At 44.0% G+C, this 72089-nt stretch overlaps 3 protein-coding genes across 3 annotated transcripts; all 3 read left to right on the forward strand.

The window, feature by feature from the left end:
- The first annotated feature begins 39132 nt into the window (after positions 1 to 39132).
- LOC130498092 (uncharacterized) lies at positions 39133 to 39729 on the forward strand. The gene has a single exon (XM_056991440.1). The coding sequence runs from the start codon at positions 39133 to 39135 to the stop codon at positions 39727 to 39729; it is 597 nt and encodes a 198-aa protein (XP_056847420.1).
- A 17-nt stretch (positions 39730 to 39746) lies between these two features.
- On the forward strand, positions 39747 to 40619 carry LOC130498093 (uncharacterized). Its single transcript, XM_056991441.1, has 2 exons — positions 39747 to 39897; positions 39952 to 40619. Exons 1-2 carry the CDS (start codon positions 39747 to 39749, stop codon positions 40617 to 40619), a joined length of 819 nt encoding a protein of 272 aa, XP_056847421.1.
- Positions 40620 to 41420: 801 nt separating this feature from the next.
- Positions 41421 to 43490, forward strand: LOC130498094 (uncharacterized). Its single transcript, XM_056991442.1, has 3 exons — positions 41421 to 42095; positions 42156 to 42984; positions 43087 to 43490. Exons 1-3 carry the CDS (start codon positions 41421 to 41423, stop codon positions 43488 to 43490), a joined length of 1908 nt encoding a protein of 635 aa, XP_056847422.1.
- The last annotated feature ends 28599 nt before the right edge of the window (positions 43491 to 72089 follow it).

Here is a 72089-nt window from a genome sequence, read left to right on the forward strand (position 1 = left end):
TGGGTAATTTGAGCACTATCAATAAGGAATCAAGTACTAATGAAGCTTCTTTTGGCTTCATCTCATTTGGCCCATCTATCATTCATTAATTCCATATAATTTGCTATTACTTGCAACCTTTCTCCAAGACTCTCAATGCCGAGCTGATGCCTTCCAAACTTGTCATATGTGTATGCTGATATATCCTTTAGCTCCTTGTTGATAAACTCTTGCATTGAAGTGATCGCATCAAGCTTGACAGCTTCTCGGTTACTAGCTTATTTCTGTCTGATGTTGACTCGTCGTCGATGCTCTTGATGTTGATATGTCGATCGCTGCTGGTATACGTTTTTTCGATCGATATGGAGTATCCTCTATTGATTGATGTTGGTGCTTCTAGATGAGTCACAAGCTGTCTCTGAATTGCGGTTATGTCCTTCTTCATCTCGTCCGTGCGTGAAGTTAACCAGCTTATGTTGTTGTCGAACGGGAAGTAGATCACATCAAATCTCTTGTAAGATGCATCTTCTTATGTATTCAAATCTCTGTAGAGTCTTTCTACCATCTCATCAATCTCCGCTCTGGTGTAAGCTTCTGCTGGATGATCATCGATCGATGATCAGTTGCGTCTGTCAATCAATTTTGGTTGTTCTGCCTGAAAATAGAGTTTTCTCTGAATCGTATCAACCTCCTATTTCAATGCATCCAGGCGTGAAGTTAATCCGTCTATTTACTGAGCGGATAGTAGACTCCATAAAGCTTGTAGTCGAATGATTTGAGCAAATCTTCTAGTGATGTGAGTCGAGCGTCGATCAATGGTTGAGACTTCCTGTCGATCGATGTCGATATCTCTGATTGAAGCGCATTCTTCCTGTGAATCATATCCAATTCTTTTTGCATCTCCTCATTCCGTGTGGTTAGCCAGTTGATATTGTTGTTGAGTGGGTAGTAGATGTCATCAAGCATCTTGTTGTAGGCTTCTACTGACATATGTTGAGCTCCGTGGATGCATGTGAGCATCTCATTGATTTCATATTTGTTGTAATGCTCTGACTCTAGTCTGGAATGTTTGCATATGTCTCCATAGTCTGTTGGATCACTGGTACTCTTGGCTCTTGTAAAGATTTCACTGGTGTTGTCTCTGCATCTTCCACTGGCAGCTTGTGCATATCCATGCTCATTTCTATGGGTGCCATAATCATCTGGTGTCTTCCAACATAAATTTCTCTTTATGTTCTGATCACAAGCTCTGGTTCCATATATGTGGTTACCATCGATCAATGGTGAGACTGTAGTATCGATCGATGGTTGAGTAATCGCTTGTTGCTGACGAAACTGTTGCATTGATCCATGTGTTATTGCAATAATGCCTGCAATATCTCTCTCGAAAGCACGTAGGAGACGTCCATTAGGTGCTCGTACTCTTCCTGCAGTATCTCTGAGAATTCCAAACTCATCTGGTTGATGTTGACAATCTTCATCGGATTCTGATCTTGCACTTGTGTATGATCGATGATTGTCGATCGATGTCCCGATCCTACTGTCACTCGATGGCTGAGTTCCTGGTTTCTTCTGGCGGTTGAAGAGATTTTCTGATCCATTAGCCATAGCTAAAACTTCTGCAACATCTTCTTGTGAAACTTGTAGGATACTGTAAGAATATTTTATATTCTTATATGACCTATGTGTCTATTGGTTTAATATAAAGTTTAAGTTCATATTAATATTTTTAGATTCTAATATAAAAGACGATACCGTGATGGATCGGTGTCGATTAATGAATTAGAATCCGGATGTATTGATAACCCTCCTACTTTATCTTGTATTTATAAGTTTCCTTAATCTCATAATGTACATATATTTTATATATATTAAATAATGGTATATAATATATATGAGTATATGTTGCCGTACGGTTATTATATCAAAGAGCTGTGTTGGAATGGTAGAGAGTTGTGTTGCTTAAGACGCAACCCTTTGACTGATATAAAAGGGCTTGTGCATTGTCTTATACGCACAAAAGGAAAAACGAGAGTCTTTCTAAACACATAACAACACTATTGATCATTAAGAGAGATTAAGGAAAGTTTTGGAATTTCTTGTACATCAAGGAAATTACCAAGGAGAAGGTTAAAGGGGAGAAAATCAATTGGTATATTGATTTCAATTCATCTTCATTGAGCAATGATGAAAGGTCAGTATATTTCTTCTTTTCAAGCAATTGTTAGTGTTGTTGAATTAAATCAAATCTAGATTACGGTCTTGGAATAGATTTCATTATAGAAATCATAAAATTAATTTTACAGATACGTCCATCTATAGCTCTTGCATATCCTTCTAGATTTCTGAAAATACCAAACTCGTCAGGTTTGAGATAACCATAATCAACTTCTGCTCTGTAGTCTGCATCATATGCAGCGTTGAAAGAACCATATCGTTGCTTAGATATAGCAATGTTGACTGTGTGTAATGATGTTAGATTTCACCATAGTAATTGATGTAGAATCCTTAGCCATTACGAAAGATAGTTCATAATAGGAAAAGTCTCTGTATAGGAGATGAGTTCCCGCCTAAGGAGAAACTTCCATTTTTCTGATTATAGAAGAGTTCCTCTACTTTAAACCGACGTCTACATCCATAAAAGGGGAGCCCAAACCCTAAAACAAGGAATCGACTTTTCTAGACTAAGAGATTAGGGTTAGGCGGCTTGAACTAAGGTTCATACACCATCAAACGTTGTAGTCCCAATCAATAACTCAATAAACATCTCTTCTAGTCTAATCTTTTGCTTTCACACAAATTCTTCTAGTGTTCCGTAGTACTAAAACGACCCTACACAAAAATACCATAACAGTTTGGCGCTAGAAGGAGGGGAGTAATCCAACTACGTGACGATGGCACTAGAGGAAGATACTAACCAAGCGGAGATGACCCCGAGGGAGATCGAACTCCTCAACCGGCTCGAGATCCTTCAAAGCCAGGTCACCGACCTCCACAAAGCTCAAGAGACCACGCCTGGAGGTCATGAACTTCTTCTAGAAGTTCAAAACCTAAAAGATCAAATTGGAGAACACTCCAAACAGCTGCAGCAAAGCGCCGAGAATCTAGACGCTATGGCGGCGGAGAACCTTGTCCTTCGACAAGAAAGCCAAAACCTTGGCGAAGCTAACAACAAGCGAAAGCGGTTCCGGACTAAGGTTCGACCTATGGCTTCGCTCAACACCCCTCGCGATGGTGAAGGAATGTCTCATCGACCCGTCGTCACCAACGACGAACCCGGTGGCCGAGAACCCGCTCACGACACAACCCGAGTGCAAGTGGATAGCAATTTCGACGCGGAAGACAAAGAGTACTCACCCGACGATCCCGCGATCTCAGACCCGGCTCTAGCCGCCTATCTAGAAAGAGTGGTTTCCAAAAGGTTCGACATTCAATCTATGGTAGAAAGGCTTCCAGAGTAGCTCCCCCTATCCAGAGGAGCAATCCAGGGTCCTACTCCGATACACCTTTCGTGGAAGAGATTGCTTCGGTGGAGATGCCACGCAAATTCACCATCCCGAGCATAAATATGTATGAAGGTACTCCGATACATCTTGTAGCAATCCCCCGAGATGCACGGGAAGCTACCATGTGCAAGGGATTCAGATCGACCTTGACCGGCCCTGCTCTTCAATGGTACATCAATCTTCCTACCAAGTCCATCAGGTCCTTTGCAGCCCTTAGCGACAAGTTTGTGGAGCAATTCGCTAGTAGCCGCAACCTAGAGAAAAACTCAGACGATCTCTATTAAGTCCTCCAGCATAGGAACGAACCCCTGCGTTCTTACATAGCACGCTTCAACCATGAGAAGGTGGCTATCCCCGAGTGCAACGCTGATACGGCTATCTCAGCCTTCAAGCGGGGCCTACTCCTGGAGGGAGATCACTACAAGGAGCTGACCAAATACAAGTGCAGGATTATGGAAGATGTACTGTCTCGTGCTTGGGCTCAAGTAAGATGGGAAGAGGACGTTGCAAGTAGGGCCAAGGCCTATCCGAAGCACGATCAGAAGTCCTCGAAGCCGACTAGGAACGATCGCGATGAGTCCTTTCATCCCAAGTAAGCTAAAGAGACTAGTAATCCAGGTACGGGCAGATATAAAAACCGTTCTTAGCCTAGTCAGAAGGAATGATGGTATCCACATGGCCCGATATCTCTCATCTCGCGATGACAAAGCCGGAGCTAATCGGTGTCCTACGACAAATGGGTCCTCAAGTCAAGTGGCCTCCTAAGATGAAGGCCTCGGAGGCTAACCGAAACCCCAAGCGATGGTGCGAATTCCATAGTGATCATGGTCACACTATAGAGGATTGCATAGCCTTGAAGATAGAAGTCGCCGAGCTCCTCAAGAAAGGCTACCTGAGAGAGTTCCTGATAACGCCAAGAACTGAATAAAGAAGGTCCCGGTCTTCCTACCGAAGCGGCTCCTGTGTTGCCACCTCAACAAGAAGTAAGCGGAATCAGCAGTGCTGCTGCCAAGAGAAGTACTCGCAACGCCAGGAACGGCCAAGAGGCCGAGGGTCCTAAGCGCTTACTCCTAGGAACAAATGAGATCAGTTTCACTGCAAGGGAGCAGGAGAGGATCCTAGCTCCTCACCACGACGCCCTTGTTATTTCACTTACCATAGCGAACTGCTTAGTCAAGCGAATACTGGTGGACAATGGGACCTCCAGTAAAATTATCTTCCACTCAGCCTACGCCGATCAAGGGCTGGAACCTAAGGCCCTAACGAGAAAGGCGATCCCTCTTGTAGGCTTCAGTGGGGAGGTAAACAAACCTTAGGAGAGTCCTTCTCCCAGTGTATGCCGAGGGGATAAATCAGGCCACGAATTTCCTAGTCGTCGACTGCCCTTCATCGTATAACGTGATACGAGGAAGGCCTTGGATCCACGACATGGGAACCGTACCTTCGACTCTGCATCAATTGGTTAAGTTTCCAACTCCCTGGGGCATTAAGGCGGTCAAGGGAGATCAGGAAAATGCCAAGTCTTGCTACCAGACTACCCTAAAGGGAAAGACCCAGGTCTTATAGCAATTACAGAAGAAGCTTCCGTTCCCGCATACCGAAGAGTTGGAAGTGGAGGAGATGGATGAGGTTCCACTCGTAGAAGGAAACCTGGGTCAAAACTTGAAGATAGGCTCCAAACTCCCAGAAGGGTTAAGAAGGATATTGATCGACTTCTTGAGATCCAACTCCGATTGCTTTGCTTGGTACCATGAGGACATGCCTGGAATTGATCCCGACGTCATCATGCATCAACTTCAAGTGGATCCAATGCATCCCCCTGTCAAACAGAAGAGGAGGAAATTCGCCCCTGAAAGGGACGAAATTATCAACGAAGAGGTCAAGATTCTACTTGATGTCGGATTCATACGAGAGGTACAATACCCGGAATGGCTAGCTAATGTGGTGGTCGTGAGGAAGAAGAATGGGAAGTGGAGAGTCTGTATCGACTTCACGGACCTTAACAAATCATGTTCTAAAGACCCTTTCCCTTGCCTCACATCGACAAGCTAGTCGATGCAACTGCTGGTCATCAATTAATGAGTTTCATGGATGCATTTTCCGGATATAACTAAATCCTAATGCATCCCGACGATCAAGAGAATACCTCATATGACCTTCCGGGGGCATCTGTTGGGGTCAAAAACGGTTATCTCGAAATCAACGGCTAAGTCTATTTGTCATACGAAAAACCTTCCGAAAAACGAACACGAACACCCGTAAACCGAAGGAACCGAGCAGCCGACCCTGGCCTTGGCGTAGCCGCCGGGCGGCTAGCCCCGTGCTGGCCGTGGCCGCCGGCGGCTAGCGCCCGTGCTGGCCGTGGCCGCCGGGCGGCTAGCCCCGTGCTGGCCGTGGCCGCCGGCGGCTAGCGCCCGTGCTGGCCGTGGCCGCCGGGAGGCTAGCCCCGCGTTGGCCGTGGCCGCCGGCGGCTAGCGCCCGTGCTGGCCGTGGTCCCCGGGCGGCTAGCCCCGTGCTGGCTCGGGTCTTCGGATAACGATCTTTGGTACACGAATCCCAGTCCCCGGCAGTCTGAAGTCTGTACTACGAGTTTTTCTCAAGTCCTCGCGGGACGAATCATCGAGATTCCGTGTACGAAACTCCGGTCCTTACTCCAATCTAAGACCGTCGGAAACATTTCGGAAACTCGTAAGATATCGACGGGAAGGAAGATCTTAGATTTTTCGTACGAAACAGCGATGGTCATCTTAAAACACCATTCGTCTCAACTCTACGAATGAACGAGGAACTTCTAAAGAGATCGTAGAAAACGACGAAGTCCTAAAGACGGCCCGAAAGGGACCAAACGCGATCGGACAGTCTGTCTACGATTATCTGAGATGGATACGACGATTTACGTTTATCTTTACATAACAAGATAAATGTTAAATTTCCGGAAGGATAAATGTCAAGTTTCCCAAAAAGCGTGGAGGCCGACGAAAAATGGAAAGAAGCCCGCCCTGCGGCCCAGAAGAAGAATAGACCGTCATAAGAAGGAGTATATAAAGGAGCTTTGGGAGAGGAAGAAAGGCGGAGCAAAAATCCTAGAGGGAAAGCAGATCCGAGATTTTAGACTGAGGGAACTTAGAACTTAGGTGGTTAGACTAGCAAGGCATGACCTAGGACGTCTGGCCGCCTCTCGTTCTGCCTTCATCTTGTCCGTAGACTTCTGTTCCTTCGGAAGAATCCAACAATTCTTTTACTCAGAGCTCCGCACATAGAAACCCTAGGCGTTATTCTCGACACGCCCGTTTCTATGACAAACGCTCGTACTAGACGAACTCCGCCAGGCAGTTCGATCTCTTGTTCAAATCTTTCCAACTGAACTACGTCCGACTTGATCCTCGAAAGGGGTACATAGGCAGCCTTCCTTAAGGTCCAGTCTCAAATCTTAATCGCAGACTCATGTCTCTCTCGGAAGGATCTAACAATCCTTTTACTTTGAGTTCCGCACATAGAAACCCTAGGCATTATTCTCGACATGCCCGTTTCTATGACTAACGCTCGTACTACACGAACTCCGCCAGGCAGTTCGATCTCTTGTTCAAACCCTTCCAACTGAACTACGTCCGACTTGATCCTCGAAAGGCGTACGTAGGCAGCCTTCCTTAAGGTCCAGTCCCAAATCTCAATAAAACCTTTCCGCATTTATTTGATCACTTGTCGTTGGTTGTCGCAGAGAATCCGGACCTTCAGGGAAAGTTAGGTTTACTTAGCTTTCCTCCGTTTTACTTAACTAAAATCGACAGTGCGAATTTCGGTTCCCACAGTTTGGCGCTAGAAGGAGGGGGGTCGGATTCTCTTACTCAAAAACCTACGATTGGTAACAACAGCATGGCCACATCACCTGTCCGCAACATCGTGTCATTCGGGGACAGAGCAACGGCTGATCAAGCCAAACCTCATGACGAACTTTTCGTTATCAGACTAACGATCCAGGACATCGACGTAGCGAGAGTATTGGTCGACACCGGATGCTCGACCAATATTATATATAAAAACACCCTCGAGAGGATGGGAATCGACCTAAACGCTATCACGGACGATCCCAATCCGATAATCGGACTCTCAGGAAACATCACAATGACCCTCGGCTCGGTCGATCTTTCGGTCAGAGCCGGGAGCGTCACAAAGACGGCATAATTTTTGGTAGTCGACGGTCCAGCAGCATGTAACGCGATCGTCGGGACTCCGTGGTTAATTCCATGCGAGCGATCCCTCGACTTTTGTTGGGGTCAAAAACGGTTATCTCGAAATCAACGGCTAAGTCTATTTGTCATACGAAAGTATAAGGAAGAAACGGGAAGTGATCTAAGTTTGGATAGGCCGAACGACAAGGAATCCGCCTTGAAACTTCAAAGAGCCCGTTCTCTCAAACCGTGAGGACCCAGAGAACGATCAAGATATCAAATCGAAGCCCTCGTCGAGACGCACGTGCTGGTCCTGGCCGCCGGCGGCTACGGCCCGTGCTGGTCCTGGCCGCCGGGCGGCTAAGCCCCCGTGCTGGTCCTTGCCGCCGGGAAACTTCGAAGAGCCCGTCTCTCAAACCGTGAGGACCCAGAGAACGATCAAGATATCAAATCGAAGCCCTCGTCGAGACGCACGTGCTGGTCCTGGCCGCCGGCGGCTACGGCCCGTGCTGGTCCTGGCCGCGGGCGGCTAAGCCCCCGTGCTGGTCCTTGCCGCCGGGAAACTTCGAAGAGCCCGTTCTCTCAAACCGTGAGGACCCAGAAAACGATCAACATATCAAATCGAAGCCCTCGTCGAGACGCACGTGCTGGTCGTAGCCGCCAGGCGGCTAGCCCCCGTGCTGGCCGTGGCCGCCGGCGGCTAGCGCCCGTGCTGGCCGTGGCCGCCGGGGCGGCTAGCCCCGTGCTGGCCGTGGCCGCCGGCGGCTAGCGCCCGTGCTGGTCGTGGCCGCGGGCGGCTAGCCCCGTGCTGGCCGTGGCCGCCGGCGGCTAGCGCCCGTGCTGGCCGTGGCCGCCGGGGCGGCTAGCCCCGTGCTGGCCGTGGCCGCCGGCGGCTAGCGCCCGTGCTGGCCGTGGCCGCCGGGCGGCTAGCCCCGTGCTGGCCGTGGCCGCCGGCGGCTAGCGCCCGTGCTGGCCATGACCGCCGGGCGGCTAGCCCCGTGCTGGCTCGGGTCTTCGGATAACGATCTTCGGTACACGAATCCCAGTCCCCGGCAGTCTGGAGTTTGTACTTTGAGTTTTTCTCAAGTCCTCGCAGGACGAATCATCGAGATTCCGTGTACGAAACTCCAGTCCTTACTCCAATCAAAGACCGTCGGAAACACTTCGGAAACTCGTAAGGTATCAACCGGACGGAAGATCTTAAATTCTTCGTACGAAACAGCGATGGTTATCTTAAGACACCACTCGTCTCAACTCTACGAATGAATGAAGAACTTCCGGAGAGATCGTAGAAAACCACGGAAGTCCTGGAAACGGCCCGAAAGGGACTAAACACGATCGGACAGTCCGTTTACGATTATCTGAGATAGATACGACGATTTACGTTTATCTTTGCATAGCGAGATAAATGCTAAATTTCCGGAAGGGTAAATGTCAAGTTTCCCGAAAAGCATGGAGGCCGACGAAAATGGAAAGAAGCCCGCCCTGCGGCCCAGAAGAAGGTTAGACCGTCATAAGGAGGAGTATATAAAGGAGCTTTGGGAGAGGAAGAAAGGCAGAGCAAAAATCATTAAGAGAGAGAGAAATCCGAGATTGGAGACCTAGAAAGCTCCTGTTAGGTTAAGAACTTAGAATTTAGGCGGTAGACTAGCAAGGTGGGACCTAGAACGTCCGGCCGCCTCTCGTTCTATTTTCATCTTGTCCGCAGGCTCCTGTCTCTCTCGGATCTAACAATCCTTTTACTTAGAGTTCCGCTCATAGAAACCCTAGGCGTTATTTCTCGACACGCCCGTTTCTATGACAAACGCTCGTACTAGACGAACTCCGCCAGGCAGTTCGATCTCTTGTTCAAATCTTTCCAACTGAACTACGTCCGACTTGATCCTCGAAAGGGGTACGTAGGCAGCCTTTCTCAAGGTCCAGTCCCAACTCTTAACAAAAACCCTTGTTGTACTTAGAGTTCCGCACATAGAAACCCTAGGCATTATTCTCGACATGCCCGTTTCTATGACTAACGCTCGTACTAGACGAACTCCGCCAGGCAGTTCGATCTCTTGTTCAAACAACTCCAACTGAACTACGTCCGACTTGATCCTCGAAAGGGGTACGTAGGCAGCCTTCCTTAAGGTCCAGTCTCAAATCTTAATAAACATTTTCCGCATTTATTTGATCACTTGTCGTTGGTTGTCGCAGAGAATCCGGACCTTCAGGGAAAGTTAGGTTTACCTAGCTTTCCTCCGATTTACTTACTTAAAATCGACAGTGCGAATTTCGGTTCCCACAGTTTGGCGCTAGAGAAGGAGGGGGGGTCGGATTCTCTTACTCAAAAACCTACGATTGGTAACAACAGCACGGCCACATCACCTGTCCACAACATCGTGTCATTCAGGGATAGAGCAAGGCTGGTCAAGCCAAACCTCACAACAAACTCCTCGTTATCAGACTAACGATCCAGGACATCGACGTAGCGAGAATATTGGTCGACACCGGATGCTCGACAAATATTATATATAAAAACACCCTCGAGAGGATGGGAATCGACCTAAACGCTATCACGGACGATCCCAATCCGATAATCGGACTCTCAGGAAACATCACTATGACCCTCGGCTCGGTCGATCTCTCGGTCAGAGCCGGGAGCGTCACGAAGATGGTGGAATTTTTGGTAGTCGACGGTCCAGCAGCATATAACGCGATCGTCGGGACTCCGTGGTTAAATTCCATGCGAGAGATCCCCTCGACTTTCCATATGTGCCCTCAAATTTCCAACCCTCTCCGGAGTGGAAACAATACAAGGAGATCGTAAAGCGCCGCAAGTCTGCTTGGCCACTGGGTTAAACGGAAAAACTCCGAGCCCGAAATTAAACCAAAAAGCAAGCAACCCACGAACCAGCATCGCAGGACCCTCCAGAAATTTCTGGCAAACGCAAAGAGCTGAGGTCCTAGAAGGGAAACGTGAGCCCACTTGCGAACCGGTAATTTCGGTCTGCCTCGACGAGACTAACCCAGAGCGGTGCGTGGAGATTGGAGCCAATCTCCGCGATCCGTTGAAAGCAGAACTCATCGCGTGTCTCAAGAAGAACCTTAACACGTTCGCTTGGACTGCGGAAGATATGCCGGGATTCGACATCAACATAACGAACACGAACACTCAGGAACCGAGCAGCCGACCCCGCCTCGGCCGTAGCCGCCGGGCGGCTAGCGCCCGTGCTGGCCGTGGCCGCCGGGCGGCTAGCCCCGTGCTGGCTGTGGCCGGCGGCGGCTAGCCCCGTGCTGGCCATGGCCGCCGGGCGGCTAGCCCCGTGCTGGCCGTGGCCGCTGCGGCTAGCACCCGTGCTGGCCGTGGCCGCCGGGCGGCTAGCCCCGTGCTGGCCGTAGCCGCCGGCGACTAGCGTCTGTGCTGCCGTGGCCGGCCGGGCGGCTAGCCCCGTGCTGGCTCGGGTCTTCGGACAACAATCTCTGGTACACAAGTCCCAGGCCCCGGCCGTCAGAAATCTGTACTTCGAGTCTTTCCCAAAGTCCTCGCAGGACGAATCATTGAGATTCCGCGTACGAAACTCCGGTTCTTACTCCAAGCTAAGACCGTCGGGAACACTTCGGAAACTCGTAAGATATCAAACGGGAAGGAAGATCTTAAATTCTTCGTACGAAACAGCGATGGTTATCTTAAGACACCACTCATCTCAACTCTATGAACGAATGAAGAACTTCCAAAGAAATCGTAGAAAACAACGGAAGTCCTAGAGACGGCCCGAAAGGGACCAAACGTGATCGGACAGTCCGTTTACGATTATCTAAGATAGACACGACGATTTACATTTATCTTTACGTAACAAGATAAATGCTAAGTTTCCCCGAAGATTAACGTCAAGTTTCCGATAAGTATGGAGGCTAACGAAAATCAGCGTTTCTAATGCTAAAATTCGATAACATTTTACGGAACACCTTTCGTAAAATAAATTCTCGAAAAATATTTCACGAGACAGCTTTTGCATGATTAAACTCGACAACATTTTACAAAACAGTTTCCGTAAAATTAACTCGACAACATTTTGTGAAAAAAACTCTCGTTAAATAAAAGCTCGACAATATTTTACGAAACATCATTCGTAAAGTATAACAAGATCGTAAGCTTCTTGACCTGACCAGTTCGGTCATAGCTTGACGAAACAAGAAGCCCCACTCAAGTGACATCTTGCCATTCGTTTTCACTTGTCTACCCACCTTAGCCTTCTTCGAGTTTCGCCTACTTCTCCTCCCTTTGCTTCAACGATTCTGCAACGATTCTGCACTGCTCCTTCATGTTTCATCAAAAATCGATTCTCGATTCAGTATCGGACTTTTCGAAGACCTTTGACGATGAAACGGTAGAAGACAAAGAGGAACGGACATGAGGCAATCTCGAGTAATCAATGAGACTAAGGTACGTCCGACTTAGAAAATTTTATCAAGGTTTTATTTTTTTTCGTAGGAAAGGAATGGGAACGTCTTGTAAACTGCCGTAAAATTTAGGGAACTTAGAACCTAGGTGGATAGTCTAGCAAGATAAGTCTTAGGCATTTTCTCCCAGTTTCGTTCTATTGTTTCTTGACTGTCTAGGCAGAACGCGCAAACCGATCTAATCTCTCGAAAAACCGAGAAACGATCACCGCGCATCCTTGGCATACTCTTTCCGCTTCCGTGAGACTAATGGCACGACGGTGAGCTACAAAATTAACGAAATAACCTTCGGTAAAACTTCATGAGTAACCCGAAGCAACTTTCGAAATCAAAGCGGAAACATTTCCCGTGTAAACCACGGAAACAGTGCTACTTTGACTATCTGCGATTTTCTATTTCCATGAAACCAGTCATCGATTACTGAAACCTAAAGTGGAAAATCATTTCAAAAAGCCATCACCCGTAACTTGGAAAACTCCTCTATGATTGGCATGTCTATCTCGACGAACTCTATTCGGCCCTCGGCCAACTACGTCTTTCCATAAAGCCCGAACATGCACTCGACATCGCCATTAAGGACAATCGTCAACTAAACACGATCTTAACGGTAACACAAAGGGTCATGGACTGGTCTTTTACCAACGACTTCCTTGGCTAAACGGCTGAAGTCAGCCTCCATGCCGGTCTACAATACTTAGCGACCACCGCTCCAACCGTGTAACGGCTAAAAAAAGACAATCCACGATTTGTCGTAAAACGACAAACGGATATTATGCAAGCAGTTTGTCGTATAACCCAAAATCGGAAATCATACGATAACGAAACTCGATCCTAACAACCAAATGGTTAAACGGAAAATCCTAAACTTATCATCAAATCGATTAAGTTCTATACACCCCATAAAACGCGGCACGAAAAGAAACGCTCGTAGCAAAGCTCCAGAGCTATACGAGTCATTCTTACAAAAACAAATCTCAGAAGGCCAACACTTCACGAAACATAGTGAAGTTAGACGCTTCCCCTGGTAAAATTTACGCGACCCTTCGGTCCTAAATCCTCAACACAGTTCGCCAACTAGTAAACGGCTGCGACAACGGATCCAGTATCCATGAAACGATTATCACATCCAGACACATGTCTCTCATCGCTTACACCTAAAATCGCTTGCTAAAAAGTAGCATACGAACCAAGCGACAAAATCACAATCCGAAGTGACTACTCGGATTCTATCCTTAACACTTGACGAAAGTATAAATCACATCATAAGCGAAAGCCCATAATCCTCTTATGGCATGAGAAAAATAAAATCGCAGCACTGCGAGACGTCGCTTCGTGCTCGGATAAACATTTTTCGATAACAAATTCATACGCCTTCAAAACGGCATCATTTCGTTGTTGCTGATCACAACAAACGAACTCTAACGTCCTAAACAGACAAGCCACCTAAGGGTAGGCTCTTTTACATCCGACAAGGATCCCATAGCGCGCTATACAAAAAATCCAAATTTGGTTCAGCACTTCGTAAAGGAAGTAGCTCGATTCGTGCCCAGACAAATCATATAAGCCGATACCACTTCGCGGATTTTAAAACGGTACGAATCAGGTTAAAATCACAAACAGGCAAAACGAAAGCCGATTTGTCATCGCACAGCCTCAGTCTGAGAGTAAACCTAGGTCTTGCCCTAAACCCAGCCTTGCTGGTATCTTAACATCTCATAGGCAAAGCGTCAACGACGCGAGATCCCAAAACTTGTCTCTTCACTCAAGTCTGTACGTTTTCACGAATTTTCACGTAAATCGTAAACCGCAGGAAAATCTCGCTTTGTACAAACTACGGATACGGTGATCGTCAGGGAGGCAGGAATGAGACGACAACTCACACCCTGCCCCTCTAACTTCGACAAACAGAAGTTCTAAACGCAAAATATTTCATAAACGCATACCGCGAGTTCAATACAACGCCCTAAAAAGGGCAGGGAATCAAAGCCACCAACGGCCAGTCCCGAAATCATACATAATGGCCAACCAACGGCCAAAATGTAATCAAAATAAAAATCTCTAAAGGGATTGATAAACCTAGACGCTCCCAGGAGCATCACCTTCATTCTCAAAACTCGCCCAAAGTAGGAACGGTCTCACCGTCGCCTCCATTGGTCGCACCACCGCTGCACGTCTCATATGCGCCGGCTTCGCGATCCTTGACTGCGTAGTCCTAGTCCTCCGAATCCTCCGAATGCAGGACAAGGGTGCACACGGATTTCAGACCAGCAAGAATCAAGTCGAAGTTGAGCAACGAACTCACGGTCTTCCCGACGTCACACTCAAGATCGCCAATCAAAGGTGATGTGGATTTCCGCAATGAAATACTCTTAGCCAAAAATTTCGATTTTCAACTCATAATCTTCCGCCCGCAAGATCGCTCCCGCATCTTGCATGCTGGGGGGCTAACTGTTGGGGTCAAAAACGGTTATCTCGAAATCAACGGCTAAGTCTATTTGTCATACGAAAGTATAAGGAAGAAACGGGAAGTGATCTAAGTTTGGATAGGCCGAACGACAAGGAATCCGCCTTGAAACTTCAAAGAGCCCGTTCTCTCAAACCGTGAGGACCCAGAGAACGATCAAGATATCAAATCGAAGCCCTCGTCGAGACGCACGTGCTGGTCCTGGCCGCCGGCGGCTACGGCCCGTGCTGGTCCTGGCCGCCGGGCGGCTAAGCCCCCGTGCTGGTCCTTGCCGCCGGGAAACTTCGAAGAGCCCGTTCTCTCAAACCGTGAGGACCCAGAGAACGATCAAGATATCAAATCGAAGCCCTCGTCGAGACGCACGTGCTGGTCCTGGCCGCCGGCGGCTACGGCCCGTGCTGGTCCTGGCCGCCGGGCGGCTAAGCCCCCGTGCTGGTCCTTGCCGCCGGGAAACTTCGAAGAGCCCGTTCTCTCAAACCGTGAGGACCCAGAAAACGATCAACATATCAAATCGAAGCCCTCGTCGAGACGCACGTGCTGGTCGTAGCCGCCAGGCGGCTAGCCCCCGTGCTGGCCGTGGCCGCCGGCGGCTAGCGCCCGTGCTGGCCGTGGCCGCCGGGCGGCTAGCCCCGTGCTGGCCGTGGCCGCCGGCGGCTAGCGCCCGTGCTGGTCGTGGCCGCCGGGCGGCTAGCCCCGTGCTGGCCGTGGCCGCCGGCGGCTAGCGCCCGTGCTGGCCGTGGCCGCCGGGCGGCTAGCCCCGTGCTGGCCGTGGCCGCCGGCGGCTAGCGCCCGTGCTGGCCGTGGCCGCCGGGCGGCTAGCCCCGTGCTGGCCGTGGCCGCCGGCGGCTAGCGCCCGTGCTGGCCATGACCGCCGGGCGGCTAGCCCCGTGCTGGCTCGGGTCTTCGGATAACGATCTTCGGTACACGAATCCCAGTCCCCGGCAGTCTGGAGTTTGTACTTTGAGTTTTTCTCAAGTCCTCGCAGGACGAATCATCGAGATTCCGTGTACGAAACTCCAGTCCTTACTCCAATCAAAGACCGTCGGAAACACTTCGGAAACTCGTAAGGTATCAACCGGACGGAAGATCTTAAATTCTTCGTACGAAACAGCGATGGTTATCTTAAGACACCACTCGTCTCAACTCTACGAATGAATGAAGAACTTCCGGAGAGATCGTAGAAAACCACGGAAGTCCTGGAAACGGCCCGAAAGGGACTAAACACGATCGGACAGTCCGTTTACGATTATCTGAGATAGATACGACGATTTACGTTTATCTTTGCATAGCGAGATAAATGCTAAATTTCCGGAAGGGTAAATGTCAAGTTTCCCGAAAAGCATGGAGGCCGACGAAAATGGAAAGAAGCCCGCCCTGCGGCCCAGAAGAAGGTTAGACCGTCATAAGGAGGAGTATATAAAGGAGCTTTGGGAGAGGAAGAAAGGCAGAGCAAAAATCATTAAGAGAGAGAGAAATCCGAGATTGGAGACCTAGAAAGCTCCTGTTAGGTTAAGAACTTAGAATTTAGGCGGTAGACTAGCAAGGTGGGACCTAGAACGTCCGGCCGCCTCTCGTTCTATTTTCATCTTGTCCGCAGGCTCCTGTCTCTCTCGGAAGGATCTAACAATCCTTTTACTTAGAGTTCCGCTCATAGAAACCCTAGGCGTTATTCTCGACACGCCCGTTTCTATGACAAACGCTCGTACTAGACGAACTCCGCCAGGCAGTTCGATCTCTTGTTCAAATCTTTCCAACTGAACTACGTCCGACTTGATCCTCGAAAGGGGTACGTAGGCAGCCTTTCTCAAGGTCCAGTCCCAACTCTTAACAAAACCCTTGTTGTACTTAGAGTTCCGCACATAGAAACCCTAGGCATTATTCTCGACATGCCCGTTTCTATGACTAACGCTCGTACTAGACGAACTCCGCCAGGCAGTTCGATCTCTTGTTCAAACAACTCCAACTGAACTACGTCCGACTTGATCCTCGAAAGGGGTACGTAGGCAGCCTTCCTTAAGGTCCAGTCTCAAATCTTAATAAAACATTTCCGCATTTATTTGATCACTTGTCGTTGGTTGTCGCAGAGAATCCGGACCTTCAGGGAAAGTTAGGTTTACCTAGCTTTCCTCCGATTTACTTACTTAAAATCGACAGTGCGAATTTCGGTTCCCACAACTTTCCATCTGTGCCTCAAATTTCCGACCCTCTCCGGAGAGGAAACAATACAAGGAGATCGTAAGGCGCCGCAAGTCTGCTTGGCCGCTGGGTTAAAACGGAAAAACTCTGAGCCCGAAACTAAACCAAAAAAGCAAGCAACTCACGAACCAGCATCGCAGGACCCTCCAGAAATCTTCTGGCAATCGCAAAGAGCTGAGGTCCTGGAAGGGAAACGTGAGCCCACCTGCGAACTTGTAATTTCGGTCTGCCTCGACGAGACTAACCCAGAGCGGTGCGTAGAGATTGGAGCCAATCTTCGCGATCCGTTGAAAGCAGAACTCATCTCATGTCTCAAGAAGAACCTTAACACGTTCGCTTGGGCTGCGGAAGATATGCCGGGAATCGACATTAACATAACATGTCACGAACTCAACATTGATCCAACTCACAAACCCGTAAAACAAAAGAGGCGAAAGCTAGGCCCCGAACGGGCAACTGCGGTCAATGAGGAAGTCGAAAGACTCCTCAAAGTTGGATCAATAACAGAAGTAAGATATCCCGACTGGCTCGCCAATCCCGTCGTCGTCAAGAAAAAGAACGGGAAATGGCGAGTATGCGTTGAATTTACCGATCTCAACAAAGCGTGCCCGAAGGATTGTTTTCCGCTTCCGCACATCGACCGTCTAGTCGAGGCGACCGCAGGAAACAAACTCCAATCGTTCATGGACGCGTTCTCCGGTTACAATCAAATCATGATGAATCCCGAAGATCGCGAGAAGACGGCATTCATTACCGACCGAGGAACCTATTGCTACAAAGTAATGCCTTTCGGTCTTAAGAACGCCGGCGCCACATATCAGCGACTCGTCAATCGGATGTTTGCCGAGCAACTCGGAAAAATCATGGAGGTGTATATCGACGATATGTTGGTAAAATCTCTCGACGAACGCGATCACGTAATCCACCTAGAGGAATGCTTTGAGAGATTGAACCAACACAACATGAAACTCAATCCGTCAAAATGCAGATTCGCCGTGGCGTCGGGAGAATTTCTCGGCTACCTCGTAACATTCCGCGGAATAGAGGCCAATCCGAAACAAATCAACGCACTGATAGAAATGGCCTCCCCGAGAACCAAGCGGGAAGTCCAGAGGCTGACCGGACGAGTCGCGGCCCTAAACCGATTCATCTCGCGCTCCACGGATAAGTGTCTCCCCTTCTAGGAAACCTTAAAGGGGAATAAAAAGTTCGAGTGGTCAGAGGATTGCGAGAAAGCGTTCCAACAGCTGAAGCAGTATCTGGCCACCCCTCCTATCCTCGCAAAACCCGTAGTCGGAGAGCCCTTGTTCCTCTACATCGCAGTATCCGCGTCAGCAGTCAGTGGCGTCCTGATTCAAGAAGAATTTGGAGAACAGAAACCGGTCTTCTACATTAGTAAAACATTACTAGATGCCGAAACTCGGTATCCGCTGATGGAAAAGTTGGCACTCGCTGTCATAACTTCGGCGAGAAAACTTAGACCGTATTTCCAATCTCATACCATCGTGGTACTTACCACTTTTCCGTTACGGACGATTCTACACAGTCCAAGCCAGTCTGGTAGACTCGCGAAGTGGGCGATTGAACTAAGCGAGTACGATATCGAATATCGTCCAAAGACCTGCACAAAATCGCAGGTACTCGCGGACTTCTTGGTAGAATTACCCATGGCGGATTTAACTAACGAGGATCCTGGATCAACATGGGATCTCCATGTCGATGGATCTTCGACCAAGCAAGGATCTGGAATCGGGATCCGGCTCACTTCGCCGACAGGAGAAATCCTCGAGCAATCATTCCGCTTGGATTTTCATGCATCGAACAACGAAGCAGAATATGAGGCGCTAATTGCGGGCCTACGACTGGCCCAGGGGCTGAAGATTCGAAACATTCACGCTTACTGCGACTCTCGGTTAGTCGCAAACCAGTTCAGCGGAGAATACGAAGCAAGGGATGAAAGGATGAACGCATATCTGAAAGTCGTCCAAGACTTGGCCCACGATTTTCAGCAATTTGCGCTAACCAGGATTCCCCGCTCGGAAAACGTCCAAGCTGACGCTTTAGCCGCTCTCGCCTCAAGCTCGGATCCAGGGCTTAAGAGAATAATTCCCGTCGAATTCATAGAGCATCCAAGCATCGGACCGCCGGTAATCGCCAACCTGATCAGAACACAGATCGAAGGCGTGGAAGAAAACGAAGATCAACCGGAAGACGATGCAGACCAAACAGACTATGGCTGCGACACTCCCTGGTTAGAACCTACCAGAGCCTACATTGTAGATGGTACCCTACCCGCGGAGAAATGGGCTGCCCGGAAAATAAAAATCCAGGCAGCACGATACGTAACCGTGGAAGGCGAAATCTACAAATGGCGATTCTCCGGACCTCTCATGACTTGCGCGGAAGGAGAAAAGGCGAGAAAAATCATGGAAGAAGTTCATTCCGGATCGTGCGGAAACTACTCCGGCGGAAGGTCTCTCGCAACAAAAATAAAACGCCACGGATTCTACTGGCCAACTATGGTAAAGGATTGCGAGAAGTACGCTCGGAAATGCGAGAAGTGTCAGCGGCACGCCCCGACAATTCATCAGCCCGCCGAGATCCTCTCTTCTATCTCGTCTCCGTACCCTTTCATGCGATGGTCGATGGATATCGTCGGACCAATGCACAAATCAAAACAAAAACGTTTCCTGCTGGTCCTCACCGATTTCTTTTCAAAATGGGTGGAAGCAGAATCCTACGCAAGTATCAAAGACGTGCAAGTCGAGAACTTCGTTTGGAAAAACATCATAACCAGACACGGTGTCCCATACAAAATCGTAACGGACAACGGGTCCCAGTTTATTTCCACTCGATTCGAGGCATTCTGCGAAAAATGGAAAATACGACTTAACAAGTCTACTCCCAGATACCCGCAGTGCAACGGACAGGCTGAAACCATAAACAAGACCGTCCTAGACGGATTGAAAAAACGCTTGGAAGCCAAAAAGGGACGATGGGCAGAAGAACTCGAAGGGGTCCTTTGGTCTCATCGAACCACTCTGAGACGAGCAACGGGGGAAACTCCATTCGCTCTCGTTTACGGAGCAGAATGCATGATTCCGGCGGAAGTAGAATTCCCCGGCGTACTGGGGAGATTTCTTCCCGAACGGGAAGACCTGAACAATGCCATGCTGCTGGATAATCTTGACCTCATCAACGAGCGTCGCGACCAAGCCCTCATCCGAATTCAAAATTACCAGCAGGCCGCCGCAAAATACTACAACGCGAACGTGCGTCATCGAAGATTCAAAGAGGGTGAACTGGTCTTGCGAAAAGTCTTCCAAAACACTGCTGAACGAAACGCAGGAAAACTGGGAGCAAACTGGGAAGGACCATACAAAATCATAAAAGTCGTCCGACCAGGTTCGTACCAAATCGCGAACATGCAAGACGTAAAAATCCCGAGAACTTGGAATGCTATGCATCTCAAGAAATACTACCACTAAAACGTAAACGTGATCAACAGAACTACGAGATGGCTTGATCCTCGAAAGAGGTACGTAGGCAACTCGCCAACCGGTGGGTTCAGCTATCCCCCGATTTAAAAAGGGGGGAGTGGGGTGCGTACACCCGCACGCTCCCACAATTTTCGAAAAAACGGAACTTTCGAAAACTTTCCACAATCAATTCGCCTAACGGCCTTAACAATGGATCCAATATCCATCAAACAAACCATAAAACTATCGCCCGGAAACATTCCGCGATTTCTAAAAAGCCCATAGTCCTCTATGGCATAAGAAAAACAAACTTCAAAGCACTGCGAGACGTCGCTTCGTGCCCGAACATCCGTTTTTAGATTAAAACTTTCACCCGCCTTCTAAACGGCATCATATCGTTGTTGCTGATCACAACAAACGAACTCTAACGTCCTAAACAGACAAGCCACCTAAGGGTAGGCTCTTTTACATCCGACAAGGATCCCATAGCGCGCTATACAAAAAATCCAAATTTGGTTCAGCACTTCGTAAAGGAAGTAGCTCGATTCGTGCCCATACAAATCATATAAGCCGATACCACTTCGCGGATTTTAAAACGGTACGAATCAGGTTAAAATCACGAACAGGCAAAACGAAAGCCGATTTGTCATCGCACAGCCTCAGTCTGAGAGTAAACCTAGGTCGTGCCCTAAACCCAGCCTTGCTGGTATCTTAACATCTCATAGGCAAAGCGTCAACGACGCGAGATCCAAAACTTGTCTCTTCACTCAAGTCTGTACGTTTCCATGAATTTTCGCGTAAATCGTAAACCGCAGGAAAATCTCGCTTTGTACAAACTACGGATACGGTGATCGTCAGGGAGGCAGGAATGAGACGACAACTCACACCCTGCCCCTCTAACTTCGACAAACAGAAGTTCTAAAAATGCAAAATATTTTATAAACGCGTACCGCGAATTCAATACAGCGCCCTAAAAAGAGCAGGGATTCAAAGCCATCAACGGCCAGTCCCGAAATCATACATGATGGCTAACCAACGGCCGAAATACAATCAAAATAAAAATCCCCTCAGGGATTGATCAACCTAGGCGTCCTCCGGGACACCGCCTTCATCCTCCGACTCACACAAAGCAGGAACAGCTTCGCCATCGCCCTCGCCGACTTCCTCACCACCCTTGTCCGCAACAATTCCAGCATCCTGGACCTCTGGAATTTCCGAGCCCGGGACCAGGGTACCCGAGGATGACGGGCCGGCAAGCTCCGCCGCAGTGCAAGTTCCCATCTCCTCAAAGCGCTGAATCCGCCTCTTCAGACGTCGAACTTCCGAGGACTTGCTCTTCTTCTCCTCCTTCGCTTTGAGCAGCGAGCTCACAGTCTTTCCCAGATCACGCTCGAGATCGCTGATCCGAGCTTCGAGCGTCGACGTCTGGGCAGCATGAGTACTCTCAATCGATTGAAGCACAGCCTCGGTACGCTTCAGAGTTTCCCGCAACGAATCCAGCTCCTTGGACAAACGTGTAACCTCCAGTCCGCAATCACCAAGCATCCCGTCGATCAACGACACAAACTGATCATGCGAGAGAATGTAAGAATCAGGGGGATAGCAAAGGGAAGAAGGTTTTCACGAAATACCTTGGAACGATGCTGCGATAGTCTCGCCGAAACCTCGCCTTCCTCACTCCTAGTACACCTTTTCCTCTTCGCTGATCCGGCAGCCCCAGCTCTTGAACGTCCCCTCGATGGTGGAACAGCGTTGGACGCGGGAAGTCCCAAGACGATCTCCCTCTTCTTTTCTGGAGGAGGAGGCATGACTTCTACCGCATCCTCCGAAACCACTATCGGCGCGAAAGGGGAACTCTCCGGACGAGCCTGGACATCGGGTGCTTGCTCCGGAACGACAATTTCTCCAGCAGGCAAAGGGACATCGGGTCCAGAGGCCGGAAGTGTGGAGATCGGGACTGGAGTAACATCGGGTCCAAGAACCAAGGCCGCGGGATCCGGAGTTAAAGTGACATCGGATCCGGGAGTCGGAACCACGGAAGTAGCACTAGGACCTGCCACGCTAGACTCCATCTCAGCACGGCGTCGCTCCATCTTGTCCTGAAAAGAACTGAACCCCTCGACGAACGTCTGCGTAAGAGCAGGAGTATCCTGCGCCGGCGAGACTTGGTTGGCTTCACTCATTTCGACATCAGAATCCTTCTTTTCATTTGGAGAGAAAGCCATGTTTTCTGAAATTTGAGAAAAGGGGAGTGAGTGAAAAATGAGAGGGAGATGAGGTGCTACTTATAAGAAATCAAAGGTGGTAGAGTTTTTCGGAATAAAATATTCCTAGCCGAAAATTTCGATTTTCAAATCTTTCGCACACAAAATCGCTCCCGCATCTTGCATGCGGGGGGCTAACTGTTGGGGTCAAAAACAGTTATCTCGAAATCAACGGCTAAGTCTATTTGTCATACGAAAAACCTTCCGAAAAACGAACACGAACACCCGTAAACCGAAGGAACCGAGCAGCCGACCCTGGCCTTGGCCGTAGCCGCCGGGCGGCTAGCCCCGTGCTGGCCGTGGCCGCTGGCGACTAGCGCCCGTGCTGGCCGTGGCCGCCGGGCGGCTAGCCCCGTGCTGGCCGTGGCCGCCGGGCGGCTAGCCCCCGTGCTGGCCGTGGCCGCCGGCGGCTAGCGCCGTGCTGGCCGTGGCCGCCGGCGGCTAGCGCCCGTGCTGGCCGTGGCCGCCGGGCGGCTAGCCCCGTGCTGGCCGTGGCCACCGGCGGCTAGCGCCCGTGCTGGCCGTGGCCGCCGGGCGGCTAGCCCCGTGCTGGCCGTGGCCGCCGGCGGCTAGCGCCCGTGCTGGCCGTGGCCGCCGGGCGGCTAGCCCCGCGTTGGCCGTGGCCGCCGGCGGCTAGCGCCCGTGCTGGCCGTGTTCGCCGGGCGGCTAGCCCCGTGCTGGCTCGGGTCTTCGGATAACGATCTTTGGTACACGAATCCCAGTCCCCGGCAGTCTGAAGTCTGTACTACGAGTTTTTCTCAAGTCCTCGCGGGACGAATCATCGAGATTCCGTGTACGAAACTCCGGTCCTTACTCCAATCTAAGACCGTCGGAAACATTTCGGAAACTCGTAAGATATCGACGGGAAGGAAGATCTTAGATTTTCGTACGAAACAGCGATGGTCATCTTAAAACACCATTCGTCTCAACTCTACGAATGAACGAGGAACTTCTAAATAGATCGTAGAAAACGACGGAAGTCCTAAAGACGGCCCGAAAGGGACCAAACGCGATCGGACAGTCTGTCTACGATTATCTGAGATGGATACGACGATTTACGTTTATCTTTACATAACAAGATAAATGTTAAATTTCCGGAAGGATAAATGTCAAATTTCCGGAAGGATAAATGTCAAGTTTCCCAAAAAGCGTGGAGGCCGACGAAAAATGGAAAGAAGCCCGTCCTGCGGCCCAGAAGAAGAATAGACCGTCATAAGAAGGAGTATATAAAGGAGCTTTGGGAGAGGAAGAAAGGCGGAGCAAAAATCCTAGAGGGAAAGCAGATCCGAGATTTTAGACTGAGGGAACTTAGAATTTAGGTGGTTAGACTAGCAAGGCATGACCTAGGACGTCTGGCCGCCTCTCGTTCTGCCTTCATCTTGTCCGCAGACTTCTGTTCCTTCGGAAGAATCCAACAATTCTTTTACTCAGAGCTCCGCACATAGAAACCCTAGGCGTTATTCTCGACACGCCCGTTTCTATGACAAACGCTCGTACTAGACGAACTCCGCCAGGAAGTTCGATCTCTTGTTCAAATCTTTCCAACTGAACTACGTCCGACTTGATCCTCGAAAGGGGTACGTAGGCAGCCTTCCTTAAGGTCCAGTCTCAAATCTTAATCGCAGACTCATGTCTCTCTCGGAAGGATCTAACAATCCTTTTACTTAGAGTTCCGCACATAGAAACCCTAGGCATTATTCTCAACATGCCCGTTTCTATGACTAACGCTCGTACTAGACGAACTCCGCCAGGCAGTTCGATCTCTTGTTCAAACCCTTCCAACTGAACTACGTCCGACTTGATCCTCGAAAGGGGTACGTAGGCAGCCTTCCTTAAGGTCCAGTCCCAAATCTCAATAAAACCTTTCCGCATTTATTTGATCACTTGTCGTTGGTTGTCGCAGAGAATCCGGACCTTCAGGGAAAGTTAGGTTTACTTAGCTTTCCTCCGTTTTACTTAACTAAAATCAACAGTGCGAATTTCGGTTCCCACAGCATCTACTGCTACAAGGTCATGCCTTTCGGATTGAAGAATGTCGTCTCGACCTATCAAAGACTTGTCAACATGATGTTCGCCGACCAGATAGGGCAGACCATGGAGGTTTATATTGATGATATGCTGGTAAAATCCCTGGATGCCGAGGATCATATCTCACACCTTCAACAGGCATTCATCACCCTCAGGAGGTACAATATGACACTCAACCCTTCGAAGTGCTCATTCGGAGTAAGCTCTAGGAAGTTCCTGGGATATATAGTCACCCACAGGGGCATTGAAGCAAACCCAGAGTAGGTAAGAGCAATTCAGGTGATACCTTCCCCTCGTAATATCAAGGAGGTTCAGAGATTGACTGGAAGGATGGCAGTCCTGAGTAGGTTCATTTCCAGGCTGTCCGACAAGTCGCATGCCTTCTTCGAGACCTTGAAGGACCCTAAGGACTTTCAATGGACCGATAAATGTGAGCAAGCCCTTTTTGATCTCAAGGCCTACCTCACTACTCCACCTCTCCTCTCGAAGCCCTTGGAAGGGGAAGTTCCGTTGCTCTATTTGGCGGTACCAGAGCATGCGGTCAGCGCGGTCCTTGTAAGGGAAGAAAGAAGGAAACAGCATCCTATCTACTATGTAAGCAAATCGCTGCTAGACGCGGAGACCCGCTATAGTCACCTTGAGAAGCTAGCCCTCTCATTAGTTAATGCGGCCCGAAAGCTACGCCCTTAGTTCTAGGCTCATCAGATCGTGGTGGTCACCTCTTTCCCCATCAAAGCGGTCTTTCACAAGCCGAAAGTGTCTGGACGACTTGCAAAATGGGCCATAGAGCTAGGAGAGTACGATGTGATCTTCCGACCCGCAACGGCCATCAAGTCACAAGTCCTAGCAGATTTCGTAGCCGAATTCTCTCCTGCCATGTTTCCAGCCGTGGAACAAGAAGTAAAGCTTCGCGATAGTGAAGTGGAAAAAGGCGAATGGACTATATACATAGACGGATCCAGCAACTCGCCAAACAGATGGGAGTAGAAGACATTCAGGTCTTCAGCGACTCACAACTAATCATAAGCCAGGTCCAAGGAGATTACCAGGCCAAAGATCCGAGCATGGTGAGGTACCTATCAATGGCCAAACGACTACTCGACAGGTTCCGAAACTGTAGGCTTACTCAATCCCTAGGGAGCATAACTCCCAAGCTGACGCTCTAGCTAATCTAGGGTCCGCCCTAGAAACCACGAGTCACATGAGTATCCCACTGCTGGTACTTCAATGGCCCGCAACAGAAAAGGAGACGGAGCCTGAGGAAGTGTCAGTAGTGGATGAAGGAGAAACTTGGATGACTCCCATCATCAACTATCTAAGGCACGACACCTTACCTGCAGATCGAGACGAAAGTCGGAAGATAAGGAGGCAAGTTGTCAGGTACTGCTTCTCCGAAGGGAAACTATACAGAAGATCTTTCTCAGGACCTTATTTGCGATGTCTCACCCCTAGAGAAGCCGCCAGGATACTAGAAGAACTCCACGAGGGAGAGTGTGGTTCTCACTCCAGTGGTCGAAGCTTGGTACTCAGAGCCAGAAGGGCCGGGTACTACTGGCCAACTATGGCGAGGGACTCCCTCAAACAAGCTAAACTCTGCAGCCAATGCCAGAAGCACGCGCCAGTCTCCAATCTTCCACCAGAGAACATCAAATTTCTAAGCTCTCTTTGGCCCTTCCGAAAGTGGGGCATGGACATCGTGGGGGAAATTTCCCATGGCACCGGGGCAAAAGGTCTTCCTCCTAGTCGTGACCGACTACTTCACAAAGTGGGTGGAAGCTGAAACACTAGCCAAGATCAGGAAGTTCCTATGGAGCAACGTGATCACACGCTTCGGAACCCCTCATGAAATCGTCACAGACAACGGAACCCAGTTCACGAGTTACAACTTCCGAAAGTTTTGCAATGACTGGAACATCAAACTCTCCTATTCAGCACCACGACACCCTCAGTCAAACGGTCAAGCCGAGTCCACTAACAAGACGGTGGTGAACATGCTCAAGAAGCGCTTAGAAGACGCTCATGGGCGATGGACAGAAGAGCTGCACAGAGTACTTTGGGCCTATCGGACCACTCCGAAGACGGCTACCCAGGAGACTCCTTTCTCACTCGACATTGGTGCTGAAGCAGTGATACCCACGGAGGTGCACGTAAGGACCACGGTCTCTGAATTCCTCTCCCAGGAAGAGAACAACGAGCTAATGTATCTGAGTCTAGACCTACTCGATGAAAAAAGAGAGACAGCTCGCCTTAGAAATGCGTCATACCAGTTGAAAGTAGCCAAGAGCTATAACAAGAAGGTCAGATCCAGAACCTTCCAGAAAGGAGACTGGGTCCTATGCGAGTATGTGACCACACACGGGACAAATCAGCCGGAAAACTCGCTCCTGGATGGGAGGGTCCTTATAAGGTAATAGAGGTGAAGGGGGCAGGAGCCTATAAGCTGGAAGACAGCGACGGTAAGGTCCAACCTAACTGCTGGAACGCCTTGCACCTCAAATTCTATCACTTCTAAAGTAAGGTCCCCGGATCAAGCTTTATATATTACTACTATTACTATTATATATTTAAGTACACTGGTTTCCTACTCCTATGTATGCGATAACGTCAACGGGCTAAGCTACATTTTTAGTTACGGCTAAAGGGTTTATAGGAACTCCAATGTACTTAAAGGGGCATACTAGCTAGGTAAGGCCCTAAGGGACCTTAGATCCTAGCAAACCCCATATACTAGTGAGACTACTCACATAGGTGTACAACATATAAGGAACATGTCTGATCAACCCTATTACCTTGTCTGCACCTCGGGCCCTGCGTAAAGGCTATAGACAAAAAGTTACGTGGGGACCACTCGTACTAGTGCTACCCAAACCCTGCATTAAAGACGCTACGAGCTAAATACAATGCATGGGGCATGACGTAAAACTGCAAAGTACTGTAATCAGATGCTGACGGCTGATATGCAGGGAGAAAATGTTCGAAAAAACCGGTTAGCACCAAAAATTTAATACTTATCCAGACGTGGAAAGTAGTGTGTCTGGTGTGAAGTCGCTCCGCGGGTCAAGCCCACACCAGCACCATAACTCTGAGCGTGACCTTTCCTGCAGAAAGGTAGAGTGCAGCATTGAGATTCATTAGAGTGGCATATACCTCCGGGTAGCAGAGTGCGGTTTCTCAATAACAAGATCGGTAGTGGTTCCCCCATGGGGAGCAGAATACGATCACAAACCTCCCATAATGCATACGGCCTCAGTGTCTATGAAGAACCTCCGGGTTCAGTACGGCCTCAAGGTCTATAAAAGAACCTCCGAGTTCGACACGGCCTCAGAGTCTATTAAAGAACTTCTGGGTTCGACACGGCCTCAGGGTCTATAAAGAACATGGGGTTCAATACAACCTCCGGGTCTGTAAGGAATCTCTAGATTCAAGATCACCTTAAGGGTTGATCTAGGACTTTCGGGTCTAAATGATCTTCAGATCTAATAAGAACCTTCGGGTTCAAGGATCTTTGAATCCAAATACCAACCTTCGGGTTTGCCAAGGACCTCAGGGTTCAAAGGCATCAACCTCCGGGTTCAAGGTATCCATCGGGTTTAGTCACGGTGCCAGGACCTAAAGATTAAACCTCAATACTCAGAAACCTCAGGGTTCAATGAGCAAACCTTCGGGTTCAATAAAGCGGCCTTTGGGCCTAGGTAAGGGACCTCAGGGTCCAAGGCCTTAAGAACTTCCGGGTTCGGGTTCTATGGCTCAAGAACCCCAGGGTTCAAACCAAGCTAGAACTCTAGGGTTCTAAGAAAGGATCTTTCATTCCAAAAGGTTTTTTTAATACTGGATTACAAGGTCTAACGCTTCTCTAATTATTTCAAGGTTTAGTCAGTTTACTAACAGGATCCAGGTCCTAGACTCTGATATCCTTTTAAGGGTCCAGCCCTTACAAGGCTCTCTGATATACTATGGATTTTACCCGTTTTTAACCATGGTATACTAGTGTTTTATACTCTGATATCTGTTTTCTCTGATATACACCCGAGTTGACCATTCAAGACCAAGTCGGAAGTCAACATTGCGATAAGAATCGATCGATACTCATCCAGAGTTGTCGATCGATGTAGCTGAGAAAATCCGCGTACTAGAAGATTATAATCGATCGATACACATCTAGTGTTGTCGATCGATATCGAGGACGAAATGGTTTAGCCGACTACTTCACCAAGACTTCACCAAATTACGAGATTGCCCCTGACGAGTTTTTAACCTAATGGAAATGCTTAAATATTCCTGCTAAGTGTTTTTGACGGCAAGCAACCAACCTTCAAGCTTAAAAAGTTACCACAAAGCAGAGAGTGTGAGAGAGAGACTAGAGTTTTACTTGTTTTGCGAGATTGGAGAGATTTGTCATCTCCTTTTGTATTTCTACTTTATTCTATTTATGCAATTCTTTCATCTATCTATTGTTATGAATTGCTTAGCTATGTCTGAGTAGTCTACTTGTTAGATCTATGGTTTAAATAGGTTTGTGGGATTAGCCCCAAACTATAATTGCTAAGTTGTGATATTCATCAAATAGATTGCACCCTAAGCTTGTTCTAGAGTAGCTAACTAGAATATAGATCACTAGGATCTCTGATAATCTTGAATTATCTGTTTGAACTAGTATCTCCTTGGAGAAGAGCTAACCGCCCTCCTTGAGATCTAGTGTTCATTATCAGCTCGCGCCTAGGCATATCTAGAAGCCGTCGATCGATATCTCGACATGTGAATCGATCGCCGAGCGAAAGGTGTATCAATAGATATCTCTAAAGGATATCGATCGACTCTTTTCCTGTGTCAACATACGACAGTTGAGGCCAGAGATCTAGATTATTTAACCAGTGAGACATCACTGAGAGTTAAGCGACCGAGTTCTATAATATCATGCAAACAATTTGTTAGGCATTTATAGACATTATAATCTCCATTCCTGAATAAAAGCCATAAGTCTAGCACTCTTTGTTTCATTTAAACAACCCATCATATTGTTAGTTAAAGCAACTACCTTGCTCATTTTAGGAATTGCTATTTACATTTCCATATTTAAAACCAACTTCACCTAGGATTGATTAGTAGATTATATTTAATTGGTTCCCTAGCTCCTCGTGATTCGATCCCTAAGTACTACAGATGTACCTCTTATTTGAGAGAGTAAGCTCTACTGGGTAATTTGAGCACTATCAAATTTGGCGCCGTTGCGGGGGAGCTTTGATCGCCATTAGATTTAATCTTATTAATCTTAGGTTTTTCTTTTTACCCCCTTTCTGATTAAAAATTTTCTTGTCTTTTCAGGTACATGCCCAGCAGTACCAGAAGCAACAGGGAAGATCAACTACTATTCTCAGAAGATCCTGCACACTTGGAACGCTCAATCCGCAAAGACCTACGCTCCGCATCGATCGACAGAACCGCAGTACCGTCGACTGATATTCACGTTCAACCGTCGACCGACACTCAGACATCACCGTCGACCGATACTGTTCGCCGATCCACATCGTTCGATACTACTCACCTTACATCGATCGATATTACCCCGCGAAGCATGGTTGCGATTGTTATTCTCTCGCAGGACCACAATGGAGACCTGTATGACCAAGATGGTCATCTGCGTAATGCAACAAGTCAGAAGCTAGATGCACAAGGAAACATAATCCCTGAGCCTGAAGCTGAGGCTACAGGAGAAGCTCAAACACGATCGTTGGCAGACTACAATCGTCCAGACGAGTACTACACCAACAGATCAGCTATTCAACTTTCAGAGATTCAGAAGCCGAACTTCGAGCTCAAGCCTCAGTACTACTCTCTCGTGTCTCAGATACCATATTATGGGTTATCACACGAGCATCCTATGGACCATCTGGAGAGGTTCGAGGATCTTATCGCTGCTATTCGTATGGATGGAGTACCTGAGGACTACCTACTCTGCAAGCTCTTCAAATACTCACTGATTGGAGAAGCTTCACACTAGCTTAAGAAGTTACCTACAGGATCACTGACATCCTGGGCCGACACCAAAATCGCCTTCCTGCGTAATTTCTTTGATGAGGCATGTGCTGAAGACTTAAGAAGCAAAATCGCCACTTTCGCGCAGAAGCCTGGTGAAACTTTTAAAGACGCGTGGATCAGATTTAAGTTTTTCCAGCGAGACTAGGCATGGGCATTCGGGGTCCCAATCGGATTTCGGTTTTATCCAATCGGGTTTCGGTTATTCGGGTTTATCAAAATCAGCCCCATTCGAATTATTTAAAAATTCGGTTCGGGACCGGTTCGGGTTCTATCGGGTTCGGATCGGGGTTAGTAAATCTTCCAAGAACCGATACAACCCAATGTACTTTCGGATTTGGGTCCCAATCGGGTCTTCGGTTTAAAAATATCTAATTTTTACCTACTTTATAACCAAAACATAAGAAAATTCGGTTCTTCGGGTTTGAAATACCTAATTTGTAACTTTTGTTAACCAAAACATAAGTAAAATCGATTTAAAAATAAGAAATGAACATCAACCGTGATCATTCAAAAAAAAAAAACATATTTATTGATAAAAAGAAAACCAAATAAACGAAAGTATAAAACGAAAACCACGTTCTCATGAAATGAGAAATATTGTTTGGTGAAAACAAAATCTGAATCTAAATATTTCAAGATTCAATAGCCACATTTAACCATCAATCTTCATGTAATAGTACCACCAATCTTCATGTAATAGATAAGTATTTTAAATATTCAATATATATTAATGTATTTTGAATACATATTATGAATTGAGATCATATTTGGTACAAGATCTTTTTGGGGTTTTGAATGTTTCGGGTTCTATCGGATATCCATTTAGATTCGGGTTCGGTTCGGATAATACCAATAACCCGTAATACCATAAAACAAGATCCATTCGGTTTTTATGTTGGGTTCGGATTGGTTCGGATTCATTTTTATCGGATCGGATTCGGTTCAGATTTTCGGGTTCGGTTTATTTGCCCAGCCCTAAGCGAGACTGTCCACACCATGGATTAAATGACGTGCAGCTGCTAAGCACTTTCTACAGAGGTATCGCCTTGAGGTATCAGATGGCTCTTGATACAGCTAGCGAGAGGAACTTCAACACCAGAAATCCAATAGAGGCTATGAGACTTATTGAGAACCTAGCCAACAGCAGCAGCACCAAGAAAACTGACTCTGATAAGAAGAAGTATGTTCCAGCCATTGGGCAGGAACAGATCAGTGAAGTCAGAGCTAAGTTAGAAGCTGTACATGAGCTTCTGAGGAAGGAAGTCTGCTCAGCTGAGGAAGGAGAGGTTAGAGATGCTGATACAGAAGAAGATGTGAACTACGCTGGAGGTACTGGATTTCAGAGGTTTGGAAACCAGAATGGCAACAGGAACTTTTTTGCTAGTGGTCAGAAGAGTAACTACAACCAGAGTTCACAGTATCAGAAATTTTTCAACCACATCAGGAACTATGGAAATTCATCTTACCAAAACCCACCACCACCCACCCAGGAGAGTAAGTTTGATGCCATGATTGATAGAGTTCTTCAAGGACAGCAGAAGCTTATAGTGGACTTCAATGGAAAGATTGACTCTGTCTTCAACAATATGAACACAAGGATATATACCATTTGTACTCAAGTTAGGAAGCTTGAGACACAAATTGTTGAAACTGGAGACTCTATCAGGAAAACTGGAGTTTTTAAGGAAGTAGGAGAAGGAGGCATGAACCACGTGAATGCCATCATAAATGATGATTTTTGGCAAGTTGTGAAGCATGAAAAGCTCCAAGAAGGAGACTTCAAAGTGGAAAGTTCACTAAGTTTTGGTGGATTGCAATGGTATCGATCGACACCAGATTCTTCAAATCGATCGACCCGATCGATGTCATTTCCAGAAACAACTGCGGATTGCAACGCGGTTAGGATTTTGACACATGCTGAATTCACGGCTTCGCATCCACATCCACCCGCCCTCACCTACGAAAATATCGAGCGACGAGACGAGCCACTCATCGATCGACACAGTGATGAGACATGCATCGATCGACCCTTCTCTCCACCTATCGATCGACACGCACCTATCACATACCGAGTGCAGTTACCAGCAATTAACATCAACTGCATCAATGCACTCCGACCAACACCGAAACCACCAGCTGACCCTGCAGAGACTACTAGTAACCCTTCAGACACTACACCAATATCAGAGGGAACTGAAGGAAGAAGGTTACAGAGTAGGAAGGAGAAAACTCCTAAGAACCTTAAGAGAGAAGCTAATGAGAAAGAGATAGATGGTTTCACTAAGAGAGTTATCAGAATCCCACTGGAAAAAACCTTTGAGGAGGTTTTCTTCACAAGCAGATTGTGGATGTTTTTCAGAGAGACAAGGGAGACTGAAAATGACATTAGAAGAATGTTTGACACAGTCAGAGAAGACATGAGGCGGAGGATCACATTGAAGAAGAAGAGTGATCCTGAGAAGTTTGCAATACCTTGTATAGTTAAGGGAACTGAGTTTCCTCATGCACTATGTGACACTGCTTCTTCAGTCAGCATCTTACCAAAGGTTATGGCAGACCATCTAGGTCTGAAAGTAGAGCCTTCACCAGAGATCTTCACATTTGTGGATTACACTCAGAAAAATTCTAGAGGCTTGATTAGAGACCTGGAAGTGCAGATTGGTAATGTCCTTGTCCCTGTGGATTTTCATGTCATGGATATCAAGTTAAACTGGAACTCTTCCCTTCTACTTGGAAGAGCATTTCTGGCTACAGTAGGAGCTGTATGTGACTTGACACCAACTGGATGTGCCTGACTATGATAGATCCACATATCCACTACGACCCTGTCAAACTTGGCAAAACACAAGCCAAAACCATAGAAAAAGAAAATGATCTTGGTATCATTGCAGTTTGTCATTGTGAAAAAGAGTATGAAACAGAGTACTCGGGATCGATCGACGACCTCACTACATCATCGATCGACATCAGCAAGTCAGAAGAGATTGACACTAACTTTGGTTTATCGATTGACATAGATACACCAGATGATGAACCCGATTTACCAGATCATTGCTACCCGAATTTCGTTATCCAACCCAACAGCAAACAAGATGATTACTCAGTAAGAAATTTGGCAGACAGCATATTTCATGAAAGTTTTGCAGTAGATACAGCTTGTTCTTCCCACAGTGGAGACCACATAGAAGAATATGATGAAGATTTTTGGGAAGAAAGAGCTTGGGAACACTACATGGAGAATGATAGATTTGCAAATCGTTTCCCAAGAACAACCTCCTCCAAATCGATCGACATCCACCACCCACCATCGATCGATTATCTACATCATCCAGCAAAACGACATCGTCCATCGATCGACATTGCAAGCATCACATCGATTGGTATTGAGTCAAACGACTTAAAGGACAAGATCAGAATTTCACCGATTAGGGCAACATAAGGGTATATAATGTTGTCAACATCAACCACGCAAATTCAAACTTCAACAACACATACCCTGCAGCCTCCAGCAACAAGAAACATCACCATGGAGACCTGCAACAACAAGAACAATCGATCCAACCATGCGGCTAAACGATCATCATCGATCGCCATCACCACTGCACCATCGATTGATTCTCTCACCAGAACTCAATCTCGTTTTCATAATACTAGAGATATTAGGAATGCTTCACTAACACCTGATGAATTTGGTATTTATAGGGATAGAGATGGCTTTGCAAGAGCCATTGATGAAAGGATTCTACACATATCCAGGAAGGACATAGCAGACATCCTTCAAGTTGCCAATGGACCAAATAACCTGTTCATACAGCAACGTGGCCATCCAGACATCTTAGCTCACGTCCAAGACAACCACCACGTCACCATGACAGAGGATACAGTTCCTCAACGTTTTCGTTAACATGGAAATTCCCCATCGATCGATATCGGTTCATCACTATCCATCGACGGCGAGTTGCCTAGATCGATCGACAACATAACAGCCAGATCGACCAACAAACGTATTGATTTTGGACGACGTGCCTTTGATACCAATGGATTCAGAAGATTCAGATGGGAAGAGATGGACGAATTTGGTGTCCACAGAGATGAATTTGGACATGCTAGGGGAGTTGATGGTGAAATCATCCCTGTCACCAAAGAGCACATAAGAAAAATCCTGGAGAGAGCATCTCTTTTTCAGAGGAGTTGCTTACGCCTTCCAGAACATGCACTCCCTTACCATGCATACAGACCAGCACCAGTACCCTACAGCAAGGAGGAGATAGATGATATGGTGACTGATGTATGGGGAGCTCAGGCACACCTGGAGGAAGAATTCCGCACATTGGTGGAAGATACCTACCAGCCATTGGATCGCAGCTCTGAAGCTCTTCAAAGTGATATGGAAGTGCTAAGTATGGAGATTAAGAGCATTAGAAACATGCTTGAGAAGGAAGCTACGCCACCAGTATCGATCGACACGGCACCAACCCCATCGATCAATATCGGCCAGACGACATCCAACACCCAACCAGAATGTTCATCACCTAAAAAAGATAAATGGGAGATTGCTTATATCAACACACGGATTGGAGACGTCTACAGCCCTCTCAACAACAATGTCGAATGATTAAGCAAAAGGATTGATATTTTACAGCAAGATTTGGAAACAATTCGTGAGAATGATCAACCTCAGAATCATAACGCAACATCGATCGACACTGGTACATCAAGATCGATAGACATCGAGCAACCACCAGCGCAGACTACTTACACTGCAGCAGAAGTTGATCAAATCAAACATGAGCTATACGAAGCTATGGATTCTATGGAGGAGAGGCTCAACAAGAGATGTGATGACATTGACGACCCTCTCAATGACAGAGTGACCAACATGTGCTTAGCTACTGGTCTACTGAAGAACGAGGTATTCGCTATGCAGAGAATTCTTCAGTATCAACGTCAGCATTCAGCATCGATCGACACAGTTACCACTGTATCGACCGACAGAACTCCCAGCGAAACGACCGACGCACATATTGTACCACCAAAGTCAAGCTAAATGACTATAACAAAGCGCTGAGTGGGACGCAACCCACTATTAGGTTTTATTTTATTTTATTTATAAGTTTTTTTAACATTTTTACTTTTATTTTCGCATTGGTTTTTGCAGATTTTTAAGATCCAAGTAGAATGATGATTCCATCGACCGACACAACAAAGTCACATCGCTCGACAGCACACGACCATCACTAACGATCGACGTATCTCCATACGTATCGATCAACGCCATCGCGGTCAGGTTTAGTCGTTCTATCTTGTTACATTAAGTACTTATGATCTATTTCTTCACTCCGACTGTGTTACACTGGGACAGTGTAATTTAAGTTTGTGGAGAGGTTTACTATATGTGTTTTTATCTTGGTTTTTATTTAAAAATATTTTCAAATTATTTTTCGCATAAGTACTAAAATGGGGACATTGATATTGATTTATACATGATTATCTAACCACTCTTTAGCACCATTCTAGATTTACTGATAGTACTAAAGATGCTAAAGTGGATCAACCTGTCACCTATACACACTCACTGAGATTGTTTGAAGGAACCAAAGCTGACCTCCAACACTAATACTGACTTTATTTGCTTGTCTTGGGGCTTGGTAATCACTGGATCGGAATCCTCCTACAAGTCTGGAAAGTAAAAAGTCTGTGTGTTTCTGGTTCCCTTCCTTCTCTCTCTTCGGCATCTCAAAGATCTAAGTTTATGTTATAAAAGATTGAAATGATTTCTTGAGAGGCAGAGGGGTAGGAGTGTCTCCTGCGACCCCATTATTCTAAATCTCAGGGATGATCACACATTCTGGAAACAAGGGATAGGTAAATTACCTGTGACCCCATTATTCGCTACACTTTGTCAAAATGTATGAGTTACAATTGCAATGTCGATGAGATAAACTAGATGACCCTTGTTGGCATCAAAACCTATTGAAATTGAAACTAATAAGAGATCCAGAGATGAGAGATGAGGGGAGAAAGGGATCAGAGAAGACTACCTGTGTGTTCAGATACTTGTTTGAGTTGAATCCATGTGTCCTTTGATCGATACTCCCAAGGTAAAGCCTGCACTTTTATTTTATGTTAAGAAATGAGGTTAGTAGAGGGGAATGTCAGATAAGATTTGCTAAGTAGTGAACTAGATGAATTTGGTTGCTAAGCTAGGATAATTCATAATGAACTTCTGTGATTAGGATGTTTAGATATGAATTGCGAATCCATAGAATGATGACTTCAATGTTTTGAATCTTTGAGTCCTTACTATTTCCAAACCTTTTCCAGAGACTATTGAGTTTTTTCTTGAGGACAAGCAAAGGAGTAAGTCTGGGGAAGTTGATATACCATGGATTTCACCCATTTTCTACCATGGTATAATGATATTTTTATTTTGTAACTAATATGTTTTCTAGACTATTAGGTATGTTTTCAGGTTCATGAGTGTTTTGTGATAAAGTGATGCTTTTGGAGCATTTTGGAGCACAAGAGATAATACACCCGAGTTGACCATTCAAGACCAAGTCGGAAGTCAACATTCAGAGAACAATCGATCGATACTCATCCAGAGTTGACGATCGATGTAGCTGTGAAGATCCGCATACTTGAAGATTATAATTGATCGATACACATCAAGTGTTGTCGATTGATAGCGAGGACGAAATGGTTTAGCCGACTACTTCACCAAGGCTTCACCAAAATTATGACATTACCCCTGACGAGTTTTTAACCTAATAGAAATGCTTAAATACCCTGCCTAAGTGTTTTTGACGGCAAGCAAGCAAGCGAAAGCAAGCAAGCAGAGAGTGTGAGAGAAAGCTAGAGTTTTACCTTTTGTTCTAAGTTTCGAGAGATCGGAGAGATATCATTGAGAGATTTGTGATTGAACTCTATTTGTTTTCTATTCTCTATCTAATGCAATTTCTTTACCTATCTTGTGTTATGAATTGCTTAGTTATGTCTGAGTAGTCTACTTGTTAGATCTAGGGTTTAAATAGGTTTGTGGGATTAGCCCTAAACTATACTTGCTAAGTTGTGATATTCATCAAATGGATTGAACCCTATGCTTGTTCTAGATTAGCTAACTAGAGCATAGATCACTAGGATCTTTATATCTTGAATTATCTTTTTGAACTAGTTTATCTCCTGTTGAGAAGAGTGATATACCATGGATTTTACCCGTTTTTAACCATGGTATACTAGTGTTTTATTATATATTTAATCTGTTTTCTAGCCTGTTAGGTTTGTTTTCAGGTTCAGGAGCGTTTTGTGATAAAGTGATGTTTTTGGAGTATTTTGGAGTGCAAGAGATGATACACCCTGTTGGGGAAAAATATCCAGACGTGAGTTTTCTCCGGCTTCTGGCTAGGTCCTTGACTTCCGGACTCTTGTTCAAGAAGAAACCAGGAACCGACCCCTGCCTTGGGTCCGACCCCTAGATCGGACCGACCCCTTGGAGTAAAATAGAAGTTTTCTACCTAAGGGGAAACTTCCATTTTCTGATTATGGAAGAGTTCTATTACTTGAAGCCGACATCTACAACTATAAAAGGGGAGCTCAAACTCTAGAATAAGGGATCGACACTTCGAGACATAGATATTAAAGTTTAGGCGACTAGAACTAGGGTTTATACACCAATACGTTGTAGTCCCAAAGAATATACTCAATAACATCTCTTTGCTCTCGATTTACAACTCTTTCATACAAGTTCTCTAGTGTTCCGTAGTACTAAAACGATCATACACAAAAATACCCTAACAGTTTGGCGCTAGAAGGAGGGGAGTGATCCAACTACGTGACGATGGCATTAGAGGACGACGCTAACCAGACGGAGATGACTCCGAGAGAGATCGAGCTTCTCAACAGGCTTGAGTCTCTTTAGAGTCAGGTCACCGATCTTCACAAAGCTCGGGAGACGACACCCGGAGGTCCTGAACTTCTCCTCGAAGTTCAAACCCTAAAAGACCAACTTGGAGAGCACTACAAGCTACTACAGCAAAGCGCCGAGAAGCTAGACGCCATAGAGGCGGAGAATCTTGTCCTCCGACAAGAGAACCATACCCTCGGTGAAGTTAGCAACAAGCGAAAGCGGTTCCGGACTAAGGTACGACCCATGGCTTCGCTCTACACTCCGCGAGACGAACCCGAAAGCCGAGGAGTCGCGAACGATAGGACCCGAGTACAAGTAAATAGTGATTCCGATACGGAGGACGAGGAGTATTCACCCGACGATCCCGAGATCTCAGATCCAGCCCTAGCAGCCTACTTAGAAAGAGTGGTCTCCGAAAGGTTCGGCACCATTCAATCTATAGTAGAAAGGCTCCCAGGGGCAGCTCCTCCTATTCGAAGAAGCAATCAGGGGTCCTACTCCGATACACCTTTTGTGGAAGAGATTGCTTCGGTGGAGATGTCGCGAAAGTTCTCTTTCCCAAGCATAAAGATGTACGAAGGTACTGGGATCCCGACAATCACATTGCTGAGTACAAGCAACGCGTGCTAGCAGTAGCAATCCCTCGGGATGCACGGGAAGCTACCATGTGCAAAGGATTCGGATCGACCTTGACCGGCCCCGCTCTTCAGTGGTATATCAACTTGCCCACCAAATCCATCAAATCCTTTGCAGCCCTTAGCGATAATTTCGTGGAGCAGTTCGCTAGCAGCCGTGACCTAGAGAAGAATTCAGATGATATCTATGAGATCCTCCAGCATAGGAATGAGCCCCTTCCTTCTTACATAGCTCGCTTCAACCAGGCGAAGGTGGCTATTCCTGAGTGCGACGCTGATACGGCTATCTCAGCCTTCAAGAGGGGTCTACTTCCAGAGGGAGACCTTTACAAGGAGCTGATCAAATACAAGTGCAGGATTATGGAAGACGTGCTCTCCCGTGCTTGGGCTCAAGTAAGATGGGAAGAAGATGTTGCTAGTAGGGCTAAAGCCGGTCCGAAGTACGATCAGAAGCCGTCAAAGCCTACGAGGAATGACCGCGACGAGTCTTCCCACTCGAAGTCCGCCAGGGAGACTAGCAACCCGAATAAGGGCAGGTATCAGCATCGACCTTTGCCTAGATCCGAAGGGAGGATGGTGTCTACCTGGCCTGACAACTTCCATCTCGCGATAACTAACCGGAGCTGATCGGTGTCTTACGACAAATGGGTCCTCAAGTTAAGTGGCCTCCTAAGGTGAAGGTCGCGGAGGCTAATCGAAATCCCAAGCGATGGTGCGAGTTCCATAGTGATCATGGCCATACTACGGAGGATTGCATAGCCCTAAAGATGGAAGTCGCCGAGCTCCTCAAGAAAGGCTAACTGCGGGAGTTCCTCTCGGATAAAGCCGAGAACCTTCTAAATAAATAAGGTCCCAGCCTCCCTATCGAGGCAGCTCCTGCATTGCCACCACAGCAAGACCGGGTGATCCACGTCATCACAAGTGGATCAGAGGTGAGCGGAATTAACTGTGCCGCAGCAAAGAAAAGTACTCGCAATGCCAGGAACGGCCGGGAGGCCGAGGGTCCCAGGCGCCTGCTCCTTGGAATAGATGAGATCAGTATCACTGCAAGGGAGCAGGAGAAGGTCCTCGTCCCTCATCATGACGCTCTCGTCATTTCACTTACCATAGCAAACTGCTTGGTCAAGCAGATACTAGTAGATAATGGGAGCTCCAGCAACATAATCTTCTATTCGGCCTTCGCCGACCTAGGTTTGGAACCTGCAGCTCTAACCAAAAAGGCAACTCCCCTCGTAGGCTTCAGTGGAGAAGTCAAACAAACCTTGGGAGAGGTCCTTCTTCCTGTGTATGCCGAAGGGGTAAACCAAGCCACGAAGTTCCTGGTCGTCGACTGCCCCTCATCATACAACGTGATATTGGGAAGGCCTTGGATCCATGACATGGGAGCCGTACCTTCGACTTTTCATCAGCTGGTCAAGTTCCCAACCCCTTGGAGCATCAGAGCGGTCAAGGGGGATCAAGAGAATGCCAGGTCTTGCTATCAAACTACCCTTAGGGGAAAGACTCAGATTTTATAGCAATTACAGAAGAAGCTTCCGTCCCCACACACCGAAGAACCGGAAGTGGAAGAAATGGATGAGGTCCCGCTCACGGAAGGGAACTCTAGTCGAAACATAAAAATAGGCTCCAAGCTTCCGGAAAGCTTGAGGAGGAGACTGATCGATTTCTTGAGATCCAACTCCGATTGTTTCGCCTGGTCTCATGAAGACATGCCTGGAATTGATCCTGATGTTATCATGCACCAACTCAAGGTGGATCCAATGCATCCTCCTGTTAGACAGAAGAGGAGAAAATTTGCTCCTGAAAGGGATGGGATAATCAACGAAGAGGTCAAGAACCTACTAGATGCTGGATTCATACGAGAAGTGCAATACCCGGAATGGCTAGCCAATGTGGTGATCGTGAAGAAGAAGAATGGGAAGTGGAGAGACTGTATCGATTTCACGGACCTTAATAAGTCATGTCCTAAAGATCCTTTCCCTCTGCCTTACATCGACAGGTTGGCCGACGCAACGGCTGGTCACGAGCTGATGAGCTCCATGGATGCATTCTCTGGATATAATCAGATCCTAATGCATCCTGACGATCAAGAGAAGACCTCATTCATGACTTCAAGGGGCATCTACTGTTACAAGGTTATGCCTTTCGGATTGAAGAACGCCGGCTCAACCTACCAAAGGCTAGTCAACATGATGTTCGCCGATCAGATAGGGCAGACCATGTAAGTCTACATTGATGACATGTTGGTGAAGTCCCTAGACGCCGAAGACCATATCTCACACCTTCAACAAACCTTCACCACTCTCAGGAGGTACAACATGAAGCTGAACCCTTCAAAGTGCTCATTCGGAGTAAGTTCTGGAAAGTTCCTAGGGTACATAGCCACCCACAGGGGCATTGAAGCAAACCCAGAGCAGGTGAGAGCGATTCAGGTGATACCTTCCCCTCGCAACGTTAAGGAGGTGCAAAGACTGACAGGAAGGATGGCCGCCTTGAGCAGATTCATCTCCAGGCTATCCGACAAGTCGCACGCTTTCTTCGAAACCCTGAAGGACCCCAAGGACTTCCTATGGACCGAGAAATGTGAGCAAGCCATGTCCGATCTCAAGGCCTATCTCACTACTCCACCTCTCCTATCAAAACCCTTGGAAGGAGAGGTCCTATTGCTCTATCTGGTGATATCGGAACACGCAGTCAGTGCGGTCCTAGTAAGGGAAGAAGGAAGAAAACAACATCCCATATACTACGTGAGCAAATCTTTACTAGACGCGGAGACCCGCTATAGTCACCTCGAGAAGCTGGCCCTTGCTCTAGTCAATGCTGCCCGAAAGCTGCGTCCCAACTTCCAGGCTCATCAAATCGTGGTAGTCACCTCCTTCCCTATCAAGGCAGTTCTGCATAAGCCGGAAGTGTCTGGACGTCTAGCAAAATGGGCTATAGAGCTGGGGGAATACGATGTGATCTTCCGGCATGCAACAGCCATCAAATCGCAAGTCCTAACGGATTTCGTAGCTGAATTCTCTCCTGCCATGCTTCCAGCTCTGGAACAAGAGGTAAAGCTTCGTGATAGTGAAGGGGAGAAAGGCGAATGGACACTGTACGTCGATGGGTCTAGTAACGTAAGGGGCGCAGGCGTGGGACTGGTCCTAACTTCCCCCACGGGGGAATCAGCCTCAAAGGCCGTACGTTGCAACTTCAAAGCAACGAACAACGAAGCTGAGTATGAAGCTCTAATAGCAGGGCTGACACTCGCCAAACAGATGGGGGTGGAAGATATCCAGGTCTTCAGCGATTCACAATTGATCATAAGCCAAGTCCAAGGAGACTATCAGGCGAAAGATCTGAGTATGGTCAGGTACCTATCCGTGGCTAAGCGACTACTCGACAGGTTCCGACATTGTAAGCTCACCCAGATTCCTAGGGAGCACAATTCCAAGGCTGACGCTCTAGCTAACCTAGGGTCCGCCCTAGAAACTACAAGTCATATGAGCATCGCATTACTGGTACTCCAATGGCCCGCGACCGAAAAGGAGACGAAACCTGAAGAAATATTCGTGGTAGACGAAGGAGAGACCTGGATGACGCCCATAATCAACTATCTAATGTATGACACCTTGCCTAAAGATCGAGACAAAAGTCGGAAGATAAGACGCCAAGCTGCAAGGTATTGCTTTTCCGAGGGGAAACTATACCGAAGATCCTTTTCAGGACCCTATCTACGATGTCTTACCCCTAGAGAAGCCGCCAGGATATTACAAGAGTTGCATGAAGGAGAATGTGGTTCACACTCTAGTGGTCGGAGCCTGGTACTCAGAGCTAGAAGAGCAGGATACTATTGGCCAACCATGGCAAGGGACTCCCTCAAACAAGCAAAGCTCTGCAGTCAATGCCAGAAGCATGCGCCAATCTCCAACCTTCCACCAGAGAACCTCAAATCCCTAAGTTCTCCTTGGCCCTTCCGAAAATGGGACATGGACATCGTAGGAAAGTTCCCTATGGCACCGGGGCAAAAGATTTTCCTCCTAGTCGTGACAGAATATTTCACCAAATGGGTGGAGGCTGAAGCACTAGCCAAGATAACGGACCTCCAAATTAGGAAATTCCTATGGACTAACGTGATCACATGCTTCGAAACACCCCATGAGATTGTCACAGACAACAAACCACAATTCACAAGCTATAACTTCCGAAAGTTCTGCAAGGACTGGAACATCAAGCTCTCCTACTCAGCACCACGACACCCTCAATCTAACGGCCAAGCAGAATCCACTAACAAGACAGTGGTGAACATGCTCAAAAAGCGCCTAGAAGACGCCCATGCACGATGGGCAGAAGAACTACACAGAGTACTCTGGGCCTATCGGACAACCCCGAAGACGGCAACCTAGGAGACTCCCTTCTCCCTTGTCTATGGTGCTGATGTGGTGATACCCACAGAGGTGCACGTAAGGACCACGGTCTCTGAATTCCTCTCCTAGGAGGAGAATAACGAGCTAATGTCCCTGAGTCTAGACCTACTCGACGAAAAGAGGGAGGCGGCCCGCCTTAGAAATGCATCCTACCAGTTGAAAGTCGCCAAGAGCTACAACAAAAAGGTCAAATCCAGAACCTTCCAGAAAGGGCACTGGGTCCTAAGGCGAGTCTGTTACCACACAAGGGACGAATCAGCCGGAAAACTCGCTCCTGGATGGGAAGGTCCCTATAAGGTAATAGAGGAGCAAGGGGCAGGAGCCTATAAGCTGGAAGACAGCGACGACAAGGTCCAACCCAACTGCTGGAATGCCTTGCACCTCAAATTCTATCACTTCTAGAGTAAGATCCCCGGGTCAAGCTCTATATACTACTACTATTATTATGATATATTTAAGTACACTGGTTTCCTACTCCTATGTATGCGATAACGTCTCCGGACTAAGCTTATAAAATACATTATCAGTTACGGCTAAAGGGGTTATAGGAACTCCACTGTACTTAAAGGGGCATACTAGCTAGGTCAGGTCTTAAGGGATATTAGACCTCAGCAAACCCTATATACACTAGTGAGACTACTCAAATGGGTGTACGACTTATAAGGAACGAGTCTGATCAACCCTATGACATTGTATGCACCTCGGGCCCTGCGTAAAGGCTATAAGTCCAAGAATTACGTGGGGACCACCGTACTAGTGCTACCCAAACCCTGTGTTAAAGACTCTACGAGCTAAGTACACGCAGGGGGCATGACGTACACTGCAAAGTACTGTAATCAGATGCTGACGGCTGATATGCAGGGAGCAAATGTGCGAAAATACCGGTTAGCACCAAAATTTAATACTTATCCAGACGTGGAAAATAGTGTGTCAGGTGTGAAGTCGCTCTGCGGGGCAGGCCCACGCCAGACCACAGTAAGTCTGAGCGTGACCTTTTCTGCAGAAAGGTAGAGTGCAGCATTGAGATTCACGAGAGTGGCCTATACCTCCGGGTGGCAGAGTGCGGTTTCTCAATAACAGATCAGTAGTGGTTCCCCCCATGGGGAGCAGAATACAATCACAAACCTCCCATAACGCATACGGCCTCAGTGTCTATGACGAACCTCAGGGTTCAATACGGCCTCAGGGTCTATATAATAACCTCCGGGTTTAGTACGGCCTCCGGGTCTATAAAAGAACCTCAGGGTTTAATGCAGCCTCCGGGTCTGTAAGGAATCTTCGGATTCTAGATCACCTCAGGGTCGATCAAGGGCCTTCGGGTCTAACTGTTCCTCGGATCTAGTTTGAACCCCAGGGTTCAAGGATCTTCGAATCCTAAATACCAACCTTCGGGTTTGCTAAGAACCTCATGGTTCAAAAGCATCAACCTTCGGGTTCGAGGTATCCATAGGGTTTAATCATGGTCCCCAGATCTAAAGATTAAACCCCAACACTCAGAAAACCTCAGGGTTCAATGAGCAAACCTTCGGGTTCAATAAAACGGCCTTCGGGCCTAGGTAAGGGACCTCAGGGTTCAAGACCTTAAGAACTTCCGTGTTCTAAGGCTCAAGAACCTCAGGGTTCAAACCAAGCTAGAACTCTAGGGTTCCAAGCAGGGATCTTTCATTCCAAATCTAAAACTAAGGTTTTTAATAATGGTTTACAAGGTCTAACGTTTTTCTGATCATTTCAGGATTCAATCAATATACTAACAGGTTCCAGGTCCTAGACGTGGATATCCATTCAAGGGATCAACCCCTACAAGAATCCACTCCTTACAACACCTCTACAAGTCTATCTAGATACTCTCGTGTTCTAAAGATATGAAATGTGTTCGGCAAGGGCTATACCCCTGAATTATCGGCGCCACAAGAGGATCCATGTCCTAGACCCTAAAAACTCCGCCCAGGAACCCGCGCTCAAAGGTCTTACGAACCATTCCGAACAAAAGCAAAGGGTATTATTCGACAATAAAATCCAAGAAGCGAACTCAACAGAAGAAGGCGAAAACGATAAGTATTATTATTATGCTATCAGAAGTCCTTATTCGATTACAAAGTCATCAAAAGCCTGGGGAAAGAAATCATAGTATAGAATAAAATATAAACTAAAAACGCTTCAAGGCTTCGAATGATGCGGCGCCGGAGGAAAAGCATCAAGTCTACCTCTCTCATTCACCGAACCTTGGATGGGCCCTCCAACAGGTCCCCAGCGGTTGATATTCCTCTCCGACCACTCCTTCATTAACTCCCAATGAGCTTGCTCACGAGCTCTCTGCACAGTCAAGGCTTGATGGGATAATACCTCTCGAAGCTGAGTACGAAGAGAGAGGATTTCCTCGTGCAGAGAAATACGCCGGCGAGGACCAAAAGATCTGCTAGTTCCTACGTTTCTAAGGATCGAGGAAGTCGCAGTTGGAGGGACAAAGGAAGGCGATACGTAAGATCGTCTCCTATGAGGATTGGCCCTACAATACTCGTTATATACCAATGATATTGAAGCTCCAGGAGTCCCACCTAAAAACCAGCAGAACAAAGAGTCAGAATTAATCAAGAGATTGCTTGAAAGAAAGAAGAACTGTCTTACCCCAAATACGACTATGGCGCAAAGACATCCGGCTCATCAGAAATAAAATCCAACGGTATCGCCTGGGAATGTCCCTTGCCAATTTCACCATAACCTCACCAGCAGGGAACACTGGTCGGAAAATCTCTGCAAAAGACATTACGTGAGGCGGAAGAACGACACAAAGGTATATTAAAAATATTAAAGGGGGCATACAAACAGATCGCCAAAAGAGAGGATAGCGTGGAGCACCATTAACTTTCATGAACACATATATCCTATTCCAGAAGTCGTTTGAAGGGAAACTTCCCCGAACTCCCCTGGGAGGTTCATCTACCAAAGGTTCACCATCGCGAGACCAAATCTGATAAAAATCCTTCTTGTACGATAAGGGAAGGAAGGAGTAGGAGTACAAAATTTCAGGTAGTCCGAAGGGGATACTGTGAAATTCACCCAACACTTGAATCGCCATCAGGGTATGCCATGTTGCCGGCGTGAACTGCGAAGGAGAGACCCCAAAGTAAGACGCTACTTCCACGACCAAGGAAGGGATGTCCCCCCTAAAGCTTGCTTCTAGGTACGCCTCAAAGATGGCTATCTCGTCGATACCTCCGTCACGAGCGCGCTCGAATTCACTTGCACATCATAGTTCCACCGAGTCAGGAAGAGAGTACTTCCTGCGGATCCCCATCAGATCTCCCTGCCTGATGACTAATATCGGATCTTCCTCGCCCCCATCACCGAAAGAGCAGAAGCGACGCTGTCGCAAGGGAGCCATGGGAACATCTTCACTGCCCACTCTCGAAGCCGCTCCTGGAGTCAGAATAGGCGAGGCGAAAGGATCGCCGAACAGGTACCGAGGCCTAGCATGATCACCGACATGGGAAGCTGGAATCGCTCCAAAGGGGATCTGATCGTTCGACATTCTTCTCTAGTAAGGGTGATGGTTCTAACTCGGATCTATGTCATTGAAAGGTGCTGGAATATTCATATATATACCTGGAAGGATTTTCCATTTAATCACCAAAGGGGAAAGGAAAATCGGCAAAAAATGTTCATCAATAGAAAAAGGAAGGGAAAGGAAAAATCGGGAAATCTCCTATATTCCTCTTTCGGAAAATTTCCAAAACCGTGTCAAGGAGATCTCGCCGTCAACGGCTATCGGCATAGCGGCTAGGGTTCTCCTCATTTCCTTTTTCACGATAGGGTATCCACACTATGGCATGGATCGAACCCTGCAAGATTATTCCAGAGCCTCCTAAAATCAGTATCCCATCTCACCAACTAAGGTCTCGGTCTGACCCACTGCAAGAAGATAAGGTACCCAAGAGAAAACTACTAAGGCTCGGGAAATACATGTTATCCCTTGATTTCCACGAGTAAATCAAGGAATAAGGGGCAAACTGTTGGGGAAAAATATCCAGACATGAGTTTTCTCCGGCTTCTGGCAAGGTCCTTGACTTCCGGACTCTTGTTCAAGAAGAAACCAGGAACCGACCCCTGCCTTGGGTCCGACCCCTAGATCGGACCGACCCCTTGGAGTAAAATAAAAGTTTTCTACCTAAGGGGAAACTTCCATTTTTCTGATTATGAAAGAGTTCTATTACTTGAAGCCGACATCTACAACTATAAAAGGGGAGCCCAAACCATAGAATAAGGGATCAACACTTCGAGACATAGATATTAGAGTTTAGGCGACTAGAACTTGGGTTTATACACCAATACGTTGTAGCCCCAAAGAATATACTCAATAACATCTCTTTGCTCTCGATTTACAACTCTTTCATACAAGTTCTCTAGTGTTCCGTAGTACTAAAACGATCCTACACAAAAATACCCTAACACACCCAAGTTGACCATTCAAGACAAAGTCGGAAGTCAACATTGCGATAAGAATCGATCGATACTCATCCAGAGTTGTCGATCGATGTAGCTGAGAAGATCCGCGTACTAGAAGATTATAATCGATCCATACACATCCAGTGTTGTCGATCGATATCGAGGACGAAATGGTTTAGCCGACTACTTCACCAAGACTTCACCAAATTACGATATTGCCCCTGACGAGTTTTTAATCTAATGGAAATGCTTAAATATTCCTGTTAAGTGTTTTTTGACGGCACCCTTCGAAAGAAGCAAGCTTTGAGAGTGTGAGAGAGAGACTAGAGTTTTACTTGTTGTGAGAGATTGGAGAGATTTCTCATCTCCTTTTGTATTTCTACTTTATTCTATCTATGCAATTCTTTCATCTATCTATTGTCACGAATTGTTTAGCTATGTCTGAGTAGTCTACTTGTTAGATCTAGGGTTTAAATAGGTTTGTGGGATTATCCCCAAACTATAATTGCTAAGTTGTGATACTCATCAAGTAGATTGCACCCTAAGCTTGTTCTACAGTAGCTAACTAGAATATAGATCACTATGATCTTTGATATCTTGAATTATCTATTTGAACTAGTATCTTCTGGAGAAGAGCTAACCATCCTCCTTGAGATCTAATGTTCATTATCGGCTCGCGCCTAGGCATATCTAGAAGCCGTCGATCGATATCCCGACAGGTGAATCGATCGCCGAACGAAAGGTGTATCGATCGATATCTCTAAAGGATATCGATCGACTCTTTTTCTGTGTCAACATACGACAGTTGAGGCCAGAGATCTAGATTATTTAACCAGTGAGACATCCCTGAGAGTTAAGCGACCGAGTTCTATAATATCATGCAAACAACTTGTTAGGCATTTAATAGACATTCTAATCTTCATTCCTGAATAAAAGCCCTAAGTCTAGCACTCTTTATTTCATTTAAACAACCCATCATATTGTTAGTTAAAGCAACTACCTTGCTCATTTTAGGAATTGCTATTTACATTTCCATCTTTAAAACCAACTTCACCTATGATTGATTAGTAGATTATATTTAATTGGTTCCCTAGCTCCTCGTGATTCGATCCCTAAGTACTACATATGTACCTCTTATTTGAGAGAGTAAGCTCTACTGGGTAATTTGAGCACTATCAAATTTGGCGCCGTTGCCGGGGAACTTTGATCGCCATTAGATTTAATCTTATTAATCTTAGGTTTTTCTTTTTACCCCCTTTCTGATTAAAATTTTTCTTGTCTTTTCAGGTACATGCCCAGCAGTACCAGAAGCAACAGGGGAGATCAACTACTATTCTCAGAAGATCCTGCACACTTGGAACGCTTAATCCGCAAAGACCTACGCTCCGCATCGATCGACAGAACTGCAGTACCGTCGACTGATATTCACGTTCAACCGTCGACCGACACTCAGACATCACCGTCGACCGATACCGTTCGCCGATCCACATCGTTCGATACTACTCACCGTACATCGATCGATACTACCCCGCGAAGCATGGTTGCGATTGTTATTCTCTCGCAAGACCAAAATGGAGACATGTATGACTAAGATGGTCATCTGCGTAATGCAACAAGTCAGAAGCTAGATGCACAAGGAAACATAATCCCTAAGCCTGAAGCTGAGGCTACAGGAGAAGCTCAAACACGATCGTTGGCAGACTACAATCGTCCAGACGAGTACTACACCAACAGATCAGCTATTCGACTTTCAGAGATTCAGAAGCCGAACTTCGAGCTCAAGCCTCAGTACTACTCTCTCGTGTCTCAGATACCTTATTTTGGGTTATCACACGAGCATCCTATGGAATTGGTATTTTTATTTTCATCATTAAAACCAACTTTACCTAGGATTGATTAGTAGATTTTATTTAATTGGTTCCCTAGCTACTCGTGATTCGATCCCTAAGTACTACAGATGTACCTCTTATTTGAGAGAGTAAGCTCTACTGGGTAATTTGAGCACTATCAAATTTGGCGATGTTGCCGGGGAGCTTTGATCGCCATTAGATTTAATCTTATTAATCTTAGGTTTTTCTTTTTACCCCCCTTTCTGATTAAATTTTTTCTTGTCTTTTCAGGTACATGCCCAGCAGTACCAGAAGCAACAGGAGAAATCAACTATTATTCTCAGAAGATCCTGCACACTTGGAACGCTCAATCCGCAAAGACCTACGCTCCGCATCGATCGACAGAACCGCACTACCGTCGACTAATACTCACGTTCAACCGTCGACCGACACTCAGACAGCACCGTCGACCGATACCGTTCGCCCATCCACATCGTTCGATACTACTCACCGTACATCGATCGATACTACCCCGCGAAGCATGGTTGCGATGGTTATTCTCATGCAGGGCGAGAATGGAAACCAGTATGACCAAGATGGTCATCTGCGTAATGCAACAGGTCAGAAGCTAGATGCACAGGGAAACATAATCCATGAGCCTAAAGTTGAGGTTACAGGAGAAGCTCAAACACGATCGTTGGCAGACTACAATCGTCCAGACGAGTACTACACCAACAGATCAGCTATTCGACTTCCAGAGATTCAGAAGCCGAACTTCGAGCTCAAGCCTCAGTACTACTCTCTCATGTCTCGGATACCTTACTATGGGTTATCACACGAGCATCCTATGGACCATCTGGAGAGGTTCGAGGATCTTATCGCTGCTATTCATATGGATCGAGTCCCTGAGGACTACCTACTTTGCAAGCTCTTCAAATACTTACTGATTGGAGAAGCTTCACACTGGCTCAAGCAGCTACCTACAGGATCACTGACATACTGGGACGACATCAAAAACGCCTTCATGCGTAATTTCTTTGATGAGGCACGCGCTGAAGACTTAAGGAGCAAAATCGCCACTTTCGCGGAAAAGCCCAGTGAGACTTTTAAAGACGCGTGGATCAGATTTAAGTTCTTCTAGCGAGACTGTCCACACCATGGATTCAATGAAGTGCAGCTGCTAAGCACTTTCTACAGAGGTATTGCCTTGAGGTTTCAGATGGCTCTTGATACTGCTAGCGAGGGGAACTTCAACACTAGGAATCCAATAGAGGCTGTGAGACTTATTGAGAACCTAGCCAACAGCAGCAGCACCAAGAACACTGACTCTGACAAGAAGAAATCAGTTGCAGCCATCGGGGAAGACCAGATGAATGAAGTCAGAGCCAAGATAGATGCTTTACATGCATTTCTGAGACAGCCAGTCTGCTCAGTGAAGAAGGAGAGGCTAGAGAAGATGATACAGAGGAAGATGTGAACTACATTGGAGGAACTGGATTTCAAAGATATGGAAACCAGAGTGGAAACAGAAACTTTTTTGGCAGTGGTCAGAAGAGTAATTACAACCAGACTTCACAGTATCAGAAATCCTTCACCAACACCAGGAACTACGGCAACTCAGCTTACTAAAACCCACCACCACCCACCCAGGATAGTAAGTTTGATACCATGATTGATAGAGTTCTAGAGGGTCAGCAGAAGCTTACAGTAGACTTCAATGGGAATATTTGACTCTGTCTTCAACAATCTGACCACAAGGATAGACACCATCTGCACTCAAGTTAAGAAACTTGAGACACAAATTGTCCAGACTGAAGACTCTATCAGGAGAATTGGAACTTCTAAGGAAGTAGGGGAAGGAAATAGGAAACACCACGTGAATGCCATTATAGATGATGATTTCTGGCAAGTGGTGAAACAGGATAAGCTACAAGAAGGAGACTTTGAAGTGTAAAGTTCACTAAGTTTCGGAGGATCACAATGGTGTCGATCGACACCAACTAGTCCACATCGATCGACACCAACGATGTCATTTCCGGATTCGACTGCAGATTGCAACGCGGTTAGGATATTGACACATGCTGAATTCACGGCTTCTCATCCTCACCCACCCACCCACACCTACGAAGATATTGACCGACGAGACGAGCCACTCATCGATCGGCACAAAGATGAGAAACGTATCGATCGACCCTTTTCTCCACCTATCGATCGACACGCACCTCTCACATACCGAGTGCAACTACCATCTATAGACAGCAACCGAATCAATGCACTCAGACCCACACCGAAACCACAAGCTAACCCTACATAGACTACTGGTAACCCTTCAGACACTACACCTACATCAGAGGGAACTGAAGGAAGAAGGTTACGGAGTAGGAAGGAGAAGATTTCTAAGAACCTTAAGAGGGAAAATAATGAAAAGGATATTGATGGTTTCACTAAGAGAGTTATCAGAACCCACCAGAGAAACCTTTTGAGGAGGTTTACTTCACAAGCAGATTGTGGATGTTCTACAGAGAAACAAGGGAGACTGAAAATGACATTAGAAGAAGGTTTGACAATATGAGAGAAGATATGAGGAAAAGGATTACTTTGAAGAAGAAGAGTGATCCTGGGAAGTTTGCAATACAATGTGTAGTACAAGGGATTGAATTTCCTCATGCACTATGTGACACTTGTTCATCAGTCAGCATTTTACCAAAGGTCATGGTAGACCATCTGGGTCTGCAAGTAGAGCCTTCACCAGAGATCTTTGCATTTGTGGATTATACTCAGAAAAACTCTGGAGGCTTGATCAGAGACCTGGAAGTGCATATTGGTAATGCTATAGTCCCTGTGGAATTTCATGTCCTAGACATCAAGCTAAATTGGAACTCTTCCCTCTAACTTGGAAGAGCATTTATGGCTACCGTAGGAGCTATATGTGACATGAACACCAATAGGATGTGCTTGACTATGATAGATCCAGACATCCACTACGACCCTGTCAAGCTTGGCAAACCACCAGTCAAATCCGTGGTAAAAGAAGATGATCCTGGTATCATTGCAGTTTGTCATTGTGAAGTCGAGTACGAGACAGAGTACTCGGGATCAATCGACAGCACCTTAACTTCATCGATCGCCACCACCACATCACCATCGATCGACGCCTTCAACAGAGCTCAATCTCGATTTCATGACCCTTATGATATCAAGAATGTTTCACTAACTCCTGATGAATTTGGAATTTTCAGGGACACAGATGGCTATGCAAGAGCAATGGATGGAAGAGTTATGCACATAACCAGAAAAGACATAGCAGACATCCTCCAAGTTGCTAATGGACCAGAAAACCTGTTCACACAGCAACGTGGCCATCCAGACATCCTAGCTCACGTCCAGGACAACCACCACGTCACCACAAGGGAGGATACAGTTCCTCAAAGCTTCGGTCAACCCAGGAGTTCACCATCGATCGACGTTGTTTCATCACCATCGATCGACGGCGGAACAAGAGTCAGATCGCGCGACAGACGATTGGAGTTTGGACGATGTGCCTTCAACACTGATGGATCCAGGAGATTCAAATGGGAAGCAAAGGATGAATATGGTGTCTACAGAGATGAGTTTGGCTATGCTAGAGGAGTTGATGGTGAAATCATTACTGTTACCAAGGAGCAAATCAGGAGAATTCTGGAGAGAGCATCACTTTTTCACAAAGGTTGCTTACGCCTTCCAGAACACATACGCCCTTACCATGCATACAGACCACCACCAGTACCCTACAGTAGAGAGGAGATAGATGATATGGTGACTGATGTATGGAGAGCTCAGGCACACCTTGAGGCAGACATACGCACATTGGTGGAAGACACTTTCCAGCCTTTGGATATCAGCTACAAGGATTTCCAAAGTGACATGGCTAAGATTAGAATGGAGCTTGGCAACATATTAACCATGCTTGAGAAGGAAGCTACACCACCAGTATCGATCGACAGAGTACATGTACCATCGATCGACATCGGCAAGACTACATCCAAGGACCGACCAGAATGTTCATCACCTAAGAAAGATGAATGGGAGATTGCTTACATCAACACACGGATTGTAGACGTCTACAGCCCTCTCAACAACAATGTCGAATGGTTAAGCAAGAGGATCGCTCTTCTACAGAAAGAGCTAGCATCAATTCGCAAGAAAGATCAGGCTCAGAATGCTACTTTTCCATCGATCGACACACTATCATTACCGTCGATCGACACAAGGTTCGCAGCACTGGAAGATAGGATGAAAGCATACGAGGAACAACATGATCATTTCAGTTCACCTATCATGCGATACCAGGATACACTGTCACAGCAGCTGAACGAGCTACAACAAGACATGAGCATAGTTCAAGATCATCTTGGTCTTTGTGACAGAAACACGACATCGATCGACAGGCCTAGACCTATATCGATCGACATCGAGCCACCACCAGCGAAGAGAGCATGCACTACAGCAGAAGTTGATCAGATCAAACACGAGCTGTACGAAGCTATGGATGCTATGGCAAGGAGACTCAACGGGACTTGTGATGACATCGACGATACTGTCAACGAACGAGTGAACAGCCTCTGCAGAACTACTCGCCAAATGAAGGGTGATATACGTGCTCTGCAGTACCAAGGACAGCGCTCACAATCGATCGACACAGTTGAAACTGAATCGACCGATAGAACTCTCAGCGAAACGACCGACGCACACCTAGTAGCATTGATCGACACCGAGTCCTTGGCAGACCGAGATCAGCTAATTCATGACAAGATCAATGCATTACAGAATGAGCTGAGAGAGTTGTCAGTATACACCTACCAGACCATCGACAGGAAGGTTGGCAACATCGACTACATTGAGGATTCTGTGAGGAAGCTTCAAGATACAGTCCTCAAGATAGATACGAAACAGCTAAGATCAGATGATGCTACAATAAGCTTCGCTGCCACATGGTTCAACAGTAGGAGACACGAAATTGATGATTGTTGTCCGATAATCAGTAGTTTCTGCACCCCCTGAGTCACACACCTACCAAAGTCAAGCTAAATGACTATAACAAAGCGCTGAGTGGGAGGCAACCCACTATTAGGTTTTCTTTTATTTTCTTTTTAAGTTATTTTTCATTTTTTTGCTTTTTCGGATTTATTTTGCAGTTTTTATAAGATCCGAGTAGAATGATGATTTCACCGACCGACACGTACCATTCATATCGCTCGACACCACACGACCATTACAAACGATCGACGTACACCCCTACGAATCGATCGACACCTTGTCGATCAGGTTTAATCGTTCTATCTTGTTTTATTTATTTGTTATGATTTATTTTTTTTACCTCACTTCGGCTGTGTTACACTGGGACAGTGTAATTTAAGTCTGGGGGGGGGGGGGAGTTTACTAATATGTGTTTTTATTTTGGTTTTTATTTAAAATGTTTTTTCAAAATTATTTTTCATATAGGTATTAAATAGGAACATTGATATAGATTTATATTTGATTGTCTGACCACTCTTTAGCACCAGTCTAGATTACTGATTGCAGATAATACTAAAGATGCTAAAGTGGATCAACCTGTCATCTGTATACACTAGCTGAGATTGTTTGAAGGAACCAAAGCTGACCTCCAACGCTAATACTGACTTATTTGCTTGTCTTGGGGCTTGGGAATCACTGGATCGGAATCCTCTTACAAGTCTGGAAGGTAAAAAATCTGTGTGTTTCTGGTTCCCTTCCTTATCTCTCTTCGGCGTCTCAAGATCTAAGTTTATGTTATAAAAGATTGAAATGATTTCTTGAGAGGCAGAGGGGTAGGAGTGTCTCCTGCGACCCCAGTATTCTAAATCTCAAGGATGATCACACATTGTGGAAACGAGGGATAGGTAAATTACCAAAGACCCCAGTATCCGCTACACTTTGTCAAAAATGTATGAGTTACAATGCAAATGTCAATGAGATAGACTAGATGACCTTTGTGGCATCGAAACCTGTTGAAATTGAAACTAATAAGAGATTCAGAGAAGAGAGATGAGGGGAGAAAGGGATCAGAGAAGACTACATGTGTGTTCAGATACTTGTTTGAGCTGAATCCATGTGTCCTTTGATCGATACTCCCAAGGTAAAGCCTGCACTTTTATTTTATGTTAAGAAATGAGGGTAGTAGAGGGGAATATCAGATGAGATTTGCTAAGTTGTTGACTAGATGAGTTTGGTTGCTAAGCTAGGATAAGGCATAATGAACTTTTGTGATTAGGATGTTTAGATATGAATTGCAAAACCATAGAGTGATGACTTCAATATTTTGAATCTTTGAGTTCCTACTGTTTTCAAACATTTTCCAAAGATTATTGTTTTTGCTTGAGGACAAACAAAGGAGTAAGTCTGGGGGAGTTGATATACCATGGATTTTACCCGTTTTTAACCATGGTATACTAGTGTTTTATTATATATTTAATATGTTTTCTAGCTTGTTAGGTATGTTTTCAGGTTCAGGAGCGTTTTGTGATAAAGTGATGTTTTTGGAGCATTTTGGAGTGCAAGAGATGATACACCCGAGTTGACCATTCAAGACCAAGTCAGAAGTCAACATTGCGATAAGAATCGATCGATACTCATCCAGAGTTGTCGATCGATGTAGCTGAGAAGATCCGCGTACTAGAAGATTATAATCGATCGATACACATCCAGTGTTGTCGATCGATATCGAGGACGAAATGGTTTAGCCGACTACTTCACCAAGACTTCACCAAATTACGATATTGCCCCTGACGAGTTCTTAATCTAATGGAAATGCTTAAATATTCCTGTTAAGTGTTTTTTGACGGCACCCTTCGAAAGAAGCAAGCTTTGAGAGTCTAAGCAGAGAGTATGAGAGAGACACTAGAGTTTTACTTGTTTTGAGAGATTGGAGAGATTTCTCATCTTCTTTTGTATTTCTACTTTGTTCTATCTATGCAATTCTTTCATCTATCTATTGTCATGAATTGCTTAGCTATGTCTGAGTAGTCTACTTGTTAGATCTAGGGTTTAAATAGGTTTGTGGGATTAGCCCCAAACTATAATTGCTAAGTTGTGATACTCATCAAGTAGATTGCACCCTAAGCTTGTTCTAGAGTAGCTAACTAGAATATAGATCACTAGGATCTTTGATATCTTGAATTATTTATTTGAACTAGTATCTTCTGGAGAAGAGCTAACCGCCCTCCTTGAGATCTAGTGTTCATTATCGGCTCGCGCCTCTAGGCATATCTAGAAGCCGTCGATCGATATCCCGACAGGTGAATCATACGCCGAGCGAAAGGTGTATCCATCGATATCTCTAAAGGATGTCGATCGACTCTTTTTCTGTTTCAACATACGACAGTTGAGGCCAGAGATCTAGATTATTTAACCAGTGAGACATCACTGAGAGTTAAGCGACTAAGTTCTATAGTATCATGCAAGCAACTTGTTAGGCATTTATAGATATTATAATCTCCATTCCTGAATAAAAGCCCTAAATCTAGCTTTCTTTATCACATTTAAACAATTCATCATATTGTTAGTTAGAGCAACTACCTTCCTCATTTTAGGAATTGCTATTTTTATTTTCATCATTAAAACAACCTTTACCTAGGATTGATTAGTAGATTTTATTTAATTGGTTCCCTAACTCCTCGTGATTCGATCCCTAAGTACTACAGCTGTACCTCTTATTTGAGAGAGTAAGCTCTACTAGGTAATTTGAGCACTATCAAAGAGTGAGAGCCTTCCTTGAGACCTAGTGTTCATTATCGGCTCGCGCCTAGGCATTTCTAGAAGCCGTCGATCGATATCCCAACTGGACAATCGATCGGCGCTGCGAATGTATATCGCTCGATATTTCTAAAGGATATCGATCGACTCTTTTTCTGGTTAACAGCAATGACAGTTGAGATCAGAGATCTAGTTATTTAACCAGTGAGACATCAATGATTGTTAAGCGGTTGAGTTCTTTAATATGATGCAAACAACTTGTTAGGTATTTATAGATATTATAATCTCCAATACCTGAATAAAAGCCCTATGTCTAGCACTCTTCATTATCTTATAAACAACCATCATATTGTTAGTAAGAGCAACTACCTTGCTCATTTAGGATTGTCATTTTACATTTTCATCATTAAAACCAACTTCACCTAGAATTGATTGATTAATTAGATTTAATTGGTTCCCTATCTCCTCGTGATTCGATCCCTAAGTACTATAGCGGAACCTCTTATTTGAGAGAGTAAAAACACTCTATAGAGTAATTTGAGTGGTATCACCATGGTTGAGCCAGATGACTATGCAACTAAAGATAAACCAGGATGGCTGAATGGAAAGCTTGAAGATGAATCTAAGATTGGAATGGAGCATTCTGAGCTTATTTCTCACTCAAGTTACAATGAAGAACATGTCAAACAAGTTGGAAAAACTGTGATTAGACTCATGGACGAGTTTGAAGTTTTCTCAATCAAAAATATGATCACAGACCAAGAAAATGAAGAAATGGCTTGCTTGATTTAGTATGAGCCAGAGCCAAATCAGCCACGAAATTAAAATGAAAGAATCAACAAAAATAAATAATTATTGAGTTTTCAAAACAGTTTTAGTTTCAATTTAGCTTTTCTTATTTTCTACAAGTTTTAGGAACTTTCACCTTCTGTTTTTTTCTACTTAAACTCATTGAGAACTCTATGGAATTTTATTCACTTTTTTATTAAAATTTTCTCTCAAATCTTTGAATGTCTTGTTCATCTTTAAAAGTTAATTGCTAGGAGTTCATTCTCTGCAAACAAAACATGTGTTTGATTGAAATCAGAGTTCATTCTCTTCATCAAAGACACCTCAATACAAGATTTGATAATTCATAGATCGTCTCTGAAGATCATCCAATCAATACATCCATCATCATCAAAAACAACATATACCTCTCTCAACCCATCAGATTTTCCTTCAAAAGAATCAAAGACAAAAGGATCTCCTCACCAGGGATTCATCAGCCCACGTCAGCTTGCACCAAATTGGGTGTTGCCAGCCCTCCGTCGTCGCTGCGTGAGAAAGCCTTCGGGTTTTGTCTTCTGCAAATCAACACCTACTCTTCAATACTAAGGCTCTGTTAATGTATCAAGAAGTGTTTGTGCAAGGATCAAGAGGCTGATGTTTGGTACAATAAGTTTTAGTTCTAAGTTTGGTTCACTGTGAACGTCCTCATTTCTCTCATAGGTTCTATTGGTTTTTTCTTTTTTTGCGGCCTTTAGGACCTAAATAGATTTCGAGCAAATGAGATTACAACATGGTTGTAATCAAACCTTCGTTACAATTTAATGATTATTACAACTTTAGCAAAAAAAGAAGAAGAATAAACTCTTCGGCAAGAATATTGAGACCCAAGAAAGAAAATCTAATGAAACATGTGCAAACTCTTTCGACCTTCCTCTTACCGAACACACCAACACACTTAAACACGAAGGATTTAATCTATTTATACACATCTGTCTTCTATTAAAAAACGAAACAAACTTTAGCCTTAAAAAGAAAAGATTTTAGAAAAAGCCGGGTCCAAGGGACTGGGCATCATTACTCGATATTCGCTTTATACTCGTGATTCGACCCGTATTTGTCTTGAAAAACCGAGTACTTGCCGTTAGCAAGGTAAGTAACAAGTCAAAGGATTTCACTACTTGCTTTGTTACTCGTTACTTGTTATTCGTTCTATAAAATATTCGTTACTTACTATTACTTGCAAAATAATACTTGATATTACTTGCAAAATAAGCTCATAAGTTTTATCTTATCTTTTGTCTAGTAATGGTTAACTACGATATTATTTTGTTTAATAACAATGCAACCCATTATTAAATAAAATATTAAAGCCCATATTAAAAAATCAAACTCACGTTTTGCCGTTCATTTTGCGAACAAAATATTTTTATTATCTCTTCTACCATACGACTAATACCTTTTTCAGGTTTCAAACGTCAGCTCCACAAAGTGTCACATGCCAAATCCTCTTGAATCCTTCGATTTAGTTACAAAAACTCTGTTGAAACTTTCGTCTCTGTCACTCTTTCAATATTTCGAACGATTATTTTAATTTTTGTCTATTTCTTTGAAAATTCATGTGCTTTCGAATGTTAAAAATATAGAATATGTGTCTTTTGGAAAAAATAATCAAGAGACAATTACTTGGTTTATCAAGTAACAAAGCAAGACAAGTTATTTGCAAGTATCAAATTTTTTTCCAAGTACTCGATAAAACAAGTACTTGTTTCAAGCAAGTCAAGTGTCGAGTTGTAAAAAAAAAGTTACTCGGACAAGCCAAGTCAAGTGGCAAGTTACCAAATACTTGCCTCGTGTCCATCCCTAAGTCTAATGCCGCCGCCAAAAAAAAAAATATAAGGTCTTTTTTCCTTTCCTCTCTATAACGCAGCACCGGCTCGGTCCATTTCGGTCCATTTGTGGCTATAAAATATTTTTCAATTTGGAAAAAAACCTACGATGAATTGGCCACGAGAGTGGTTAGAAAGAAGTGTATTTCTTTTTCTTTTTTTGGGATCCCGGAAAAGTGTATCCCCTATATATTAAAAGAGAAGACTTTAAAAAATAACAACCTCATTTTTTTATTAATTGAGAAAAGCCCCTTCCTACGTGGCAAGTTTTTAAAAGGTCAAAAATCCTACGTGTCACTTTTAGAGGAGATTTGATAAAACCATAGTATTAAAATTAATACGACCAACCGTGTTTGTACGTCGAATATATTGTGTTAATAGGTTGTCATCGTGATTTCATGGTTTTTTTAATATTCATGATATTTTCGTCAATAGATTATCATCGAACCTCTCCTGTATATTTTCGAGCCTAAGAATATCATATCAAATTAGCAGTCTCTTTTTTATGAGATTCTATTATCATAGAACCTCTCCAAAATGAGATTATATTAAACCATTCAACGTTTACGGTTGAATGCAAATGAGCAGTATTTTTTTTATGATGATGGAGATAAGTGGGGACTGATTGTTATATGACTTCATGGTAATCTTCGATAAGTTAAAGTCCGGAATGAGGTTCTGTAAATGCAATATGATTTTTTACATTTCGTTATAAAGGTATAATTAGATATATGTCAGTTTTTGTGGGAAACGTTGATTAGTTATCTTGGACAGTGAAGAACAAAAAACTTTAAAAATAAGTTCTTGAGTTGATTTCAGTTCTTTCTGCATTTGTATCAAATTGATCTAATGAAAATAGATATAGAATGACGACGAAGATAATAACATTTACTTCAGTTTAAATTAACCTTTACATAGATGTCTATACGGGACTTAAATCTTCTAATGTTTTTGTATATTCGGTTACTTTTGAATTGCCTTTAAATAATATAACTTTCTATTGTACTTCTGTATAAAATATTATCTTATTAATTTGCCTTGATGCATATGAGAATATTAAAAATGAAAATTTTATATGATATAGACTATAACTTCGTCGGCAAGTCGGTTATAAGGCATAGGGACCCATCGATAAGGAGAATTTAAAGTATATCAATACAATTAAAACAACATCCTTTTTTTTTACATCCCCTTGATCTTTCAAAATATTTACAAGAAACTGCCATTGTATTTTAATTTTAACCGTATTTAATTTATTAATAACTCATTAACCTTTAACTAACTAAAGGAATATTCTGTAAAATCTAAAATGGATCACCTAAACTACCTAAATATACGGCCTAACTTATTTATTACTATAAATGATTTTTTCGTAAATTTGATAAGTATAGTGCAAACAAAACACAGACGCTACAATGCACCATATACTATTGTTAACATATATGGTACTGATAATTTAGTTTGTTTAGGTTTCAATTTTCGTATAAAAGGTAATTTGGTTTATGAATTTTGTATAATATAAGAGACCTTTTGAGATTTCCTTGATTTAAAAATTATTTACAACAATACTATTAATATTTATTAAAATCATATATCATTTTGTTCAAATTTAATAAAATTGTAAATTATATATAAAATCATATATCATTTTGTTCAAATTAGTAAAATTGTAAATTCTTAAAATTATAAAAAATTAAAATATGTTTAAGTCAATGTATTAAAAATTTAGGCAGACATTGTACCGAACTGCTTTAATCATTGGATTATTGGGTCGGCTGCGAGTAAAATGTATGAAAATAGTTTAATCAATTCAATATATAATTATACATATCAATATTAAAATACAACAAAAATCATGTTAAAAATTTAGTGAAATTTTAAATAAATTTTATTTATTTTTTTGTTTCACATAAAATATAAAAATAATTAAACAGTTTTGTAACAGTTGGAGCTACCACATATAATAAAAATTACAGTCAAACTAAAATGGCTAAATATTTAAATATTTAATGAAAACATTGAAATTATATTTTAAATTAATAATAACACGTTAAATCAAATTGGATTACATATCGATCACTTTTTGATTAAACTGGTAGCATCGGGTTTTAGCTATTTTGCGAGTTTATTGAAGTTTTAAATAATGATTATTTCTTAAAATCCAAACTGAATTATATCGGATTAATAGATTTATCGGTTCGACCGCGAATATGGATTGAATCTTAGAAACGCAAATTTAAATGCAAAAGATTAAATAAACATCATATCATTCACTATATAATACTGTTAAAGAAAATTCGCATCATAAAATCCCGCGGTTTCAAACCGCAGGTCAAAATCTAGTTTCCCCTTTAATTTGACTTCATAGTAAGGTTTCAGTGTTATTACTAAAATTAAGAAAACTCAAATATGTGGCCATTTAATAAAGGTTTGGCGAGCAAAATAACTTATGTGTATTGATGTTACCTATATAAACAAGACTTATTCTTGGGTTCACCCCTAGAGTGAACCTAGAGGTTCACCAAACCAATAGGAATCACTCATTTCACAATTGATATCTTTTAAATAAGGAAACAAAATATTATCAAGTTATATTATGTTTTTAAAATAAAAATGTCAAAAAAAATAAAAATAATAATATATGCAAAAAAGATTAAAAATATTTTAAATCCGTCATCACTAAATCTTAAAAATACCAAATCCTTAATCCTAAAAAGAGTTTAGGGTTTATCCAAAGGTTTAGGGTTTAGAGTTTATGATTTAGGGTTTAGTATTTCGATGAGGGCGTTAAAATATCTAAATTTCTTTTGCATATACTAGAGTTTAGGGTTTAGAGTTTAAGATTATCCAAAGGTTTAGCATATACCCAAGGGTTTAGGGTATACTCAAGGGTTTAGGGTTTAGGGTTTATGATTTAGGGTTTAGGGTTTATTTTATTTTTTGAAAATGTTAAAATATATTTTTTAAAATCATTTTTTATAACTACTATTATTTTTATTTGTTTTTATTTTATTTATTTTAAAATATAATATAACTTGACAATATTTTGTTTCCTTATTTAAAAGATATCAATTGTGAAATGAGTGATTTTTATTGGTGACCAATATAGCTATATAGAATTCAAATTTATTTTGGCATGGAAGCGCTTTTCGACCGAGTTATTAACTTGAAACCTTTCCAAACACCTCCGATAATTAGGGTCAAAATCATTCGTCTATGGAGACAGTTATCCGAACGTGGTATTGAGAGTATTGAGATGGTTTTAGTCGATGCAAGTGTAAGTATATTTTCATTAAGTTTTTCGTGCTTTACTTAATGATTCTGTTACCGTTCTATTTTAATATACTTTAAATGTTTGTTATTCAGGGTGATTCAATTCATGCGACAGTTAATAGGGACTTGGTTCCTCGGTTTGCAGCATACCTAAAAGAAGGTGATACAAAGATTATGCTTAACTTTCAAGTTTCACTAGCATCTGGATCATATCGTCCTACAAAAAATCCCTATAAAATTTATTTCGTGACAAGTACAAGTATTTGTTTTTGTGACGATTTATCGTACAGATTGATAGGTTTTCAGCCTGTTAATTTTCGAGATATTTTGAATGGTAGACAAAGTCCTGAATATTTGGTTGGTAAGGATTTATAATATATTATTCTTTTGTATCTTTCGATTCTTATTTAACAATTCTTTAAATAATTTTAATTTCAACTCATGTTGTAGATATCATCGGTCATATTTTGGAGGTTAGTCATCTTGAGATTGTTTCTCTTAATGGAAAAGACACCGAGAAGATATCATTTCAGTTAAGGAATGAAGAGTAAGTTATAACTATATTCTTAGGCTTTTTAAAATTTATTTGTTTATAAGACAAACTATATGTCTCATTATATATAAGCCTTATTTTAATTACAAATTTTAATATCAGAAATCTAAGTCTTCGGGTGGTTGTATGGAGAAAGGACGCATTGGAATTAAGAGAATCTTTTCATCTTCTTATTGATCAAACTCTCATTTGTGTGATGAGGTTTGTTAAGATCAGAGTATGGCAAGGTAAACAGTCTATATTTTCAGAATTATAAGTAGTTGATTTTAATAGAATCTTCTTTCTCTATGAATGATTTTTTATTTCATATATGTGACGATATATTTCTTTGTAGATGAGCGAAATGTTTCCAATGTATACAATGTGTCTTCTATTGCCATTAATCCCGATATGAAGGACATAGAAGATTTCATAGCATTGTAAGCTTTCATAGAATAAATAAAAGTAAATGTATTGATCGGCTGATGAGAGTGGTATTCTGCCTTTTTTGTGAATTAGGTTTCCTAACGTTAATATGTCAACGGCATTTGTGGAGCCGAAACCACTTTCGATGGTGTCAATGATATCGGATGAAGAGGAATATACATTTTGAAGGAATAAATTCATCAGTGACACTAACGGACAAATTATATTTCTTATATCGTAAAATTAAAAACATCATACTCAAATTCATTTTTAAGTAAACTCATATACTAATTCTTAATAGATTCAACATAACTTTCTATCAAACCCATTGGTGGAAGGTTTTCAAACATATTTATTTATAGACAAATAAAAAGTTATATTATTTTCTATGATATTGAGAGTTACATTCGATCAGAACATAATTATATAACTGAAACATTATATTAAAGCAATGAAGATTACTTATCTGATCGTTGACATGCAGTAATCGAATAGCCGTTGGGTCATTCTTATGATGAGTATTCTTTTTTGCAAAGATTTTTTGAGGAGTTTCACAGCCGATTTAGGCTCCTTTGACATTTCTAAATACGATTTTGATCTCTATTCTACATCTGATTGAAAATAATTACAAATAAGCGACAATCAATTGCGGAGATATCAGTATATTAAACAAGCGAGTAAGCAATATAGATTCTTCATTTTCGGATCTGAAACATACCTCTGTCGGAGACATGAAACCTTCTTAAATTGGGAGGATTTTGCTGTGGATCGACAATGGTATCGAAGAAGAAGAGGAACCCGAAAGTTTTTTTTTCTTAAACGATGATATCGAGGAGAGCAATCGAAGTGAAGATGTTATTAAAATATATATATTAAGTATCTGGCATTTGTAAATAACATCGATTGGATCTTACAGAGTTTTCTAAATTCGGACAAAACTGGATGGGCTTTAGAATGTATAATAATGTGTAATTAGCCCAATATAAAAAAGCAAATTTAATTAACAATATATTATTTTATATGTTATTACTTTATTAAAAAAATATAACAACATTTATTAGTTTTTTTGTCTCATTTTTTATTAAAAATATAAATCGTCTTAAAAACATCAAATATAAATATATTATCAAGATTATTTAGGAAAAAATGATCAAAATTATTAATTTTACACAAAAAACTTTACAAAATCCCAAATATTAAAATATAAAGCAAGATATTTGATCCTAATTTAGACTTCTATACTCAAAATGATATAGGCACAAAGAGGGCCTTGCTCAAGCTGGTTGGATAGGGGTGAGGATCAATGAACCGGTTGCTAATGAAGTAGAGTGAGATGGAAGGATCTGATGTAGAGGATGGTTTGAGTGATGGATCCGGTTGTATTGAGACTCGCAAAGACACCAATGGAGATGAGAAACACCACTTGGTCGTATAACCAACTTGATGATTCAATGGATGGCAAATGGGATAGATGTGGATATGGATCTAAGTTGCTTGTTCGAATAAACAACTCAACAAAGACAAAGAGATGGTTTGATGTGGTGAGGTTTTGATTGATTCACACAACCAATGGATGGATCGAAGTGTAATCACAAGTTCTATGATGAGGAACTTGATATAACACGATTTTGCTCTCAAGAATGCTTCTCACAAACTCTCAAAAGGCTTAGTAGTTGCTAGGGGCAAACTGACTCATATATTTCATAAAGGTTAAAGATACATGACTGCTTATAAGGGACTTATATAGTGTCCAATGCAGTTGTGCCCTTCTAGGGGTCTTGAAGCAAAAACAATACAAAGACTCGATCTAGGACTTAAGAAAGAATAGGCTAAACAATGCCTGACTCAACGAAATGAAATAAAAGAAATAAAATGTCTCAAGACCCTGCAAGTTAAACCATAGGATATAAATCAGAATGTAAATGGACTTACCTTACTTACCTTGATGCGGATGAGATTTGAAAAGAAAGTAGCCGTTGGAGAGGAGCCTCTTTTGATCTTGTGAAGTGATGTCGTTTGAAGGCTTGCTCTTCTCTTCTCAATGCTCACCGTTTCATTTAGGCGTGATGACAAATAAGGAAACCATCCCTTTGTGAGGAAGAATGGACCATATATTATCATCATCCTTTGGACCAACTTGTATAACATAAGCTTCATCTTTATTAGCTTCTCCTCCGGTTATAGTGAATTGATCCATGCGGTTTGTGATGGCTTCTAGCTTGGTGTTGATGTTGTTCTTGATGAGAAGAACTTCTATGGCTTTGTTAAAGCTGGCAGTAACACCTCTAGTTCCTGATCTTGTCCTTGGAGCTTGTCTAAGTGTGGGAATGTTGATGTCTGGTTCTATGTCCTCATCATTCTCTCCCTCTTGAGAAGGTTCTGACCTCAGAACAGTTTCATCTGCATGAAAGTAAGATAAGTCTGACACATTGAAAGTAGAAGAAACATTAAACTCAACCGGCAGCTCCAATTGATAGGCATTGTCATTGATCTTATTCAAGACTTTGAATGGGCCATCTCCCCTTGGTGAGAGCTTGGACTTCCTTTGCTTTGGGAACCTCTCGGACCTCATATGTAACCAAACCCAATCTCCTGGTTCAAATGAAACCTCCTTTCTTCCCTTGTCACCTTGCTTCTTGTTTTGCTCATTTTGCTTCTCTAGGTTCTCCTTAACCTTCTGGTGGATTCTCTTCATAAGTTCAGCCTTAGTCTCACCATCAGTACTCACCATTTGATCCTTTTGTGGTAGAATAGGAGAGAGATCTAAAGGAGTCATTGGCTTAAAACCATACACAATCTCAAAAGGTGAAAGTTTAGTAGCTGAATGAGGAACTCTAGCAAATTCAATGAAAGGTAAACAATCAAGCCAATTCCTCAAGTTCTTACCAACCGTGGCTCTCAAGAGAGTGGATAGAGTGCGGTTAACAACCTCAGTTTGTCCATCAGTTTGAGGATGGCAAGTGGTAGAGAACAAGAGCTTGGTACCTAACTTCCTCCAAATGGTCCTCCAAAAGTGGCTCAAGAATTTTGTGTCCCTGTCAGAAACAATAGTTCTAGGAATACCATGAAGCTTAACCACTTCCTTAAAGAATAAATCAGCAGTTTGAGTAGCATCATTAGTCTTATTGCAAGGAATAAAATGAGCCATCTTAGAAAACCTGTCCACCACAACAAAGATGGAGTCCTTGTTCCTGATCTTTGGCAAACCTAAAACAAAATCCATGGAAATATCTACCCAAGGTAGGTCAGGAATAGGTAAAGGAATGTAAAGACCATGAGGATGTAACCTGGATTTAGCTTTGAGACAAACAATGCATTTGCGCATAGCCTCTCAACATCTCTTCTCAAGTGTGGCCAATAGAAGTGTTCTGCCACTATACTCAAGGTTTTGTCACGTCCAAAGTGCCCCATAAGTCCACCACCATGTGCTTCTCTCAAGATCAAGTCTCGCATGGAACCTTGTGGGATACACAACCTCTTATCTTTAAATAGAAACTCATCATGCTGATAGAAGGATCCGAATGCTGCTTGCTTGCATTGCTTGTAGATGTCTCCAAAGTCTGGATCTTCTTGGTATTGCTCTTTGATGTGCTCAAACCCCATTACCTTGGCCTCCATCAAAGATATAAGCGCATGCCTTCTTGACAAAGCATCAGCTACAATGTTCTCCTTTCCTTTCTTGTACTTGATGATATAAGGAAAAGATTCCACAAACTCTAGCCACCTTGCGTGCCTCTTCTTCAAGGTAGTTTGTCCTCTCAAATACTTGAGTGTCTCGTGGTCAGTGTGGATCACAAACTCCTTAGAGAGTAGATAGTGCTGCCAAGTCTCCAATGACCTCACTAGTGCATATAACTCTTTATCATAGGTAGGATAGTTGAGTGTAGCTCCATGTAACTTCTCACTGAAGAATGCTACTGGCTTTCCTCCTTGAGTCAACACTGCTCCAATACCTGTCCCTGATGCATCACATTCAATCTCAAAAGTTTTGTTAAAGTCAGGCAAGACTAAAACAGGAGCATTAGTTAAACTATCTTTGAGGTTTTGAAAAGCCTCATCCTGTTCACTTCCCCATTTGAAAGCCACATCTTTCTTGATTACTGAAGTTAATGGGGCTGCTATGGTGCTGAAGTCTCGGACAAATCTTCTATAGAAGCTTTCTAGCCCATGGAAACTCCTCACATGACCTATTGTAGTTGGCGTGGGCCACTCTTGTACTGCTTTGATCTTCTCTTCATCCACCTTTAGACCCTGTGAACTAACAACAAAGCCTAGGAAAACTAGTTGATCAGTGCAAAAGGTACATTTCTTGAGATTAGCATAAAGATGCTCTTGGCGCAAGGTTTCCAAAACCTTTTCAAGATGAATAAGATGATCTTCTAAGCTGTTGCTATAGACTAAGATGTCATCAAAGTATACAACTACAAACTTACAGATGTACTCCCTTAGAACATGGTTCATGAGGCGCATGAAAGTGCTTGGAGCATTGGTAAGACCAAATGGCATGACTAGCCATTCATAGAGACCTCTCTTGGTCTTGAAAGCAGTCTTCCACTCATCTCCTTCTTTCATTCTTACCTGGTGATAACCACTCTTCAAATCTATCTTTGAGAAGATAGTGGCACCACTGAGTTCATCTAGCATGTCATCTAGTCGTGGGATTGGATGTCTATACTTGATGGTGATGTTGTTTATGGCTCGGCAATCAACACACATCCTCCAAGTCCCATCTTTCTTTGGCACTAGAAGAACTGGAACTGCACAAGGACTTAGACTTTCTCTTATGTATCCCTTGTCCATCAAGTCTTGCACTTGTCTCTCCAATTCTTTGGCTTCCTCCGGATTGACTCTATAGGCTGGTCGGTTTGGCAATGGAGCTCCTGGTACTAGATCAATCTGGTGTTCTATTCCTCTTATTGGTGGTAAACCAGCAGGAATATCTTCTGGAAAGATATCAGGGAACTTCTCAAGTAGTTGCACAACTTCTGGTGGGAGTTCTTGATCTTTATAATCTGTCAAAACACCTTCCTTAAAGATCATTAGTAGCACCTGTGTTTTGTTTTCTAAAGATTTTAAAACTTTAGATGGACTAATATAGAGATTAGTCTTACTTACCTTGTTTCCTTTGCTCATATCCTTTTGCAAGTCAAAGACTTGTTGTGGGGTTAAAGGAGCTAGGTTGTGCTTGCGGTTGTTGTGAGTGAAACTATAGTAGTTGGTGCGTCCATTGTGTATGGTCTCCTTATCAAATTGCCAAGGCCTGCCAAGAAAAAGATGTCCAGCTTGCATAGGAACCACATCACAAATTACCTTGTCAGCATATCGGCCTATGCTGAAAGAAACTTCCACTTGTTCACCAATCTTTAGCTCGGTTTCATCATTGAACCACTTCAATCTATAAGGTCTTGGATGCGTGGTTGTCTTGAGACCTAGCTTATCAACCAAATACTTGCTAGCAACATTAGTACATGAACCACCATCAATGATCAAGCTACATACCTTAGATTCAATGGTGCATCTTGTATGAAAGATGTTTTCCCTTTGAATGGTTTCTGGTTCGAACATGGCACTAAGTACTCTTCTTGTCACAAGTATCTCTCCCTCATCTGGATAATCAGTGATCTCTTCATCAGTAGCATCCGCTTCTTCTTCTTCTTGAGTCTCATATCCTCCATCTTCTCTAAGGATCATGACTCTTTGATTAGGACAATCTCTTGCATAATGTCCTTTACCTTGGCACTTGTAGCAAGTGATGTCTCGGTTTCTAGGTGCACTAGGCTTGCTTTGATCAGCCTTGTTGCCCTTAGATGCATCAGCAGTGGAGTTCTTCTTGAACCGGCTCTCAACCTCAATGGACTTGCCCTTGTCATTTCTTTGAGCTGGTGGAGTCCAAGTGCTCTTACTCCTACTTGTAGCTGCGGTCTTGCGCTTGATGTGTTGCTCTGCTTGGATAGCAAAGTGGATTAGATCATGGAAGTGCTCATAGTTTTGTCTCTCCACCTTTCTTGTTATCCTATCTTGAAGTCCATCCAAGAATTGTGCCATCAAGGTTTCCTCAGAATCTTGAACTTCTAAGCGGTTCCTCATAGCATCAAACTCTTCATAGTACTCCTCAACTGTCTTGGAACCTTGGGTGAGCTTCCTGAATCTCTTTTGCAAGTCACGGTAGTAGTAACTTGGTACATATCTTCTCCTCAGCATGGCTCTCATGTCATCCCAAAGAGCAATGGGTGCACGCCTTAGCCTTCTCCTCTCGGATAGCTCTCGATCCCACCATGTCAAGGCGGTTTCAGTGAGCTGAGCAGCAGCTAGAGAGACCTTCCTTAGCTCGGAGTAATGGTAATAGTCGAAGATGTACTCCATGCGTGTCTCCCAATCAATGTAGGCATCAGGATTAACCTTTCCAGCAAAGGTTGGTGGCGTGAGCTTCAAGTCCTTGCCTCCTTGCCATTGATCATGCTCTTGATCATGACCTCTTCCTCGGTTTCTTCCTCTATCTCTAGCATTTCTTCTAGGAGGGGGTCTTTGTTCTTCTTCTTCTAGACTCGGCATGTCACTATCCGAATCATCCTCAGCTCGGGGGTTGTCTTGTTGTTGTTGTTGTTGTTGTTGTTGTTGTTGTTGTTGTTGTTGTTGTTGTTGTGGTTGCTGGTCTTGAGGATTGTTGTTTGCTCCTTGAGCCGGTTGGTTGGCTCGAGCTTGTTGCCCTTGCTCTAGGCGAGTCATCCTTTCACTGATGGATTGCATTGCAACTAGGAGTTGAGCCATAGTAGTTGCGGTATCAGCTGAAGTTGAGCTAGTGTCTCCCATGTCTTAACCTGAAAAGAGTTTCAAGATCAAGTGAAGTTATCAAAGAAATAAAACTACAAATGGAATGCAAAGGACCGAGATATAAAAACTATATGATAGCAAAGAAGTATGCAAAAAGAAAGAAATCTCGAAATGCAAATGCCTTGTTCTAAAGATGGAAAGATGATATGCGATGGAGCTATACTAGGAAACTCGAAATGCAACAATCACAAAAACAGAAATCTTTTGGGTTTTTCTTGGGATTTTCGGATCAAACAATAAAAATAAAACAAACTTTTATTTTCTTTTCGATTTATATGAAACAAGAACAACTATAAGCTTATCAATGGTGAAACACAAGAACTAAAGGAAAAATATATTTTTATGGGTTTTTCTTTATCAAAACTAAGCGATCTATCTAAAGAGAAAAGAAACAACCTGATTTGGAGCGTTTAAGCTCTGATACCAAAATGATATAGGCACAAAGAGGGCCTTGCTCAAGCTGGTTGGATAGGGGTGAGGATCAATGAACCGGTTGCTAATGAAGTGGAGTGAGATGGAAGGATCTGATGTAGAGGATGGTTTGAGTGATGGATCCGGTTGTATTGAGACTCGCAAAGACACCAATGGAGATGAGAAACACCACTTGGTCGTATAACCAACTTGATGATTCAATGGATGGCAAATGGGATAGATGTGGATATGGATCTAAGTTGCTTGTTCGAATAAACAACTCAACAAAGACAAAGAGATGGTTTGATGTGGTGAGGTTTTGATTGATTCACACAACCAATGGATGGATCGAAGTGTAACCACAAGTTCTATGATGAGGAACTTGATATAACACGATTTTGCTCTCAAGAATGCTTCTCACAAA

Source organism: Raphanus sativus, chromosome 7 (assembly GCF_000801105.2).
Source record: "Raphanus sativus cultivar WK10039 chromosome 7, ASM80110v3, whole genome shotgun sequence".
NCBI classification, from domain to species: domain Eukaryota; kingdom Viridiplantae; phylum Streptophyta; class Magnoliopsida; order Brassicales; family Brassicaceae; genus Raphanus; species Raphanus sativus.

Bases quoted from the DNA above. Each gene is read 5' to 3' on its own strand.
- LOC130498092 (XM_056991440.1), top strand. From the start codon at position 39,133: ATGTGCAAAGGATTCGGATCGACCTTGACCGGCCCCGCTCTTCAGTGG.
- LOC130498093 (XM_056991441.1), top strand. From the start codon at position 39,747: ATGGGTCCTCAAGTTAAGTGGCCTCCTAAGGTGAAGGTCGCGGAGGCT. The intron at 39,898-39,951 runs GCTAACTGCGGG...TAAATAAATAAG, and splicing joins CGCCGAGCTCCTCAAGAAAG to GTCCCAGCCTCCCTATCGAG.
- LOC130498094 (XM_056991442.1), top strand. From the start codon at position 41,421: ATGAAGCTGAACCCTTCAAAGTGCTCATTCGGAGTAAGTTCTGGAAAG. The intron at 42,096-42,155 runs GTCCTAACGGAT...CTGGAACAAGAG, and splicing joins CAACAGCCATCAAATCGCAA to GTAAAGCTTCGTGATAGTGA. The intron at 42,985-43,086 runs GTCAATGCCAGA...TGGACATCGTAG, and splicing joins CAAACAAGCAAAGCTCTGCA to GAAAGTTCCCTATGGCACCG.